The sequence below is a fragment of the Zootoca vivipara genome, chromosome 5 (genome assembly GCF_965207765.1).
Source record: "Zootoca vivipara chromosome 5, rZooViv2.hap1.1, whole genome shotgun sequence".
Classification (NCBI taxonomy): domain Eukaryota; kingdom Metazoa; phylum Chordata; class Lepidosauria; order Squamata; family Lacertidae; genus Zootoca; species Zootoca vivipara.
In genome coordinates, this window is record NC_142588.1 from 94,069,236 (window position 1) to 94,140,137 (window position 70,902).

A 70,902-nucleotide genomic window follows, 5' to 3' on the forward strand; every position below is an offset into this window, starting at 1 on the left:
CTGTCAGGTGGGGTGGGGGGGAAAGCGGACTCTGCTTTCCCCTCACCCCGCCTGACACAGAGCAGATCAGACGGGGCTTCTCTAGATCAGACAACAGGGCAGCAGGGGGAGAGGAACGAAATCGTTCTTCTCCGCCTGCTGCTGAGCCTGCACAGATCCCGGGGTTCGGAGAAGCTCTTGCAGCACTTGTCCGAACCCCGGGATCTGTCCTTGCTGTCGGCGGCAGGGGGAGAGGAAGGAAGGAAGAGAAAGGGCTGCTTTCTCTTCCTTCGTTCCCCCCCCCAACAGAGCCTGCATCTGATGGGGGTTTGGAAGCCCCGTCAAATGCCGGCTCTGTTGGGCGAGGCGGTGGGGGGGAAGAACCTCTGCTTCTCCCCCCCCCACGCCACCTGGCACACACCTCTCTTGGCTCAGGGAAGGCAGGCAGGCAAGAGAGCAAGCCCCTGCCTGCCTTCCGTGAGCCAAGAGAGCAAGTACCGTGCCGCCGCCAGGCCCCCGGAGCCCATAGGAACGCATTAATTGACTTTTAATGCATTCCTATGGGAAATGGTGCCTCGCTAGACGAAATTTTCATAGGACGAATTGAGTCCTGGAACGAATTAATTTCGTCTAGCGAGGCACCACTGTACGTAATCTCCTGTGTGACCGCGGGTCCCTGGGGAACGGTCTGGTCTCGGGTGTGGAATGTCCGAACTGGGCATGGTTCCGTCAGGAGCGGCGTGGTCTCGGGTGGTTTGTTCTCTGTTGGAGGAGTGGTCTCTGGGGCGTGAGGGATTGTGGGAGTATGTTTGTCCGTTGTTAGTTGAATGTCCACTGGGGGCGCAATTTTTTTGACCACAAATCCATGTTTTTACCTGTGTTAGGTGTGTCAGCTGGTCAGTGTAAGTGCATGGTTACCTGCCCTCATGTGACCCTGAGGTTGTGGCCAAATTTCAGGGCGAACGGATAAGTGCTTGTGGGAGAAAAGTGGGGAATAACACACACGCACCTTCACCATTTATATATATATATAGATGAAGAAAGTGTTGAAAAACACATTTGTTAAGAAAGCAGAAGCTTTTTTTACTTGGAATAATTAGAGAGGAACTACTTAAGAAAGATATTACGTTTTTTCTGTATGCCACAACAGCAGCTAGAATAGTATTAGCAAGAAATTGGAAAACTGAAGATTTACCTATGGTGGACAACTGGCAGTTGAAGCTGATAGAATTTATGGAACTGTCCGAGCTGACCGGGAGACTCCGTGACCAGAGGGAAGAGTCGGTGGAAGAAGATTGGAAGAAATTTAAAGTTTATTTAGGAAATAATGGTAAGATTAGCAGTGTTTAATAAAAGATTTGGAAGTATAAAGAGGTTGTAGATGAGGATTAGTTGAGTTATTATTGTATATTAAGACTTAGTTAAGTTATTGTATTAATATTTTTGGGAGAGATAAAAAAAAGGTTTTATTGTACAACGTGAGGGGAAGGGGCTCGATTTTCTGTTGTATATGAATCTGACTTACATTTCTCCCATTGAGGAGTATCAAGCTTTGTTTTCACTGGGGCTGAAAGTTTCTTTCTTTTCTTTTCTTTTTTAATTTGATTCCGTTTACTATACAAAGAGGTTAACGGTTCTCTACAGACAACTCTGGTCTTTTTGCGCTCACCCAATTAAAACGCCGCCAAGAGATCCCGCTGATGGGCTCAGGAATCGAGGCAGGCAGGCAGGCAGGGGGCATGTGACCCAAACCACCTGATCAGGCAAGGAGGAAAGAGTTGTGGGCATTCCGTGGAGCTGGGGGGCAAGGGGGAGCGAGGCAAGGGAAAAGATATCCAACTATGCCAGCTCCCACCCCACCCAATGCCAATCCCCATGCCCCCTCCAAAGGCAGAGCATCAAACCATTGTGCCTGGTCTTTCCCAACTAGATGGCAACCACTTTCAAGGGAAATAAATGGTCAGTTATAAATAGGGCATTTTCAGGGTGGGGTTTTCAGGCTCTACATTCATGCTCCACAGGCTGGAGAGACGAGTTCAAGCAATGGCCCAATAGCAAAGCCTGAGCTAGGTAGGTGGGGGTGGGGGGTTGTTTGGAAGAGGGGTCCTGCGGCTGGGTGCAAACCCAGAGTCCTTTCCTTTTTTAAAATACCTAATTGGAATGAATGTTTAGCTGGCAGGCTAGAGGCCGCAAGGCAAGCGAGGACCATGTCAGGCCGCCCGCCCGCCTGCCAGAGGCGATCCGCTAGGTGGATGAGGCTTCTGGGGTTTTCCGTCCCGCCGGGCCATCCGAGGCCAGAGGTGGATCTGCGTCGGGGTTCTCAGAGCCTTTCGTGCAAATTCAGGCAGGACAAAGGCTGCCCGGTGGACACCTGAGTTATACTTCAGATTCCTTGCTTCCACTTCCTTCTGGGACAACTGTTGGACAGGGTCCCTGAAATTAGGGTTTCAATTCTTGCTGCAGAGCATGAAGCCGATCTGTCCACTGGGGTAGGTCGGGGTGGTGCAGTAGGCGTACTCGGCCACGGGGAACAGCGACTTGCAGAACTGCCGCATCTCCTTTAGGAGGTCCAGGTGCAGCCACTGGCATTCGCCTTGGCAGCAGAGAATGCCGTCTTCCCGCAGAGCTGTCTTCTTTGAAGAGGCTTTCTGCAGGACCCATGGGGTCGGAAGGGTCTGTGATTATCACATCCAAAGCCTTCTGGTTCTGCATCATGAATTCGAAGCCGTCCCCAACATGCAAGGTAAGTTTTGGGCTAGAATATCCCACGGCCATCCCTGGGAGGTACTTCTTAGATGCTTGGATCACATCCTCGTCGATTTCGCACTGTACCATGGACTCCACGGAAGGGTGCTGGACCACTTCCCGCAAGACTCCTCCATTGCTGCCCCCAATGATGAGCACCTTCTGTGGGTTTGGGGGACTGCACAAGGGAAGGTTAGCGATCATTTCCTGGTACAAAAACTCGTCCCTCTCTGGGCACTGGGTGACTCCATCAAGGACCAAGACGTTCCCGTATGTTTTGCTCCTGAAGACCAGGATCTCCTGGAAGGGCGACCGCTGGTGATGCAGGACCTCCTGGACTTGCAGAGAGAGGGCCTGCCCAGCCCAGAGGCTGCACGTCTCGCGGAACCAGCCCTCTTGGATGACGACTGCTGGGGCTGCTGTCTCCTCCTCTGCCTCCCCTCCAGCTGCTGCCCTTCCTCCTCCTCCTCTGCCTCCCAAGCTAAGCTCCATGGCCAGCCAAACTGGGGAAGGTGAAGCGGCTGCCCCTCTGCTCCACTCTGCCTCGCCTCCGCAAGCGCAGGCCACCTCGGGGCTGAAGGTTTCTGAGACAGGGTTTTCTCGTGAGGAGATGAGGAACGGCGAGAACCAACACCAGATATGCAGGATTTCCCTGCTGAGATAGTCTTCAGAAAAGATGATTGAGTTCCTGGCCCTGGAGATTCTGCCCTCAGACCAGATGAGGCGCTAGGGCACAGAAGCATCCGAATCTGATTCGGATTCGCACATCCCCTGTTGGAGCATAAAAAGTGCATTTTTTATTATGTATTCATAATTCTTCTATAAAAAATATAGTCCATACACTATATGTATGGCCGCCTCTCTGGAGCTCGCTCGCTCGCTCAAGGGCTGCTGGCTGTGCGCTCGCCCACCAATTGGACAAAGGGGCGCTTCTCCCGGAAACTGGCCCCTCTCCATGGGTGGAAGGGGAGCTGGCGCCCTGCTCCGGGTGCAAGGAGCGCCAGGCCAGCCGAGCAGAGCTGGTTTGTGCTTGCGACGACGAAGCGCAGCATTGAGGGAAAGGCGCCTGCCTTCTCTCCGCGAAACTCACCGGCAACCCCCCCCCAACCCGTCGCGCATTTACAAGAGCTCAAGCGGCTCCCTCTGAGGATTCCCTTTCCCTTCTGGGCCGGCGGGATACCTGCCTTCCTCGCTCGGCTGCTGCCCCCCCCCCGCCCCATGCTGGGTACGCCCATGAGCAGGAGCGCCTCTTTCCCCGTTTCCGACACTCACAGCAAAATAAAATGCCATTCCAATGGCTGTCTCTTTTCGGTTGCGGCGATGTACATATTTTCCGGCCTCTTTGAATATTCTTTTATAGGTTTTTTTTGAAGATGCCGCCAAAGTCCTGTAACATCAAAATAAGAGACAAAGGATGCACAAGCCTGAAGCTGGCACAACAACAACAACAAACAACAACAACAACAACAACAACATTACTTGCACCCCGCCCACCTGATTGGGTTGCTCCAGTCACTACCCTCTGCTCCTCTCCAATTTCACCCAAGTCGTATCCCAATATCTAGCTCTCCTTCAAGGAAGGGATGCTTGAGAGTGCATGGCTTGTTGTTGTTATTGTTTAGTCGTTTAGTCGTGTCTGACTCTTCGTGACCCCATGGACCAGAGCACGCCAGGCACTCCTGTCTTGCACTGCCTCCAGATGTTTAGAAAGTTGGTGCAAATGTTAATCTGGTTTTAGGTAAAGGTAAAGGGACCCCTGACCATTAGGTCCAGTCGTGACCGACTCTGGGGTTGCGCGCTCATCTCGCATTATTGGCCGAGGGAGCCGGCGTATAGCTTCCAGGTCATGTGGCCAGCATGACAAAGCCGCTTCTGGCAAACCAGAGCAGCACATCGAAACGCCGTTTACCTTCCCGCTGGAGCGGTTCCTATTTATCTACTTGCATTTTGACGTGCTTTCGAACTGCTAGGTTGGCAGGAGCTGGGACCAATCTGGTTTTAGTCTATTGTTATTTTAATTTTTCAAAAGTCTCAAATTATTGTTGTTAGTTTTTCTAATCGATATTTTCTCATCTTTTCTTTTCAGCCGCTTTGAAGTTTGTTTTACTACAAGCAACAGCACATACATTTTCTGAAATGAGTCATAAGTTTATCCCCATTTCCCAGAAAGCAGGCCTGGGGGGGGGGGGCTGCTCTTCTTGCCTCACCTGCCAGTCCTTTTCACCTTCTTACCTTGCAAGAAGACGGATGCCTTCGAAAAAGGTTTCTTTACGTGCCAGCATGTCCCAGCAGCTTTCTAAGTGGAACATTTCTCCGTCTGTGATGCCTCCAAAACGGCCAACCAGATATTTCATGGCCTGCACTGTGGTCCTGAGTCAAGTGAAGAAACCAAGAATATTGTACTATTTATTTTTCCATTTTAAAAATTTGCATACTGCCCTTCACCCGTAGATCTCAGGGCAGTTCACAACATAAAAATACAAGATAAGAAGCACAAAATAAATAAGAAAAACATGAACAAACCAAACCAATAACCCCTCTCCCTCTCACAGACACAGTTGAAAGGGCGTAGGATGTTAATCTGCCAATGGCCTGGTTGAAAAGGAACCTTTTTGCCTGGCATCTAAAGGTATATAATGAAGGCACCAGGCAAGCCTCCCTGGGGAGAGCGTTGCACTAATGGGAGCCACCACAGAAAAGACCCCTTCTTCTTTTGCCACCCTCCAGACTTCTCGTGGAGGAGGCACATGACGAGGGGCCTCTGATGATGATCACAAGGTCTGGGGAGGTTCATCTGGGGAGTTTGAGGTCCTTGACATCTTGCAGTCTTGAGCTGCTTGGCCTGATGGATCCAACCACAACCATCGCCCTCTGCACCCTCCCACATGGTTCCAGCACAAGCTGCAACCTTTCGGCTGTGATGGAGACTTAAGGTTTCCTGAGACGTGAGTCTCACCCCACCAAAATCAGCCCATCCAACATCCTTTCCCATCCTAGTGTCCTTCAGGTGTTTTGGACTACAACTCCCATCTTCAGCCCAGTTGGTGGGAGTTGTGGTCCAAAACGACTGAAGAGTACAGGAGTTGGGGAAGCCTGGGTCTCTTAGCTACCTAACCTTAGCAGAACCTCCATGTCCAAAGGAGGCCTATCTCTTGGGGGGAGGGCTGAGCCATCACGGCTATGGGTCAGGCTGACAAGCGCCCAGAGAGAGAAGGGAGGGCCACCCCGAATGCATTAGTAGGTCCCTTACGCCAGCGGATCGAGGCAGGAAGAGGGGCCTGTGATGGTACTGCTGCTCTTTTCCAGGACAAAGCTGAGGCGGAGGCTGAGTGCCAGCAGGATCCTGGGGAAGTTCTGTTCCAGCAGCCCCGAAGCCTCCGGTAAGGTGAGTATCCGGGACAGAGCGCTGGTAGCCTGGAGGGACAAAGACAGGAGAACGTCATTCAGCAGAGGTCATCGTCAAATCTCCCAACTTTCTATGCAGGAAGCAACATAGAAACTGAATGGTTTCCTACCGCTGTTGGAACTTGCGGATTGGAGCCCTTCCCCAGGATCCTCCTCAGCATAGGTTTAATTAGCTGGCTGCTGGCATACTGGTTGCTGACCAAAGTTCTCCAGACCGCTGTGGCTCTTCTGCAATTTTTAAAAAGAGATTTTTTCTTTCCCCCCTTTTCTTAAAAAAAGTCAGGTCAGCCCCCCCCCCCTTTAAGCTTTATATTGCACATACATACATTAAATTCAGCTCTCCCCATTTCCACCTCACAAAAGCTTTGCACATTGGCAAAGCAATCTCCCCTAATTCCTATATGTTATTTCCCCGTAACACACTCATCTCTTTTTTTTCCCCCATGTTAAAAATAAACTTTATTCAAGAAACTTTTAAAAAGAATTATACACACACCAGGGGATAAACATAAATACACATTTAAGCCACCCAACATAAATTAATCAACATAAATAGACAAACCAAATTGATCAAAACTCGCTGGGCAAATTAAATCTTTCAAACTGTAAATAATATACAATATCAAATTAAACAAACGTAACATAACATAACATAACTCATCCCCAAATCAAATCATAACACATAAACATACGCACATAAAATCAATTCATTTTAAATTAAAATTGGCTTCCAATCGCCAATATATCGTTTCCCTTACTATCATCCCTTAATTTGCTTTGCCTCTTATTAATTCAAATTGATTTATTCCTGCATGTTTTCTCTACTCAAAGCAAATCAATAACTCTGTTTCAATATTTTCTTCCACATATCTCCATTCTGCTTCTGTTCTCTGTTTTGGTATATTCCTCATTGCCGCCGTCATCCTTGCCAAATTCATAAACTCTACTACTTTAATTTGCCACTCTTGGATTGTTGGTATTCCGGTTCCTTTCCATTTTTGAGCTAATACTAATCTCGCTGCATCACAAGCATACAAAAAAATATTAACTCTATCTCTAGGGATATTTTCTGGGATTAAACTTAATAAGACATATTCAGGGGTTTTTTCAAATGTGACTTTTAACATTCTCTTCAATTTCTCATATATATCATTCCAAAATTTATTTATTTCTTTACACTCCCATCAAATGCCACCTGTATACAAGCTTCATCATGTTTTCTTTAATTCCTGAACACGCTGTAAATCTCATTGTTGATCTCCACAATTTATCCCACTGTGTTTTGTAAATTGGTCTTCCTAAATCCTGGGCCCACTTTGTCATTACAGATTTTATCTCTTCATCTTTTAATTCCCACTCTAATAAAAATTTATACATCTTGGATAGCGGTTTAACCATATTATCAATCAGAATTTCTTGTAATTTAGATTTCCCCCCAATAAATCCTATTTCTTTATGGTTTTTTAAAATAAACTTTGTATTTGGAGATAATGTAACCAGCTAGCACAATGATGTTTTGTCTGTTCATATGGTTTTATTACAAATTGATCTCCTTCCTCCTTCACTATCAATTCTTGATAGGTTGGCCATTTTCCACTTTTACCTCGGCCGCTCATCATCGTCATCTCCAATGGCAACGCCCACCAGGGCGTCTTTGTCTCTAATAAATTTTTGTATTCATCCCAGATTTAAAATACCAATTTTTTAAATTATATGATCCGTGAAACTTTTATCATTCCCTCTGCTTTCCTGTAATAAGTATGCGTGCCAGCCTTTGTTATTCCTAAATCCCTCCAATTCCAAGAGCTCTTGATTTTCTAATACCATCCACTCTCTCATCCATCAAAAACAAGCGGAGGCTTAATATAATTTAAGATCAGGGACCCCCCAACCACCTCTCTCCTTAATGTCCGTTAATAATTTTAAGAGGCCCTTACTCATCCCAGTCAGTGGAGCAGTCTAACAGGCTGTCAAGCACTGGGGTCAGCCGCTTCGCCGCGATGTTGGCTACTGCTGTAAGGGCCTCGTCCTTTGTTCGGGCGTCTGGGATGCTCGGGAGATGGTGGTAGATCTCCCTGATGATCATGGGCAGCTGGAAGAAGATAAAAGAAGACCAGGATGAGAAAGTGAGGTGGACCTGAAAGAAAGCGAGGGATTTCGGAGAAATGATATATGATGAGAAAAACAAACAAACAAAACAAAACTGAAGCTTTTGGGGTTATAGGGTCAGAAGTTCCAAAAAAGATGGTGAAGTTATTTGTGTATCCTGTTTCTCCTAAAATAAGACATACCCATAAAATAAGCCATAGCAGGATTTCTAAGCAATTGTGCAATATAAGCCATACTCTGAAAATAAGACATAGTGATAGGCGCAGTTCTGGAGGGCGCCAAGGAAGAGGCTAGGCTGGACATATAATTAAAAAATAAGACATCCCCTGAAAATAAGCCACCGTGTTGTTGTTTTTTGAGGAAAAATAAATATAAGACGGTGTCTTATTTGTGGAGAAACACGGGTATGTGACTACAGCAGCTAGGATTCTCTATGCACAGAAATGGGAAAACGCTCTAAGTCCCCTGACATACGATATCCCAGTGAGGCTGAACTGGCAGCAGCAGGAAGAGATAGCAAACCCTGCGACCGAAGATGAAAGAGAGCCAGGATCAAGCAGGGTTTTCTTTCTTTCTTTACAGCCCATGGAGGGGGAGGGAACACAAAGTAAAGAGACGCAGGAAAGTGAACAGGCAAGTTCACAGACCGTGCAAGGGTTAAGTTCCGAGTCAGGGGAGGGGCAAAGACCTGAGCCCCCTCGTGATTACGTGAACGTAGGTGGAAGGTCGGAAAAGAAGCCGCGAATCAACGATACAGATTGAAATGCCCAGTTGTGTAAATAGCAAGAAATAAAAGCTATAGAACGACATTGCCACTACTGTTTGTGTGTGAAGAGAGCAACTATGAGACCCTGACAGTGGAGGGGGGGAGAGGAAAAATTATTAGGTACTGGAATTTAATGACTACAGTATTCGTTTGTTTGCTTGAAAATGTGTATTTAGATTTTCAATACATGTAGCTTACAAAAGAGAACCACAAAAGAAATAGAAAACAGATCCAAGAGCCGGCTTGACTCATCTCTCCTGTTAACCCTAGGAATAGCAGTGGTCCATTGACCTCAGTGTTGTCTACATTCTGTTTCCTTTGCATTGACATGGACAGGGTGGAAGAATGTACTTAAAATACTGCCATTTTGGAAGCCAAACTGCAGCAGAATGGAAACAGAGGCGCCCGCCACAGTCGTGGAAACCAATGCCTTCTTACTACCCAGAAACAAGCTAATTCTACGTTCAAAGAAAATGTTTCACTGGTAGGAAACCTGCTCTCTGACTCTGTTTTGAGCCTTACCTCTTCCATTTCCATCCCGCATTCCTCAAGGAAGGAACTCAGCAGGACTCCCGCGGCCTGCGAGATGGCTCTGCCTTCTACTGTCAAGTTGTCAATCGCCATCAGCACAACCTCGTTGATCTGGCTGGGCGTGAGGTGCTCCCCAAAGGCCTGGCACAAAGAAGAAAGAAGAGGGAGTTTTCTTCTGCTCCACATCTGGCCACTTTTCAGTAGACCAAGGGCGCCTTCACAAACAAAGTGACCTATCTATCCACTCTGCCTTGCAGAGGGTTGAACTAGATGACCCCCAGGATCCCTTCCAACTCTCCAATTCTGATGGTTCTCTCTCCTCCCCATTTTATCCTCATGAGGTACTTTAGACCGAGAGGCTGTGACGGACCCCGTGAGTTTCCTGGCTGAGTGGGGATTTGAACAGGCTTCCTCAACCTTGGCCCTCCAGATGCTTTTGGCCTACAACTCCCATGATCCCTAGCTAGCAGGACCTGTGGTCAGGGATGGTGGGAATTGTCGTCTCAAAGCATCTGGAGGGCCGAGATGGGGGAAGCCTGCCCTAGGTGGTGTGGGCTGCCTGAGGAGGTTGGTGGGGCAGGGCCCCATTGGCCCGAATGGACAAACCTCTGCTATCTGGGAGCTGGCTGCGGTCTTAGCAAGAAAGAGTACAAAAAACCACACCTACCTTGGCCACTTTGGTGATGTCATTGATGTAAATGGAGGGGCCAGAGATGAAAAAGTCCTCTCTGGCCCACTTCACCACGTGGCCCTTCCTCTGCAGCTCCCTGCTCCGCACTTCCTTTCCTAAGAAGGGTCATACAAAAGAACACAGCATTAGTGCTCCCTGCTCAAAACCTCCCGTTTTCCCATTGGGACCAACAAAAATATTATCAATTTCACCTCAAAAATTATAAATCAGAACTAAAAGGCAACCCAAAGGAGTGGGGTGGTTATGGAGCTCTATGGTTGCAGCATTGGGGGGGGGGGTTCCGTTTAGAAAAACGGTGAGGAAGAGGAGACGCAATGTATGGCAAGGGGGAAGTGGGGAGAGAGAAAGCTTCCTCTCTCTCCCTCCTAACATGAGAACTCCGGGGCCTCCAATGAAACTGAAGTTTCAGGATGGTCCTCCTCCTTGCAGTGCACAGCTAAACTTTGGAACTCCTTGCCACAGGAGCCATTGATGGCCATGGACCAAGATGGCTTTCAAAGAAGATGAGGCAAATTCATGGAAGAGAAGGCTACCCATGGCTATTAGCCATGATGGCTATGCTCTGCCTCCGCAGTCAGAGGCAGCAAAGCACAGGAGAAGAAAGAGCTCTTGAGTTCGAATTCTGATTGCTGGTTTCCCACAGGATGCTGGACTGGGGTGGGCCACTGGTCTGATCCAGAAGGCTTTTCTTATGTTCCTAAGCAGTGAATCCCTCCCCTCAGACTGCCCTCTCATCTCTGGCCAACGGGGTGTTTGCTTTAGGCCAGTGCTGGCACGAATTCTGGCCCTCCTGAACTCCCATCAACCCCAGCGGCAGCCAGCATGGGCAACACTCAGGGATGTTGGGAGTTGGAGCAGCCGCTGTCGGGCTACAGATCTCCCACCCTGTGGCCTATAAGAAACATACCCTTTCCCAGCATCCCACTCACCCATTCTGGATATCAAAATGTAATGGAGGTGGTACAAGGCCTCCGCGGATTGCGGCCCAATGTCCTTCCCGTTGTCTGCCAGGTGCAGGGATAAAAGTGCCACCAGCTGCCCCAGAAGGGGGAAATCCTGGGATATCTAGGAGGTGGAGAGAGAGAGAGAGGTGCACAGTCAGCCCTCGTCCCACACAGCCCAGCAAGAGAAAACCATCTGCCATGCTTTCAGTTGGCAAAGGTGGCAGAGGGGCGCAGAGCAAGAGACCTGTGCTTAGGTGGCCCACCCAAGGGCTTTTTTTCCAGCCAGAACTCACTGGAACTCAGTCCTGGAACCTCTCAGGTAGGCCTTGATGCCATTATAAGAGAATGAGGGAGGTGAGTTCATGGTGATTCCTCGGGTTAAGAACTTTACTTTAGGATGAGAACAGAAATGGCGCAGCGGCAGCAGGAGGCCCCATTAGCTAAAGTGGTAACTCAGGTTAAGAACAGTTGCAGGTTAAGAACGGACCTCCAGAACAAATTAAATTCTTAACCGGAGGTACCACAGTATAGAAATGTAATACATTAAAAATAAATAAATCTGAAATTTCGGCATTAAGCCTTGGTCACTCACATCAAAGTTTAAATGCTCGGAAACATATTTCATGAGAAAGCTGGTGGTCTTCACAGCTCTTTCCCGCTCGTAGATTTTGGGGGAGTCTATCCAGCTATTTGTGTGCTGCGGGAAAGAAATAATAATCATCACATGGACGGACAAGCATTAATCCGGGTTTGCAAATTCACAAAGCTTTAGCTACTGGCTGGATCAATCATGCTGGGACCATAGAGGGGACAAATTGCAAAAAGGGGTTGTTTTGTAAAGGAGAAAGTTTGCTCAATTTGGTCTCCTTTGTTGTTGTTGTTGTTGTTGTTGTTGTTGTTGTTGTTGTTGTTGTTGTTGTTGTTATATACCCCACCTTTTTCCCTGACAGGGACTCAAGGCAGCTTACAAACAAAATAAGAACAACTTGAGATATAGAAAAAATAAGCCATTAAAAGAAACACATTGAACATTAATAGAATTAGAAATTAATTCACTCTTGGCTTGTTTTTGTTTTATTGTGTATTTTGTGTTCTCATTTTGTATTTTCATGTTGTGAACTGCCCTGCGATCTGCCATTTGTGTGTTTGTGTGTGTGATAATTACAATAATGCAACGTCCACCTCAGCCCAGCCGTAGCCATGGAATGCAGGCCGCATCCTTAGCCCAAGCCCAGCCATTCATGCACCAACCTTGGTGTTGCCCACAGGGAATGATGAATGGCAGCTGGTCCTTTGGGGTTTCAGACAGAGAGTCTTTTCCCAGCCCCACCTGGAGATGCTGAGGATTGAACCGGGGACCTTGAGCATCCAAAACAGATGCTCTGCCCCTGAGCCACGGCCTTTCCCCTAATACCATCAGCAGAGGACATACGGTATCTTTGAATGTGTGCCTTGCACAAGCATTCCTAGCAGAACAGAGGCCCAGTTCACCATCAGCATCCACAACCAGTGAGTTGGCCACAGCTGCCCCCCCCATGCAATCATTTCAAGGGGGTCTGTCCTCCTGCTGGGGATCTGCTCTGACATCTTGGGGACTCCCTTACCTCCAATATCTGCTGCAGGGTCTTCAGGGAGGGGGCCTCCGACAGCAAGCTGCTCAGCATGTTTATGCATGCATTGACTGTCTGCTGGTAAAAGTCCTGAAAGGAGAGAAGCAAAAGCCATTAAAAGCTGAAGACCCCCATGGAAATCCCATGTGCTCTGGACTCCAACCACTTCTGACTCTTGGGCCAAGGGCAGCCCATCTGGAGAAGCACACATTCTTCAACTCTCTTTCTTTTCAAAGAAAGAAAAGTCTTTCTGCAGCCCGTAGCCAGAACGAAAAATGAGGGGAAGAGCCACAGGGGTGGCTCTTGTGGTAAGACTTTATTTCTATACCACCTGTCCATTGCCCAGGTGAGGGAACACCTTTTAAATGGCACACAGAATCAAGAGAGTCACAGCAAGCTTCAGCAGATCCAGCTAGGGACCCAGGATATTAGGGCTATTGCAATAGGGCAGCCTTGGCCACCAGCTGCTCAGCCAATTTGTAACAAAGCTTATGCAGGGCTCCAAAGACAGCGCCCAAAGAGTCCTAAACATCCAACGTTCTTTGACATACATCAAGAAAGGTTACAGGTCATGGGATATAAAGATAGAGGACTCCACACTGGGCTCAACTTCCTTGGGGTGTTCCAAACCATTTGGCCCTAACTATCGTACTTCCACCTTCATTTGTAGCTTACACAGCTCAGGCACTTGAACCTGGCAACCCCATATTCCTCCATTCCTATCCCTAGAAGCAGAAAGTTCAGTTACCTGGCTCTGTGTAACGGGCAAAGCGAAGACCTTTTTTATTGTGCTCTGCAGTAGCCTACTCCGCAGGAGCTGGTTGGTGGGTGGTCTCAAGGCACTGAAGAGGAAAGAGAAAGGAGGGGAGAGGAAATGATCAGCACCCAGCAGTCCATCAACCTGGTGAGGAAATATCCACTGTGTCTGGCCAAGGGGTACAATTTCAGGGTATGGCAAGGGAAGTGCCAGGAATAGGTGGGGCAGTGACAAGCTATAGGGAGACTAGAAGTACCTCCCCATACTTACGTCATCTGTGCGACGGTCTCCATCGCCTGGCGGAGGAGGTAAGTTGAAAACGGCACCGCCGGCTCCGCTTTGATAATTTCCTGTGGTGGGGAAGCACACAGCAGCATGTCAGAGACCTGGAGGCTCCATCCCAGCCACCACCACACCAAGACCAAGCCCTGAATTGTGCTCCCTCTCCAGCCCAGCCCACTTGACACCTTCTTTGCAATTGGCAAGTGGGTCCTCCTAGGGCCAGGGGAGAAGAGTGGGCTTCCTGGATCTGGGAATCAGATCCATCTTTCCTCATAAGAACATCAGACCAGCCTTCTGGACCAGGCCAATGGCCCATCTAGTCCAGCATCCTGTTCTCACAGCGGCCAACCAGACGTCTGTGTGAAACCAGGGAGCAGACCATGAGCACAAGAGCCCTCTCCCCGCCTGTGGCTTCCAGCAACTGATATTCAGAAACATTTCATCCTTCCTCTGTGGAGGTAGAACATAGCAATCATGGCTGGTAGCCATCGACAGCCCTCTCCTCCTGGGAGAACCTAGCCTCTTTTACTCAGGCACTGGTGACATCCTGCTGAGGTTGCCACAATGTAGGGCTGCCTTTCAAGAGGGTTTGCAGCAGAACGGGACCACTCAGAGCTAGACCTACACCGCTATTTAAAACACGAGAGAAAGGGGGGTGCTACCCTGCACCCCCTCTCTGCACACATACACACACACACACACACAGTGGAAAACCCCCAGGAGATCCCCCTCTTTTTTTCTTTTTAACTCACTATGATAGAGCTGGTGACCTCTTCCTTGTGGGGGAAGATGTTATATCCCAAATTTAATTCCACAAGTGCCTTGGTGGTTAGAATCACTGCCTTGATGAAGCTCCTTTTCAGAGTCTCGTCCTAAAAGGAGAAGAGATTTTATAAAATTGAGATTGAATCAAAATCACAAGGAAACATAAAGTCACACTGACCCTAACCCTAATTCTAATCCTTACCCTAACACTAACTCAATCCTGAAAATAACCCTAAGCCTAACCCAGAAATGGTCTTGTTAGATCTTAGAATCATAGAGTTGGAAGAGACCACAAGGGCCATCCAGTCCAACCCCCTGCCAAGCAGGAAACACCATCAAAGCATTCTTGACATATGCCTGTCAAGCCTCTGCTTAAAGACCTCCAAAGAAGGAGATTCCACCACACTCCTTGGTAGCAAATTCCACTGCCGAACAGTTCTTACTGTCATGAAGTTCTTCCTAAAGTTTAGGTGGAATCTTCTTTCTTGTACTTTGAATCCATTGCTGCGTGTCCGCTTCTCTGGAGCAGCAGAAAACAATCTTTCTCCCTCCTCTATATGACATCCTTTTATATATTTGAACATGGCTATCATATCACACCCCTTAACCTTCTCTTCTCCAGGCTAAACATACCCAGCTCCCTAAGCCGTTCCTCATAAGGCATCGTTTCCAGGCCTTTGACCATTTTGGTTGCCCTCTTCTGGACACGTTCCAGCTTGTCAGCATCCTTCTTGAACTGTGGTGCCCAGAACTGGACACAGTACTCCAGGTGAGGTCTGACCAGAGCAGAATACAGTGGTACTATTACTTCCCTTGATCTAGATGCTATACTCCTATTGATGCAGCCCAGAATTGCATTGGCTTTTTTAGCTGCTGCATCACACTGCTGACCCATGTCAAGTTTGTGGTCTACCAAGACTCCTAGATCCTTTTCACATTTATTGCTCTCAAGCCAGGTGTCACCCATCCTGTATTTGTGTCTTTCATTTTTTTTGCCCAAGTGTAGTACTTTACATTTCTCCTTGTTAAAATTCATCTTGTTTGCTTTGGCCCAGTTGTCTAATCTGTTCAGGTCATTTTGAAGTGTGATCCTGTCCTCTGGGGTATTAGCCACCCCTCCCAATTTGGTGTCATCTGCAAACTTGCTCAGGATGCCCTCAAGCCCATCATCCAAGTCATTGATAAAGATGTTGAATAAGACTGGGCCCAAGACAGAACCCTGTGGCACCCCACTAGTCACTACTCTCCAGGATGAGGAGGAGCCATTGATGAGCACCCTTTGGGTTCGGTCAGTAAGCCAGTTACAAATCCACTGAATGGTAGCATTGTCTAGCCCTCATTTTACCAGCTTCTTTACAAGAATATCATGGGGCACCTTGTCAAAGGCCTTGCTGAAATCAAGATAGGCTACATCCACAGCGTTCCCTTAATCTACCAGGCTTCTAATTCTGTCAAAAAATGAGATCAGATTAGTCTGACATGACCTATTTTTCAGAAACCCATGCTGACTTTTAGTGATCACAGCGTTCCTTTCTAGGTGCTCACAGACCGTTTGTTTAATGATCTGCTCTAGAATCTTTCCTGGTATTGATGTCAGGCTGACTGGGTGGTAATTGTTTGGGTCCTCTCTTTCCCCCTTTTTAAAAATAGGGACAGCATTTGCCATCCTCCAGTCTGCTGGAACTTCACCTGTTCTCCAGGAATTTTCAAAGATTATTCCCAGTGGTTCTGAAATCCCCTTTGCCAGTTCTTTTAATACTCTTGGATGTAGTTCATCTGGCCCTGGAGACTTGAATACATCTAAACTAGCCAAGGATTCTTGTACTACCTCCTTACTTATTCTGGGCTGTGTTTCCCCTGCTGAATCATCTGCTCCATATTCTTCAGGTTGGGCATTGTTTTCTTTTTAGAGAAGACTGAGGCAAAGAAGGCATTGAGGAGTTCTGCCCTTTCTCTATCCCCTGTTCACATTTCACCATCTTCTCCTCTAAGTGACCCCACTGTTTCCTTGTTCTTCCTTTTGCTATGGACATACCCATAAAAACTCTTTTTGTTGCTTTTAACCTCTCTGGCGAGCCTGAGTTCATTCTGTGCTTTAGCTTTTCTGACTTTGTCTCTACACGTGCTGGCTATATGTTTGAATTCCTCTCTGGAGATTTCCCCCCTTTTCCATTTTTTGTACATATCCCTTATGATATGATATGATATGATCGTGAAGCTGAGGCTCCAATACTTTGGCCACCTCATGAGAAGAGAAGAATCCTTGGAAAAGACCCTGATGTTGGGAAAGATTGAGGGCACTAGGAGAAGGGGACGACAGAGGACAAGATGGTTGGACAGTGTTCTCGAAGCTACGAACATGAGTTTGACCAAACTGCGGGAGGCAGTGCAAGACAGGAGTGCCTGGCGTGCTATGGTCCATGGGGTCACGAAGAGTCTGACACGACTAAACGACTAAACAAATCCCTTATGAATCTTAACTCAGTTAAAAGTTCTTTAGACAGCCACCCTGGCTTCTTTAGGCACCTTCCATGTTTCCGTCTCATTGGTATTGCCTGAAGTTGTGCTTTTAATATCTCCCTTTTAACAAACTCCCAACCATCATGAACTCCCTTCCCTTTTAGTATTTCTGTCCATGGGATCTCACCCAGCGTTTCCCTAAGTTTTCTGAAGTCGGCTTTCTTAAAGTCTAGGATTTGAGTCTTAGTATGCTTGGTTGCTCCTTTCCGCTGAACAATAAACTCCAGAAGAGCATGATCCTGCCACTTCTACCCCACTAACCAGGTCATCACTATTGGTTAGGACCAGATCTAAAATGGCTGATCCTCTCGTTGCTTCTCCCACTTTCTGGACAATGAAATTGTCGGCAAGGCCTGTGAGGAATCTGTTCGACCTTATGCTCTTGGCTGAGTTTGACATCCAACAAATATCAGCATAGTTGAAATCCCCAATTACTACTATCTCACTTCCTTTTGAATGCTTGGCCATTTGTTCCAGGAAGGCATCATCTGTGTCCTCAGTTTAGCTTGGGGATCTATAGAAAACTCCCACAATGTGTATCTGAAGAAGTGTGCATGCACATGAAAGCTCATACCAATAACAAACTTAGTTGGTCTCTAAGGTGCTACTGGAAGGAATTGTTTTATTTTGTTTTGACTACGTCAGACCAATACGGCTACCTACCTGTAACTTCCCACAATGAGATCACTGTTATTTTTCTCTCCCTTAATTTTGACCCAGATACTCTCAACTTGGCTTTGAAGTTTTAAATCCTGGATCTCTTCACAGGTATACACATCCTTGACATATAATGCTACTCCTCCTCCTTTCCTGTTTGGTCTATTTCTCTGAAATAGATTGTATCCCTCTATTTCTACATTCCAATCATGAGACTCATCTCACCAGGTTTCAGTGATGCCTATTATGTCGTATTTAGTTTGATGTACCAAGAGTTCAAGTTCATCTTGTTTATTTCCCATGCTCTGTGCATTAGTATACAGACACTGAAGACCATTGATCATTCCCCCATGTCTCTTATTTAAGGATTTTTTCCTCCCACCACTAGGTCTGTGTGCTGTTTGCTCCATTTGGTCCTTGACAATCCAAGAGGCAGAAGCCCTTCTGCTCCCTCCTCAGTTGCTGCACTCCAAGCACTCCCAGATAATAAACTTCATGTAAAATTGCTGTTTTAGGGGTTGTTTTTAAAAGTCTGAAACAGATTAATCCATTTTGCATTGCTTTCTATGGGTAAGCATGCCTTGGTTTTGGAACGCTTTGGTTTTAGAACGGGCTTCCAAAACGGATTAAGTTTGAGAACCAAGGTACCACTGTAATACCCCATTTGTGGAGTCAGTATACACCGCAGTCTACATCCCTTTGCTGGATGAAGCCAGAGACTCTGCCCTAGGGCACAGTCTGAAGGCATGTGGTGCAAGGACCTTGACGGAGCTCAGGAGGTCTGCTCAGTGCCGGGATGGGGACCACTTGGGAAACAGTGGCACACCTCCTGGAGTCCTTTGACAGGAGAAAGGCAGGGTATACCGTATTTTTCCGTGTATAAGACACCCCCTATTTTTGGGGAGTCCAAATTAAGAAAATGAGGGGAGGATTGCTCAAAGTTGCTGAGCTTTCGGGGGGGATTACCCACAGTTGTTCAATTATTTGGGGGGGTTTCAAAAAATGGCTCACCCGCTGGACTTATGCTGCCGCAAATGTGTCGCAAAACCCACCTATTGTCTGTCCCCTCGCCGGCAGAAACCACCAATCACCTTCCCAATTGCTGCAGCAACAGCCAATCAACCCCGCCCCTTGCTGCAGCCACCAGTAACACGCACAAGAGCCGCTGACAATCTCCGGCTTGCAGCGGCAACCAATCTCACGTTCCCCCTATGCACTATCTGTGTATAAGATGATCCTCATTTTGAAACATCCTTTTTTTAATTCCAAAAACACCTCGTCTTTTACATGGAAAAGTACGGTATAGCCGAGAGAACGAACAACAGGAATCTGTGGGGAAAGGAGAGCCCTACCTTCCTGGTGTTCTGGAATTGGAAGAGGAGCTCCTCCACGATGACCTCGATGAAGCACAGCAGGTCTTCTGGCCGTGCCCCAAGAGCCATCTGGCCATAGCAAAGCATGACGGTGAGACTGCCATTCCTCTCCCCTGTCTTCTGGAAGGAAAGGGAGGCGAAAGTGAGTTTGGAAACCTTCATCGCAATAGGAGGCAAACCACCACTTAGTTGGGACCTCTTAGCAGCTGGGAAAATCTGAGTAGTCAGTAAGTTGCTGTGCATCGGGTTCTTCCTGCCTAAATGTGGAACATGACATTTGACCCTCTTGAATTTCATTTTGTGAGTTTGGGCCCAGTAATCCAATCTGTGAAGGTTATCTTGAATCCCAATTCTGTCTTCTGCAGCACTGGCTACCCTTCCCAGTTTGGTGTCATCTGCAAATTTGTTGAGCACCCCCTCGATTCCTTTGTCCAGGTCATTTGTTAAAAAAAAGTTGGACAACAACGGGCCCAGGACAGAACCCTGTGACACCCCACTGGTCACTTTTCCCCCAGGATGATGAGGAACCATGAAGGAGTTCTCTTTGGGTTCGGTCAGTCAACCAGTGAGAAAGTGCAGGACAGTGTAGTGTAGACTGACCACCAGTGCTCTCTTCCACGGGAGCTGCTTTTTTAAAATTAAAATGAACCAGGTGGATCTGCACCTCTTCTCCATAGGGAGGGTTGGAAAATTTCCTTTGTCATTTCCCAACTCACAGAAAAAATCCAGGGGCAAGACACTCCTGGGTTTCATTTCTCTTGGATGGCAGAGCACAAGAGAGTTCAGGGCTGCATTCCGATGTTTTGGACTCTAGCTCCCATTGGCCTCAGCCAGCATGGCCACTGGTCAGGAGGGATGGGAGCTGCAGTCTGTAGCATCTGGAGGGCACCATTTTGGTCACCTCCCCCGTGATAAACTATGGTTGATTATTGTGTGAATGAGCCTTGGACTCATCGGCTCCTGCTCCCTTCTCCTCTAGCACAGTTGCAAAAAGGAGGCTGGAAGCTTTTTCCTCCATGTTTAACTAACCACAGTTTAGTGATGCCCGGATCAGGACACACTGCGGTTAATCTTAACAAAGGCTAACTGAAACAAGCCAACTTCTAACCATGGATTAGGAAACTGGCTCCTTTGAACAAATCACAGTGAATATTAACCATAGTTTGGGGCGTTTGAAGTAACACTAGATGGAAGTTAACAGAAAATGGAAGGAAAAGGTTCTGATCTCCTTCCAGCTGGCTTGGAGAATTGGAGAGTCAGGGGCACATGACTCCAAGGCCCCCTTAGGTTATGGAACTGTAATAATAATAATAATAATAATAATAATAATAATAATAATAATAATTTATTTACACCCCGCCCATCTGGCTGGGTTTCCCCAGCCACTCTGGACGGCTTCCAATAAAAAGATAAAATAAAATAATCTATTAAACATTAAAAGCCTCCCTAAACAGCGCTGCCTTCAGATGTCCTCTAAAAGTCTGGCAGTTGTTTTTCTCTTTGACATCTGGTGGGAGGCCATTCCACAGGGCGAGCACCACTACCGAGAAGGCCCTCTGCCTGGTTCCCTGCAACTTGGCTTCTCGCAACGAGGGAACCGCCAGAAGGCCCTCGGAGCTGCACCTCAGTGTCCGGGCAGAACGATGTTAGATCTCCACGCAGTTACTATGCCTTTGTAATAATTCACTTAATTATTATATGGAGGTGAACACAGAGAGTGATACTCAACTATGCTTTCCTCCAAGGAGACCTATGGAAATGAATGGGCCTAACTTGGTCATGTTCATTCAATTCAATGGGTCTACTCTAAAGCACACTTGAATGTGGCCAGCAGGCACTCCCAGAAGGCAGAAGAACCCTTACACGAGAGCAACTTGGGCAGCTCCCCTTTTTTTTAAAAAAAAAGCTACTTGCAGCTGAAACCTCTCCCCTCTTTCTTTCTCTCTGCCTCTCCCAACCTGCCGGCTGCCTTCTCTCTTGGGTTTGGCTCCCTCCCCTCTTCCAAACTCTAAGAGGCTCTTCATTCAAAACCACAGAGAACCCCTGCAACTTCCTGACAGCAGAGCACTCTCCCTTGGGAGGTTGTGGATGACCATCTGTCAGGGATGCTTTAGTTGAGATTCCTGCATTGCAGGGGGTTGGACTAGATGACCCTTGGGGGTCATCGTCCCCATTAGCTTCCACTATTGAAGAAATGCCAACCAGCCATCTGACAACCAACCTAAAAACATGAGTCACTCTACTTTTGTATTGCTTGTACTTTTGTGATGACCAATGAAGAAGAAAAAGAAGAGTATGGATTTGATATCCCGCTTTATCACTACCCGAAGGAGTCTCATACCGGCTAACAATCTCCTTTCCCTTCCTCCCCCACAACAAACACTCTGTGAGGTGAGGGGGGCTGAGAGACTTCAGAGAAGTGGGACTAGCCCAAGGTCACTGTTATGTACTGAGCTGAATCCTAGAACAATAGGATCCAGAATGCAGCAGTCTGCTTGGTCCGCAGGAGCCGCCCAATCCAGCTCCAGGTGGAAGTGAATCAGAAACCTGATTGGCCTGCAGGAGCAGCCCTGAAGTAGGCAATCACGCAAGGCCCATTGTGTAAATAATGTATATAGGAGACGTTTTGGTGAAAGAGCCATTCTTCCCTTCTTCTTGCTACTACAAGCCGAATAAAGAGCATGAAATTCACTCTCGACTCCAAGGATATTTCAGTCACCCAGCAGCTGCATGTGGAGCAGCGGGGACCTGAACCCAGTTCACCAGATTACGAGTCCACCGCTCTTGAACACTACACCACACTGGCTGATGAATCCCTTTGACTGACTGACTGACTGACTGAGCAAAGGGATCAAATCAGATCTAGGATCTGGAGCCACAGAGACAGGGCTGCTGGAGCCCGCTTCAGAAGGATGACCAGGTCCGGCTCTAGGTGCAGTCCCGGTGGCCTGCTCGAGACGGCCCTGAGGATGACTGAGACATACCCCCCCAGAGGAAGTTTTCTGGCCTTCCATACTGAGAGGATGAGCAGATCCAATTGCCTTTTGGGAATGGTAAGGATCCCATCCCTTGAAAAAGAGCATATTTTGAAATGGGGCAGGATGAATTCTCTTCCAACGCAGCTCTGTTTTTCTAGATCAGAGGAACCCAGGGTCTGTTTCATATACTTTGGCTATGAAAGATTGGGATGGGTCCTTAGTGGCTATTTACATCCACGCCAATTCAAAACACATGGATGGGGAAGGGGCACCAGGCTGGGGGCGGCTAACCTACACGCTTGCTCTGCTCCTTCCTCACTTGACACCCTTACCTCCGACATCTCAGCCTTGCTTGTGTGCCCGAACTCCCGAACTCCTCTGAAAATTTGCGCAAGATGTCCGTACGCTGCCACGCTAATGGCCTCCGAAATGCCCTAGGTAGAATGATGCACGTCAAACGTCAAAGATGCACAATCTAAAGCAGGGTGCTCCAATTTTTCATAGCAAGTGGGCCGCAAGAGTAGATCAGCACAGAACCTGTGGGCCGCACACTGACTTGTCGTGTGGGAGAGGGGAGCAAGGCCAAAATTTGACACCCACACACCCACCTGACCCACATGCTGCCTTCCCAAAGGTAGGCAGGTGAGGCTCTGGGTTTGGGGAAGGAGGCACGAGGCTCTGGCAGGACCTAGAGCCTTCCCAGCGTCTTCTTCCCAAAGCTGGGAAAGAGCTAACTAGGCTTTGGGAAGGAAGCTGGAGGACTCCAGGACCCTGGCAGGTCACACATGCCTCCTTCCCAAAGCCCAGGGCAAGGCCTACAGGTGTGTATGGGTGCCTCAAAGGTTGCTGAGCGCTGCCCAGAAAGGCATTGAGGGCCACATGTTGGCTGCTCTGAGCTAACCCCAAATTAAACCAATCTGCCCCAGATGTATAGAATGCTGAAAAGCGGTTCCTACTATGTATAAGGGGCTTTGAGGGTGTGACTGGGGGGGGCACGAAAACCTTGGAGGGTGGTGTAGTTGGAGGAACGAAGGTCACGAGCAGAGACAATTCAGGAAAGAAGGACAGAGGGCTGGTGGGGACTGGCTGGCGGAGTAAGAGTGGTGGGCACCTAGAGCCTGGATCGTGGTGGTGGGACACTGGGGAGCAGCCTGGGGGAGGGACGAGCTGGGAGGCGCTTGAAGCAGAAGGTTGGAGCCATCAAGGAGGGTTCTGAGGAAGGAGGCTCTTCCAGGAGAAGGCTGGAGGTCGAGAGTCTCGGTGGGACCCCCCGGACATCCCACACATTCACTCACCTGTCTGTCTGCCTCCTCTTCCAGAGGCAACGTCAGCAGTAACTGCAAGTACTGGCGGACTGTCTCTGTGCTCCTGGAATCCCGCAGTTTGAGTCCATAGTATCGATAGAGGGCATTCTAAGGGTTGGGGAAGGTTTGGGTGAGTCACAGTGAGGAGACCCCACCAATAGAATTTCCATTTTACCTTCTGAAAATGTCAGGCAAGACTAAATAATAATAATAGATTGCAAGTACTAGACAATTGTTTGAATGATTTGTATGCAATTTTACACGTTTACACATAGTTTTCTTACCACGCAAAACTACATTCTATTAATTTAACCACATCTTCTGAATTCCGAGTCATGTTACAACTCTTTAAAGGTAAAGGGACCCCTGACAATTAAGTCCAGTCGCGGACGACTCTGGGCTTGCAGCGCTCATTTGGCTTTAGAGGCCAAGGGAACCAGCGTTTGTCTGCTTTCGCAGACAGTTTTTCCGGGTCATGTGGCCAGCATGACTAAGCCACTTCTGGCCAAACCAGAGCAGCGCACAGAAACACTGTTTACCTTCCCACCAGAGCGGTACTTATTTATCTACTTGCACTGTGTGCTTTCGAACTGCTAGGTTGGCAGGAGCTGGGACAAAACAAAGGGAGCTCACCCCGTCGAGGGGATTCGAACCACCGACCTTCCGACCGGCAATCCCAAGCAGCACAGTGGTTTAACCCACAGCGCCACCCGCACCCCTATTACAACAATTTGTTGTTGTTTAGTTGTTTAGTCGTGTCCGACTCTTTGTGATCCCATGGACCAGAGCACGCCAGGCACTCCTGTCTTCCACTGCCTCCTGCAGTTTGGTCAGACTCATGTTGGGAGCTTCAAGAACAAGAAGGCCGATTGCCGGAGAACTGATGCTTTTGAATTATGGTGCTGGAGGAGACTCTTGAGAGTCCCATGGACTGCAAGAAGATCATAGAATCATAGAATCATAGAGTTGGAAGAGACCACAAGGGCCTTCCAGTCCAACCCCCCTGCCAAGCAGGAAACACCATCAAAGCATTCCTCACAGATGGCTGTCAAGCCTCTGCTTAAAGACCTCCAAAGAAGGAGACTCCACCACACTCCTTGGTAGCAAATTCCACTGCCGAATAGCTCTTACTGTCAGGAAGTTCTTCCTAATGTTTAGGTGGAATCTTCTTTCTTGTAGTTTGAATCCGTTGCTCCGTGTCCGCTTCTCTGGAGCAGCAGAAAACAATCTTTCTCCCTCCTCTATATGACATCCTTTGATATATTTGAACATGGCTATCATATCACCCCTTAACCTTCTCTTCTCCAGGCTAAACATACCCAGCTCCCTAAGCCGTTCCTCATAAGGCATCGTTTCCAGGCCTTTGACCATTTTGGTTGCCCTCTTCTGGACACGTTCCAGCTTGTCAGTATCCTTCTTGAACTGTGGTGCCCAGAACTGGACACAGTACTCCAGGTGAGGTCTGACCAGATCAGAATACAGTGGTACTATTACTTCCCTTGATCTAGATGCTATACTCCTATTGATGCAGCCCAGAATTGCATTGGCTTTTTGAGCTGCTGCATCACACTGCTGACTCATGTCAAGTTTGTGGTCTACCAAGACTCCTAGATCCTTTTCACATGTACTGCTCTCAAGCCAGGTGTCTCCCATCCTGTATTTGTGCCTTTCATTTTTTTTGCCTAAGTGTAGTACTTTACATTTCTCCTTGTTAAAATTCATCTTGTTTGCTTTGGCACAGTTGTCTAATCTGTTAAGGCCATTTTGAGGTGTGATCCTGTCCTCTGGGGTATTAGCCACCCCTCCCAATTTGGTGTCATCTGCAAACTTGCCCTCAAGCCCATCATCCAAGTCATTGATAAAGATGTTGAATAAGACTGGGCCCAAGACAGAACCCTGTGGCACCCCACTAGTCACTACTCTCCAGGATGAGGAGGAGCCATTGATGAGCACCCTTTGGGTTCGGTCAGTAAGCCAGTTACAAATCCACTGAATGGTAGCATTGTCTAGCCTGCATTTTACCAGCTTCTTTACAAGAATAGCATGGGGCACCTTGTCAAAGGCCTTGCTGAAATCAAGATAGGCTACATCCACAGCGTTCCCTTCATCTACCAGGCTTGTAATTCTGTCAAAAAATGAGATCAGATTCGTCTGACATGACTTATTTTTCAGAAACCCATGCTGACTTTTAGTGATCACAGAGTTTCTTTCTAGGTGCTCACAGACTGTTTGCTTAATGATCTGCTCTAGAATTTTTCCTGGTATTGATGTCAGGCTGACTGGGCGGTAATTGTTTGGGTCCTCTCTTTCCCCCTTTTTGAAAATAGGGACAACATTTGCCCTCCTCCAGTCTGCTGGAACTTCACCTGTTCTCCAGGAATTTTCAAAGATTATTCCCAGTGGTTCTGAAATCACCTCTGCCAGTTCTTTTAATACTATTGGATGTAGTTCATCTGGCCCTGGAGACTTGAATACTAAACTAGCCAAGTATTCTTGTACTACCTCCTTACTTATTCTGGGCTGTGTTTCCCCTGCAAACCTATCCAGATCAAAACTATCCAGTCTTAAGGAAATCAGCCCTGAGTGCTCACTGGAAGGACAGATCCTGAAGCTGAAGCTCCAATACTTTGGCCACCTCATGAGAAGAAAAGACTCCCTGGAAAAGACCCTGATGTTGGGAAGGATGGAGGGCACAAGGAGAACGGGAGAACAGAGGACGAGATGGTTGGACAGTGTTCTCGAAGCTACGAACATGAGTGGAGCTTGCTCTGCTTGATATGAGACAAAAATCCAATATCCTTAGAATAAGAGATTTGCCAGAAAAGGAGGGAGAACAGGATTTGACAACGTACGGTACATAGCCAAGACATTGGCAGACTAGATGGGGGAGAGTCAGGAATTTTTGATGGAATCAATAGAGAGTTACAGCATTCGATCTAATAGATCACGAGAAAGAGGTCAGGCTGCAAACTGCTTGGTGGTAACATTTACTTCTAAGAAAATTAAAGATGCTATCCTGCAGAAAAGCTATGAAAGCAGTCTCTCGGATGATGGGTCTCAAGTGACTATGTACAAGGAAACCCCCCAATCGTAAGGCAACAACATCACAGATACCAGTTCATAACAAATGGTCTGAAAAAAGCCAACCTAAGATTCAGATGGGAATTTCCAGAAGGACTTTCCTCTAAATTTAAAGGTAAAAAACATAGGTTGGCAACTGAAGACAAAGCACATGAATACTGTCGCATATACGGCAAAGATTTTGAATTTGATCAGCCATAATAAAGGACAAAAGTGGTAAGGACCTAACAGAAGCAGAAGACATCAAGAAGAGGTGGCAAGAATACACAGAGGAATTATACCAGAAAGATATGGAGGTCTCGTACACCCCAGGTAGTGTGGTTGCTGACCTTGAGCCAGACATCTTGGAGAGTGAAGTCAAATGGGCCTTAGAACGCACTGCTAATAACAAGGCCAGTGGAAGTGAAGATATTCCAGCTGAACTATTTAAAATTTTAAAAGATGATGCTGTTAAGGTGCTACACCCAATATGCCAGCAAGTTTGGAAAACTCAGCAATGGCCAGAAGATTGGAGAAGATCAGTCTACATCCCAATTCCAAAGAAGGGCAGTGCCAAAGAATGCTCCAACTACCGCACAATTGCGCTCATTTCACACGCTAGCAAGGTTAGGCTTAAAATTCTACAAGGCAGGCTTAGGCAGTATGTGGACCGAGAACTCCCAGAAGTGCAAGCTGGATTTCGAAGGGGCAGAGGAACCAGAGACCAAATTGCAAACATGCGCTGGATTATGGAGAAAGCTAGAGAGTTCCAGAAAAACATCTACTTCTGCTTCATTGACTATGCAAAAGCCTTTGGCTGTGTCGACCACAGCAAACTATGGCAAGTTCTTAAAGAAATGGGAGTGCCTGATCACCTCATCTGTCTCCTGAGAAATCTCTATGTGGGACAAGAAGCTACAGTTAGAACTTGATACAAAACAACTGATTGGTTCAAAATTGGGAAAGGAGTACGACAAGGTTGTATATTGTCTCCCTGCTTATTTAACTTATACGCAGAATTCATCATGCGAAAGACTGGACTGGATGAATCCCAAACTGAAATTAAGATTGCCAGAAGAAATATAAACAACCTCAGATATGCAGATGACACAACCTTGATGGCAGAAAGTGAGGAGGAATTAAAGAACCTTTTAATGAGGGTGAAAGAGGAGAGCGCAAAATATGGTCTGAAGCTCAACATCAAAAAAACCAAGATCATGGCCACTGGTCCCATCACCTCCTGGCAAATAGAAGGGGAAGAAATTGAGGCAGTGAGAGATTTTACTTTCTTGGGCTCCTTGATCACTGCAGATGGTGACAGCAGTCACGAAATTAAAAGACGCCTGCTTCTTGGGAGAAAAGCAATGACAAACCTAGACAGCATCTTAAAAAGCAGAGACACCACCTTGCCGACAAAGGTCCTTATTGTTAAAGCTATGGTTTTCCCAGTAGTGATGTATGGAAGTGAGAGCTGGACCATATAGAAGGCTGATCGCCGAAGAATTGATGCTTTTGAATTATGGTGCTGGAGGAGACTCTTGAGAGTCCCATGGACTGCAAGAAGACCAAACCTCTTCATTCTGAAGGAAATCGGCCCTGAGTGCTCACTGGAAGGACGGATCCTGAAGCTGAGACTCCAAGACTTTGGCCACCTCATAAGAAGAGAAGACTACCTGGAAAAGACCCTGATGTTGGGAAAGATGGAGGGCACTAGGAGAAGGGGACGACAGAGGACGAGATGGTTGGACAGTGTTCTCGAAGCTACGAACATGAGTTTGACCAAACTGCGGGAGGCAGTGGAAGACAGGAGTGCCTGGCGTGCTCTGGTCCATGGGGTCATGAAGAGTCGGACACAACTAAACGACTAAACAACAACAACATTCAGGCCCAAATCTCCAAAGGGAGCAGAAGGAGGGGCAGGCGGTGCCATGGGGGGTGGGGACATAGTTAATTCAAATAATCAGGAAAGAGGAGAAGTTAGGCTAAACATCATCATCTACAATACTCAGGACTTACCCTGTTATATCCAGCCTGGGATGTCTTCTGCTGTGCAGGGACAGCAGCTCTGAGGCTGGAGGCAGGTGTAACCTGGGACAAGGCAGAAGAAAATGGTCATGTTTCTTGCCTAGAGAACAGTTGCCATTTATTTGCCACTCATCTTCTCTAAAAAAAACCCCACATGCCTAGAAACAGACTTCTTGCAAAAATCATTTGGAGTAAAATCTATTGCAATCAATTCTTTTTTTTTAAGTAACACTCCTTTTTTAAGTAATAATTTTTATTGATTTTATGCACTAGTAACAAAACAGACAAACAAGCAAACAAACAAACAAAAGAAAAGAAAAAAACAGCAAAAAAATTAACACCTATAATTTTACCATTCCTTACATTCTCCTTTTCAATATATGGGGACTTGCCTCATTCTCCCCCTCTGAGCTACATTGTCCATTTTTTAACATTCAGCAGGTTCCTCTTCTAAAACCATACATTTCAAAAAAGATTTTTTTAATCATATTTTCCTTTTTTTAAAAACAAAACAAAACCCATTTATTAAATTTTCCAATTACAAACCAATTATATCACATCAATTATTTCAGATTATACAATTACATATCAATTAAACCAAATATTATGCCAAATCATAAATTTTTTGACTTCCCATGCTTCAAAGTCTGGGGATTCCTCTAGTTATTACCTCCTCTTTTGTCGCAGCTTTTGAGATAAACATCCTAATTTCTCATTTGTTCCAAATATTTAGGACCGTCCGTCAGGGAAGGTGTTAAGTACATCTTTATGTATAGAAAATAAAAAGTTCTCCTCCCTTTTCGTTCCGTCCAAATAATTCTTTTTTCCTTGGTGTGGTATTCCCTCGATTCTCTTATCACTCAGCAGCTGGAATTCCTGGCAGTATCTTCTCCCCCGTCTTTTGAAGCATGTCCATGAATTTAAATCCAATTATTTCTCTTAAATCATGGAACTTGCGCTCGAACAGGGTAGCCTCCAGGAGTTCCGGCCCCCATGGGTGCTCGGCCCAGCCCCCCCTCATAGAATCATAGAGTTGGAAGAGACCACAAGGGCCATCCAGTCCAACCCCCTGCCAAGCAGGAAACACCATCAAAGCATTCTTCACATATGCCTGTCAAGCCTCAAAGCATTCAAAGCATTATTGACATATGCCTGTCAAAGACCTCCAAAGGAGGAGACTCCACCACACTCCTTGGTAGCAAATTCCACTGCCGAACAGCTCTTACTGTCAGGAAGTTCTTCCTAATGTTTAGGTGGAATCTTTTTTCTTGTAGTTTAAATCCATTGCTCCGTGTCCACTTCTCTGGAGCAACAGAAAACAGTCTTTCTCCCTCCTCTATATGACATCCTCTTATATATTTGAACATGGCTATCATATCACTCCTTAACCTTCTCTTCTCCAGGCTAAACATACCCAGCTCCCTAAGCCGTTCCTCATAAGGCATCGTTTCCAGGCCTTTGACCATTTTGGTTGCCCTCTTCTTGACACGTTCCAGCTTGTCAATATCCTTCTTGAACTGTGGTGCCCAGAACTGGACACAGGACTCCAGGTGAGGTCTGACCAGAGCAGAATACAGTGGTACTATTCCTTCCCTTGATCTAGATGTTATACTCCTATTCAGGGCTGGCTCTACGGCCAGGCTGGGTGGCGCAGGGTGCCACGGCGCCGGCCCGCCAGTGGGGCGCCACGCAGCCGCGCTGCCCATCCGCCGGCCGCTCCGCCGCGCAGCAAGCCCGCCCGCCCGTTGCGCAGCAGTGTCCTTGACGACCGCGCTGCACGCTGAGCCCGCCCGCCCGTCGCGCCAAAGGTGCTTAAGACGGCCCTGCTCCTATTGATGCAGCCCATAATTGCATTGGCTTTTTGAGCTGCTGCATCACACTGCTGACTCATGTCAAGTTTGTGGTCTACCAAGACTCCCAGATCCTTTTCACATGTACTGCTCTCAAGCCAGGTGTCTCCCATCCTGTAAATGTGCCTTTCATTTTTTTTGCCCAAGTGTAGTACTTTACATTTCTCCTTGTTAAAATTCATCTTGTTTGCTTTGGCCCAGTTGTCTAATCTGTTAAGGTCATTTTGAAGTGTGATCCTGTCCTCTGGGGTATTAGCCACCCCTCCCAATTTGGTGTAGTCTGCAAACTTGCTCAGGATGCCCTCAAGCCCATCATCCAAGTCATTGATAAAGATGTTAAATAAGACTGGGCCCAAGACAGAACCCTGTGGCACCCCACTAGTCACTACTCTCCAGGATGAGGAGGAGCCATTGATGAGCACCCTTTGGGTTTGGTCAGTAAGCCAGTTACAAATCCACTGAATGGTAGCATTGTCTAGCCCGCATTTTACCAGCTTCTTTACAAGAATATCATGGGGCACCTTGTCAAAGGCCTTGCTGAAATCAAGATAGGCTACATCCACAGCGTTCCCTTCATCTACCAGGCTTGTAATTCTGTCAAAAAAATGAGATCAGATTCGTCTGACATGACTTATTTTTCAGAAACCCATGCTGACTTTTAGTGATCACAGAGTTTCTTTCTAGGTGCTCACAGACCGTTTGCTTAATGATCTGCTCTAGAATCTTTCCTGGTATTGATGTCAGGCTGACTGGGCGGTAATTGTTTGGGTCCTCTCTTTTCCCCTTTTTGAAAATAGGGACAACATTTGCCCTCCTCCAGTCTGCTGGAACTTCCCCTGTTCTCCAGGAATTTTCAAAGATTATTCCCAGTGGCTCTGAAATCACCTCTGCCAGTTCTTTTAATTCTCTTGGATGTAGTTCATCTGGCCCTGGAGACTTGAATACTAAACTAGCCAAGTATTCTTGTACTACCTCCTTACTTATTCTGGGCTGTGTTTCCCCTGTTGAATCATCTGCTCCATATTCTTCAGGTCGGGCATTGTTTTCTTTTTTGGAGAAGACTGAGGCAAAGAAGGCATTGAGGAGTTCTGCCCTTTCTCTCCAGCACCATATGCCTGTTGTCTATGGTGCTGGAGGAGACTCTTGAGAGTCCCATGGACTGCAAGAAGATCAAACCTATCCATTCTTAAGGAAATCAGCCTTGAGTGATCCCTGGAATCGGACACGACTAAACAACAACAAGCCCTTTCTCTGCCCCCTGTTTGCATTTCACCATCTTCTCCTCTAAGTGACCCCACTGTTTCCTTGTTCTTCCTTTTGCTACGGACATACCCATAAAAGCCCCTTTTGTTGCTTTTAACCTCTCTAGCAAGCCTGAGTTCATTCTGTGCTTTAGCTTTTCTGACATTGTCTCTACATGTGCTTTGTCTCTACATGTGCCCCGAAAGATCGGGGTGGGTTAGGGGGCATCCGCGGGCCAGCAGCCCCTCCCATCAAACCCGGGAGGGTGGGGAGACTGCTTTACTCCCCTAGCAGCCGCCAAATTCCCCATGGAGGTCGGGGATGATGGTACGGGTCAGCCATAACTCCCGACGAGCACGAGCGGAAGTCTTATCTTTCTAACCTAAATACAATTTCTGTTATATTGCCTAAAGCCTATACACTGCTTCCTTAAAGATTAATTAGATCTTGCAATATTTCTTTAAATAGTCTCTAAATTTCTTCCAGTCTTCTTTGACCGTCTCCTCCTTCTGGTCGCGGATCCTTCCGGTCATCTTGGCAAGTTCCATATAGTCCATCATCTTCATCTGCCAGTCATCAATGGTGGGTATTTCTTGAGATTTCCAAGATTTAGCTATTAATAATCTAGCTGCAGTTGTGGCATACAAAAAGAATATACCATCTTTTGGGGGGATCTCATCTCCAACTATTTCAAACAAAAAGGCCTCTGGGTTGTTTTTTTAAAGGTATTCTTGAAAACCTTTTAATTATAGATTAGTAACACTCCAAACAAGATGGAATAAAGCCTCTGGACTGAGAAACACCCCATTCATTTAAAGCACTTTGTTTCCTGCCATGAACCGACAGAACCTAGGCATTGTGGCTATTCCTATTCTTTATTAAATTCCTGTACTGCCCTTCTTCCAAAGATCACAGGACGGTTTACAATATAAAAGCACCAAAATACATACCATAATGACAAACAGAAAAAAGACCACCCCCAGTCTTCTGATTGATTCATTTTTCTGTTGCCTAAAGTATTTGCTTGCGTGCTCTGCCAAATGCACATGCCTCACATGCCTGGCAAAGAAACTGCTCTTGAGAGCCTGAACTGTCGGGCTCCCGACAGTTCAGGCAGAGGCAAACTCGGCCCTCCAGCTGTTTTGGGACTACAATGCCCATCATTCCTGACCACTTGTCCTATTAGCTAGGGATGATGGGACTTGTAGTCCCCAAACAGCTGGAGGGCCGAGTTTGCCTATCCCTGTGATAGTTCATGGCAGTTCCCCTCAACTTGAACCCTTCTACATGCTCTCACCAGCCCCAGCCAGCATATGGTCCAGAACATTTAGAGGGCACCAGGTTGGGGGATCCTGGTTCACGCTGCGTAACATCAGACCAGGGTGAATAAAAATCAATGATTAAAAAATCAGATTTCTTTGATTTAAATGGGATTTTTTTTAAAAAAAAAACAATAAATTGGATTTCTATAATAACATGCTTTTGGAGGAGAAATCTTTCGAAATATAGTTTTCTGTTTAAGTTGCATTATAGTCCAAAGGCTATTCACTGGGAAATAAGGATTTGTTTTAAGTTTTTCATATGTGCTAAAATTCAGTCTCCCCTTCATGGATCAATACCTTGTCGCGGCGAAGGGGCTTGAATAACTCAGAGAAGCTATGAGCTATGCCATGCAGGGCCACCCAAGATGGATAGGTCATATTAGGGAGTTTTGACTAAATGTGATCCACCTGGAGAAGGAACTGGCAAGCCACTCCAGTATCCCTGCCAAGAAAACTCCATGGACAAAGACAACAGGCATATAAAAGTTATGACGCTGGAAGATGAGCCCCTCAGGTCGGAAGGCGTCCAACATGCTACTGAGGAAGAGCGGAGGACAAGTACAAGTAGATTCAGAGCTGATGAAGCGGCTGGGCCATAGCCAAAAGGTCGCTCAGTTGCGGATATGCCTGGAAGCGAAAGGAAAGTCTGATGCTGTAAAGAAAAGTATTGCATAGGAACCTGGAATGTAAGAACCATGGATGGAGGTAAGCTGGGTGTGGTCAAAAATGAGATGGCAAGAATAAATATTGACATCCTGGGCATCAGTGAACTAAAATGGAAGGGAATGGGTGAATTCAGTTCGGGTGACTATCATATCTACTACTGTGGGCAAGAATCCCGTAAAAGAAATGGAGTGGCCCTTATAGTCAACAAAAGAGTGGCAAAAGCTGTAATGGGATGCAATCTCAAAAATGACAGAATGATCTCAATACGAATCCAAGGCAGACCTTTTAACATCACAGTAATCCAAGTTTATGCACCAACTACCGGTGCTGAAGAAAGTGAAATTGACCAATTCTATGAAGACTTACAACACCTTCTAGAAATGACACCAAAGAAGGATGTTCTTCTCATTACAGGGGATTGGAATGCTAAAGTAGGGAATCAAGAGATAAAAGGAACAACTGGCAAGTTTGGCCTTGGAGTTCAAAATGAAGCAGGGCAAAGGCTAATAGAGTTCTGTCAAGAGAACAAGCTGGTCATCACAAACACTCTTTTCCAACAACACAAGAGACGACTCTACACATGGATCTCACCAAATGGGCAGCATTGAAATCAGATTGATTATATTCTCTGCAGCCAAAGATGGAGAAGCTCTATACAGTCAGCAAAAACAAGACCTGGAGCTGACTGTAACTCAGATCATCAGCTTCTTATAGCAAAATTCCAGCTTAAACTGAAGAAAGTAGGAAAAACCACTGGGCCAGTAAGATACAATCTAAATCAAATCCCTTATGAATACACAGTGGAAGCAAGGAACAGGTTTAAGGATTTAGATTTGGTGGACAGAGTGCCGGAAGAACTATGGATGGAGGCTCGTAACATTATACAGGAGGCAGCAACGAAAACCATCCCAAGGAAAAGGAAGTGCAAGAAAGCAAAATGGCTGTCCAACGAGGCCTTACAAATAGCGGAGGAGAGGAGGCAAGCAAAATGCAAGGGAGATAGGGAAAGATACAGGAAACTGAATGCAGATTTCCAAAAAATAGCAAGGAGAGACAAGAGGGTCTTCTTAAATGAGCAATGCAAAGAAATAGAGGAAAACAATAGAATGGGGAAAACCAGAGATCTGTTCAAGAAAATTGGAGATATGAAAGGAACATTTCGTACAAAGATTACCGTAATAAAGGACAAAAGTGGTAAGGACCTAACAGAAGCAGAAGACATCAAGAAGAGGTGGCAAGAATACACAGAGGAATTATACCAGAAAGATATGGAGGTCTCGTACACCCCAGGTAGTGTGGTTGCTGACCTTGAGCCAGACACCTTGGAGAGTGAAGTCAAATGGGCCTTAGAACACACTGCTAATAACAAGGCCAGTGGAAGTGATGATATTCCAGCTGAACTATTTAAAATTTTAAAAGATGATGCTGTTAAGGTGGTACACCCAGTATGCCAGCAAGTTTGGAAAACTCAGCAATGGCCAGAGGATTGGAGAAGATCAGTCTACATCCCAATTCCAAAGAAGGGCAGTGCCAAAGAATGCTCCAACTACCGCACAATTGCGCTCATTTCACACGCTAGCAAGGTTATGCTTAAAATTCTACAAGGCAGGCTTAGGCAGTATGTGGACCGAGAACTCCCAGAAGTGCAAGCTGGATTTCGAAAGGGCAGAGGAACCAGAGACCAAATAGCAAACATGCGCTGGATTATGGAGAAAGCTAGAGAGTTCCAGAAAAACGTCTACTTCTGCTTCATTGACTATGCAAAAGCCTTTGACTGTGTCGACCACAGCAAACTATGGCAAGTTCTTAAAGAAATGGGAGTGCCTGATCACCTCATCTGTCTCCTGAGAAATCTCTATGTGGGACAAGAAGCTACAGTTAGAATTGGATATGGAACAACTGATTGGTTCAAAATTGGGAAAGGAGTACGACAAGGTTGTATATTGTCTCTGTCATGGATATGGCATGGGAGTTATAGTATGAACAATTCTGAATCCTTGGTTAAGAGCAATGGATGCTGGGGGAGACAGCAAGAGGAGGCTGGGCCTTTAACAAAACTTGCCAAGTCCCTCTCTGCTAGCCCCAATTAGCTGCCTGCAAAGGAATGTGGTAATTGCCTTTGGCTGAAGAAGAAACACCGGTGTTCCCTATTTCCTTATGGTACGGATGGGAGGGGGTTTAATCACTCTATCCTGTCCACCTGAGGTCGGTTTGACCCTGATGAGTTGGGAGGGAATGAGAGAACTGTCTTACTATTTGCTAGTGTTAAATCAGAGTGTGAAGTAAGACAGGTGAAGACAAATGGGTTACACCTGCCATCATTGGTAAATTGCTAATTGGAGCCTTATTTCCATTGGTGGGAAAACGGAACCCCACCTGACCCTTTCCCCATAACTTGGGAGTTCTAGCATTAGAACTTCGCATTTTGCCACTTGCAATTTTGCCAGAGCTTCTGCCAGTATGAAGCTGTGAGAAGGGAAGGGGGGCCTGCGGGCTGCGCCTTCTGAAAGCTTTACAACAAGATATATCTGCGTAACCGTATGTATCCTTTAGTTAGAGCAATTTGTATGCTTATGTTTATTATTTGCTATCTCTGTAACCTCACAAGTTGTATGTTTTACACTTTTTAATAAAGCCTTGAAAAGGTATATTTTGGTTTGGACCTTGAGTATTGTTCAGGGTGGGGCAACTAGTCCGGTCCCTTGACCATTTGGTCGCATACTGAGTGTTGGGCTGCACAAGTGAGTGTGCCTGGGTTTGAGTAAAGAAACCAAACCAGTTGAATTTCTGCCAATTCTACTAAGAGTAGTCAGAGGCTTGCAACCTTGTAACAAGGCGGAGAGCTATCCCTTTTAGACTCTCTGGCCAGGTGCAAGTGAGAAAGGGTGGTGGTAGCGAACTACTGGGAAATTGTTTTGACTACGGCTCACAAGAGAAGCGCCGAGTTGTGTGTTTCCCACAAGCTGCTCAAGTCAAGAGATTGGCTGGGACGGGCAAGTGAGAGCCACCGACCATTACAGTCTCCCTGCTTATTTAACTTATATGCAGAATTCATCATGCGAAAGGCTGGACTAGATGAATCCCAAATCGGAATTAAGATTGCCGGAAGAAATATCAACAACCTCAGATATGCAGATGACACAACCTTGATGGCAGAAAGTGAGGAGGAATTAAAGAACCTTTTAATGAGGGTGAAAGAGGAGAGCGCAAAATATGGCCTGAAACTTAACATCAAAAAAACCAAGATCATGGCCACTGGTCCCATCACCTCCTGGCAAATAGAAGGGGAAGAAATGGAGGCAGTGAGAGATTTTACTTTCTTGGGCTCCTTGATCACTGCAGATGGTGACAGCAGTCACGAAATTAAAAGACGCCTGCTTCTTGGGAGAAAAGCAATGACAAACCTAGACAGCATCTTAAAAAGCAGAGACATCACCTTGCCGAAAAAGGTCCGTATAGTTAAAGCTATGGTTTTCCCAGTAGTGATGTATGGAAGTGAGAGCTGGACCATCAAGAAGGCTGATCGCCGAAGAATTGATGCTTTTGAATTATGGTGCTGGAGGAGACTCTTGAGAGTCCCATGGACTGCAAGAAGATCAAACCTATCCATTCTTAAGGAAATCAGCCCTGAGTGCTCACTGGAAGGACAGATCCTGAAGCTGAGGCTCCAATACTTTGGCCACCTCATGAGAAGAGAAGAATCCTTGGAAAAGACCCTGATGTTGGGAAAGATTGAGGGCACTAGGAGAAGGGGACGACAGAGGACGAGATGGTTGGACAGTGTTCTCGAAGCTACGAACATGAGTTTGACCAAACTGCGGGAGGCAGTGCAAAACAGGAGTACCTGGCGTGCTATGGTCCATGGGGTCACGAAGAGTCGGACACGACTAAACGACTAAACAACAACAACAACAACATTCAGTCTAATTTTTTTAAAAAAATGTTTAACCACATCAGTTAACAAACATGAATACATATGCTATAATCTTATTGTTTTAGTTAAATAAATTGTTTAAATTGTTATTGAGGAAATGATTGTTCATCTCCTTCCAATAAAGTATAGCAGAAAAGTTGCCCAAATATACACAGTTAACTTATTAAACCTCACAATAATTTCATGATTATCTGTCTATGCATTTCTAACAGTATAACCAAAGCAGAAATAATAATTTAAATAATAATTTATTATTTATACCCCACCCATCCGGCTGGGCTTCCCCAGGCACTCCGGGCTGCTTCCAACAGAAATATTAAAATACAATAATCTATTAAACATTAAAAGCTTCCCTAAACAGGGCTGCCTTCAGATGTCCTCCAAAAGTCTGGTAGTTGTTTTTCTCTTTGACATCTGGTGGGAGGGCGTTCCACAAGGCGGGTGCCACTACTGAGAAGGCCCTCTGCCGGGTTCCATGTAACTTGGCTTCTCGCAGCGAGGGAACCGCCAAAAGGCCCTCGGTGCTGGACCTCAGTGTCCGGGCAGAACGATGGGGGTGGAGACGCTCCTTCAGGTATACTGGACTGAGGCCGTTTAGGGCTTTAAAGGTCAGCACCAACACTTTGAATTGTGCTCAGAAACGTACTGGGAAATTTTTGGTATAACTGTAAAAACTACTCTGAAAATTTATTATTCCCAAAATGAAACCTTCATCTGGTTGTAAATATTAAGCAAGAATGTAAAATCAAGTCTTACTGACTAGTGATTTGAATCACACACACCTGGGGAGGTTGCCGGAGGTGTTGGAGGATGGTGTCCAAAATTTCCCTCTCACCCATCTCTTCCGGCATCTTCTTCCCCGCCCACAAATACTCGAAGTTTTCATCTGAGAGTTCTTGAGAAAGAGAGAGAGAGAGAGGTGAGTAAATGAAGCGGACGAGAGGGAAAGGTACCATATTTTCCCGTGTATTTGCCCAGAGTTGTTGAGCTTTTTCTGGGGGGGGGGGGTAGCCATTAATCGCTCACCCGCAAACCAATCTCATGCATCAACCAAGTCACCTATCGTCTGCCCCATTGCCACAGCAACAGCCCATCGACAACAGCCAAGAAACAGCAGACAAATCACCGCTGGAAATCTCCTCCTGGCGGTTACAACCAACCGCCGCCCGTCCCCCCTCAGCACTACCCATGTAGAAGAGGAGCCCCCATTTGGGGGATAAAAAACCTCGTCTTCTACACGAAAAAAGAGGGCCAGTTCTTTGTCAGGGGGCTTCTCGACTGTTGCAATGAGTGGGTGCATGCCACATGTGAACAGGGATCATAGAACTGTAGCGCCTGAAGGGACCTGTGGGGTCACCTAGTCCAACCCCCAGCAACGCAGAACAGGGTCAGCCACCCGGAAGTCCCTGCTCCATGTGACACGCCTCTTCCAAAGGAGGGGGGGGGCAAGAGAGTGTTGCAAAGAAGAGGAGGAAGAAGATTGGAATGCTCCACAAGTGTGAGATGTGGGAACAGGATTCAGAAGTGGACCAAGGGCGCCTCGAGGGAGAACCAGAGGATATTGTTGCTCTCCTAGTGAGAGAGGGAGGGCAATGTACACTCTGGGAAAATGGGAAGGGAGGTGGAGGATGTTGGGAAACAGGTGGAAAAGGGAAGAAACAGCAAAGCTGTCTTTAAAAAGTCTGGGGAAAGGGTGGGAGTGGGTTAAAAAATTTAAATGCTTGATGTTAGGACGGATTGATTGGAAAGGTCCGAGACTGGAATGAATTACGGAATTCGCTGAGCCACCTGGGAAATCTAGATCCAGGAGAGGGGGGGGATGAAATTATTTTTAGTTTGTTTAAAGGTATTATGAGAGAAGTGGTAATATTATAAATTGTGAATCATTGTTGGTAAAAAGTATAAGCTAAGGGGAGAAATAATAGCAAGATTAGATATTGGAATTTTTTTAGAGATATGAATTAATTGTTTGGATGTTAATAATATAAATTGGGGGTTTGTAGATTGGTATTGAATTGAAAGGTATAGAGAGAATTGTAATAAGAGGTTTAAAATATTGTGAAAACTGCTGAAAGGTTAATTTTAATAGGGACCCAATGAGGGTCCACAATGCAATGAAAAAGTTAAGAGTAATATTCTTTTCTTCTTCTTTTGTCTTTCTTGCATTTTTGCTGTTGTTGTTTGTTTTTGTGTTTCTTTTTATGTGTTGATGAACTATTTTGTATGGGTGGATTATTAATGTGAATTGACTGTTTTTGTTCTTTTTATAAAATTAATAAATATATTTCCCCCAAAAAAGAGGGGGGGGACCAAGAGAGACCCTGGCCTCGTAGGATGGAGGCATTGCCAAGGGGAACCCAAAAGGGATCTGGTTCTGTCTACTCACCTGGCAATGCTGGCCCAGAGGTCTCGGCTTTCCTACCGGTAGGAGCCTCTGCTGCCGATGTTGAAGGCAATGCCAGTGTGGACGGGCACTGCCCCTCCTGCTGCTGCCGCCGCTGCTGCCCCTCCTGCTGCCGTTGCTGCCCCTCCTGCTGCTGCTGCTGTTGCTGCAGCTGCTGCCCCTCCTGCTGCTGCTGCTGCTGCTCCTGCAGCTGCTGCTGCTCCTCCTGCTGCTGCTGCTGTTGCTGCAGCTGCTGCCCCTCCTGCTGGCATTGCTGCCCCTCCTGCTGCTGTTGCTGCAGCTGCTGCCCCTCCTGCTGCTGCTGCTGCTGCTCCTGCAGCTGCTGCTGCTCCTCCTGCTGCTGCTGCTCTTGCTGCAGCTGCTGCCCCTCCTGCTGGCATTGCTGCCCCTCCTGCTGCTGTTGCTGGCGCTGCTGCCCCTCCTGCTGGTACTGCTGCTGCTGCTGCTGCTGCTGGCGCTGCTGCTGTTGTTGCCGCCGCTGCTGCCCCTCCTGCTTGCGCTGCGGGTGCTGCTGTTGTTGCTGCCGCTGCTGCCCCTCCTGCTGGCGCTGCGGCTGCGGCTGTTGTTGCTGCCGCTGCTGCCCCTCCTGCTGGCGCTGCGGCTGCGGCTGTTGTTGCTGCCGCTGCTGCCCCTCCTGCTGGCGCTGCGGCTGCGGCTGTTGTTGCTGCCGCTGCTGCCCCTCCTGCTGGCGCTGCGGCTGTGGCTGTTGTTGCTGCCGCTGCCGCCCCTCCTGGGCAGGATAGATTTTGTTTCGGTTTTTGAATTTTCTCCAAATAAACGACATCCTGCAAGAAAGAAAGGAAACGGCCCGCATAAGTCAATGGAAAGTGAAAAGGCCTGAAGTTCGACCTTGAAATCCAGGCCATTTCAGGAGGTGTTTGGACCCGGTGTCACCTGTGTCCTTGGACTCCAGGTCTGGGCGGATGGAAGCCAGGGAGGGGCCTGGCAAGAAGGGCAGCTGGAAGGGGCTGATTTGCCCCTTGAAAGCCCTCCAAGGCCTCGGGCCCACGGGGTCGCCTCTCCTGCTGTGCCCCAGAGGATCCAGCTGGCCTTTCCCCCAAGACGGAGCTGCTCCGCCAGGCCGTGGGGCAGGACGCAGGTGGACTTTCTTTCCTCTGCAATTGTTATTATACAGCCTATTAAGTTTGCCTGTTGTTTCAATTGGATCGAATGATCAGCCGTTACAGCAATTTAAACCCACCTGATTCCAACCTATCTATCACACTCTTCCACCAATTGGTGCTCTGTGATCTAGACAAACTTGAAAAGAGCCCCCCACTCTTTGGTGGGTATCTCCATTAGAAGTCATTTCAATTGATATTTATAAAGATAATTATGAACAAAAATCTAGAATGGAATAAAAAGGTACAATCTGGAAATATGGAGTAGCATGAATTTATCATTCTTAGGAAGAATTGTGGCAATCAAGATGAACGCATTGCCAAAAATGTTGTTTGTATTCCAGACAATTCCGCTTTCCAAAATGGCAAAAAGATATTTCAAAATTCATCTGGAAAGGGAAGGACCCAAGGATAAAATATAAAATACAGCCATAAAGACAGAGGAGGATTCTCCCAGATTTTAAACTTTATTATGAAGTGGGCTGGGTTACTTGGTTCCGGGATTGGATCAAATTAGAAAATACAGATTTGTTTTCTTTTGTTTTTCCTTTTTCCTTTTTTATCAAATTTAATACAGATACCAAAAGAAAAATTACAAATAAGTACAAATAAACCTCAGTTGGGTAAAGGTAAAGGGGCCCCTGACCATCAGGTCCAGTCGTGATCGACTCTGGTGTTGCAGCTCTCATCTCGCTCTATAGGCCGAGGAAGCCGGCGTTTGTCCGTAGACAGTATCCGGGTCATGTGGCCAGCATGACAAAGCTGCTTCTGGCGAACCAGAGCAGCGCATGGAAACGCCGTTTACCTTCCCGCCGGAGCGGTCCCTATTTATCTACTTGCACTTTGATGTGCTTTCGAACTGCTAGGTGGGCAGGAGCTGGGACCGAACAACAGGAGCTCACCCTGTGGCAGGGATTCGAACCACCGACCTTCTGATCAGCAAGCCCTAGACACTGTGGTTTAAGCCACAGCACCACCTGGGTCCCTAAACCTCAGTAAAGACATATACAAATATAAAAAATTACATAAAAAGATATTACACCAAACCTTCCCCCTATCCCACCCACCACCTTATCATAAACAAATAATCCAATTTAACATATATTAAACTAAAATGCGACTTGCTTCCATCTATGCTGGACTTTGATTATACATATGTTGTCTTTTTTGTTGTGTTGTTATACTGTACTTTATTTTATAATATATTTTATATTTATTTTGTTTTATTCCCCCCCCCCTTACAAGCTTTACCATACATATACCATTATTTCTGTCTCTGAACAATGTTTCAACTATCCTGATATTTGTTGGATGTCAAACTCAGCCAAGAGCATAAGGTCGAACAGATTCCTCACTGGCCTTGCAGACAATTTCATTGTGGGGTAGAAGTGGCAGGATCATTAGGTGGGAGTGATCATGCTCTTCTGGAGTTTATTATTCAGCGGAAAGGAACAACCAAGCATACTAAGACTCAAATCTAGACTCAAATCTAGACTTTAAGAAAGTCGACTTCAGAAAACTTAGGGAAACGCTGGGTGAGATCCCATGGACAGAAATACTAAAAGGGAAGGGAGTTCATGATGGTTGGGAGTTTGTTAAAAAGGAGATATTAAAAGCACAACTTCAGGCAATACCAATGAGATGGAAACATGGAAGGTACCTAAAGAAGCCAGGGTGGCTATCTAAAGAACTTTTAACTGAGTTAAGATTTAAAAAGGATATGTACAAAAAATGGAAAAGGGGGGAAATCACCAGAGAGGAATTCAAACATATAGCCAGCACATGTAGAGACAAAGTCAGAAAAGCTAAAGCACAGAATGAACTCAGGCTCGCCAGAGAGGTTAAAAGCAACAAAAAGGGCTTTTATGGGTATGTCCATAGCAAAAGGAAGAACAAGGAAACAGTGGGGTCACTCAGAGGAGAAGATGGTGAAATGCAAACAGGGGACAGAGAATGGGCAGAACTCCTCAATGCCTTCAGGGAGACAATATACAGCCTTGTCGTACTCCTTTCCCTATTTTGAACCAATCAGTTGTTTCGTATCAAGTTCTAACTGTAGCTTCTTGTCCCACATAGAGATTTCTCAGGAGACAGATGAGGTGATCAGGCACTCCCAATTCTTTAAGAACTTGGCTTAGTTTGCTGTGGTTGACACAATCAAAGGCTTTTGCATAGTCAATGAAGCAGAAGTAGATGTTTTTCTGGAATTCTCTAGCTTTCTCCATAATCCAGCGCATGTTTGCTATTTGGTCTCTAGTTCCTCTGCCCCTTCGAAATCCAGCTTGCACTTCTGGGAGTTCTCGGTCCACATATTGCCTAAGACTGCCTTGTAGAATTTTAAGCCTAACCTTGCTAGCGTGTGAAATGAGCGCAATTGTGCGGTAGTTGGAGAATTCTTTGGCACTGCCCTTCTTTGGAATTGGGATGTAGACTGATCTTCTCCAATCCTCTGGTCATTGCTGAGTTTTCCAAACTTGCTGGCATATTGGGTGTAGCACCTCAACAGCATCATCTTTTAAAATTTTAAATAGTTCAGCTGGAATACCATCACCTCCACTGGCCTTGTTATTAGCAGTGCTTTCTAAGGCCCATTTGACTTCACTCTCCAGGATGCTTGGCTCAAGGTCAGCAGCAACCACACTACCTGGGGTGTACGAGACCTCCATATCTTTCTGGTATAATTCCTCTGTGTATTCTTGCCACCTCTTCTTGATGTCTTCTGCTTCTGTTAAGTCCTTACCACTTTTGTCCTTTATTATGGTAATCTTTGTACAAAATGTTCCTTTCATATCTCCAATTTTCTTGAACAGATCTCTGGTTTTCCCCATTCTATTTTTTCCCTCTATTTCTTTGCATTGCTCTTTTAAGAAGGCCGTCTTGCGAGGAATTGGAAAGGAAATATAATACCAGCAATAATTGAGTGGCAAAATAAGTTTATTGAATACACAGAAACAGCAAAATTGACAGAACTTATTAGAGGACAATCAAAACAAAGTCTATTAAAGAATTGGGAATGTTTAAAAAAATATACAAAGAATCATAGAATCATAGAGTTGGAAGAGACCACGAGGGCCATCCAGTCCAACCCCCTGCCAAGCAGGAAACACCATCAAAGCATTCTTGACATATGCCTGTCAAGCCTCTGCTTAAAGACCTCCAAAGAAGGAGACTCCACCAGACTCCTTGGCAGCAAATTCCACTGTCGAACAGCTCTTACTGTCAGGAAGTTCTTCCTAATGTTTAGGTGGAATCTTCTTTCTTGTAGTTTGAATCCATTGCTCCGTGTCCGCTTCTCTGGAGCAGCAGAAAACAATCTTTCTCCTGCCTCTATATGACATCCTTTTATATATTTGAACATTGCTATCATATCACCCCTTAACCTTCTCTTCTCCAGGCTAAACATACCCAGCTCCCTAAGCCGTTCCTCATAAGGCTTTGTTTCCAGGCCTTTGACCATTTTGGTTGCCCTCTTCTGGACACGTTCCAGCTTGTCTGTATCCTTCTTGAACTGTGGTGCCCAGAACTGGACACAATACTCCAGGTGAGGTCTGACTAGAGCAGAATACAGTGGTACTATTACTTCCCTTGATCTAGATGCTATACTCCTATTGATGCAGCCCAGAATTGCATTGGCTTTTTTAGCTGCTGCATCACACTGCTGACTCATGTCAAGTTTGTGGTCAACCAAAACTCCTAGATCCTTTTCACATGTACTGCTCTCAAGCCAGGTGTCTCCCATCCTGTATTTGTGCCTTTCATTTTTTTTGCCCAAGTGTAGTACTTTACATTTCTCCTTGTTAAAATTCATCTTGTTTGCTTTGGCCCAGTTGTCTAATCTGTTAAGGTCATTCTGAAGTGTGATCCTGTCCTCTGGGGTGTTAGCCACCCCTCCCAATTTGGTGTCATCTGCAAACTTGCTCAGGATTCCCTCAAGCCCATCATCCAAGTCATTGATAAAGATGTTGAACAAGACTGGGCCCAAGACAGAACCCTGTGGCACCCCACTAGTCACTACTCTCCAGGATGAGGAGCCATTGATGAGCACCCTTTGGGTTCGGTCAGTAAGCCAGCTACAAATCCACTGAATGGTAGCATTGTCTAGCCCACATTTTACCAGCTTCTTTACAAGAATATCATGGGGCACCTTGTCAAAGGCCTTGCTGAAATCAAGATAGGCTACATCCACAGCGTTCCCTTCATCTACCAGGCTTGTAATTCTGTCAAAAAATGAGATCAGATTAGTCTGACATGACTTATTTTTCAGGAACCCATGCTGACTTTTAGTGATCACAGAGTTTCTTTCTAGGTGCTCACAGACTGTTTGCTTAATGATCTGCTCTAGAATCTTTCCTGGTATTGATGTCAGGCTGACTGGGCGGTAATTGTTTGGGTCCTCTCTTTTCCCCTTTTTGAAAATAGGGACAACATTTGCCCTCCTCCAGTCTGCTGGAACTTCCCATGTTCTCCAGGAATTTTCAAAGATTATTGCCAGTGGTTCTGAAATCACCTCTGCCAGTTCTTTTAATACTCTTGGATGTAGTTCATCTGGCCCTGGAGACTTGAATACATCTAAACTAGCCAAGTATTCTTGTACTACCTCCTTACTTATCCTGGGCTGTGTTTCCCCTGCTGAATCATCTGCTCCATATTCTTCAGGTCGGGCGTTTTTTTCTTTCTTGGAGAAGACTGAGGCAAAGAAGGCATTGAGGAGTTCTGCCCTTTCTCTGTCCCCTGTTTGCATTTCACCATCTTCTCCTCTGAGTGACCCCACTGTTTCCTTGTTTTTCCTTTTGCTACGGACATACCCATAAAAGCCCTTTTTGTTGCTTTTAACCTCTCTGGCGAGCCTGAGTTCATTCTGTGCTTTAGCTTTTCTGACTTTGTCTCTACACGTGCTGGCTATATGTTTGAATTCCTCTCTGGAGATTTCCCCCCTTTTCCATTTTTTGTACATATCCCTTTTAAATCTTAACTCAGTCAAAAGTTCTTTAGATAGCCAGCCTGGCTTCTTTAGGCACCTTCCATGTTTCCGTCTCATTGGTATTGCCTGAAGTTGTGCTTTTAATATCTCCCTTTTAACAAACTCCCAACCATCATGAACTCCCTTCCCTTTTAGTATTACTGTCCATGGGATTTCACCCAGCGTTTCCCTAAGTTTTCTGAAGTCGGCTTTCTTAAAGTCTAGAATTTGGATCTTAGTATGCTTGGTTGCTCCTTTCCGCTGGATAATAAACTCCAGAAGAGCATGGTCACTCCCACCTAATGATCCTGCCACTTCTACCCCACTAACCAAGTCATCACTATTGGTTAGGACCAGATCTAAAATGGCTGATCCTCTTGTTGCTTCTCCCACTTTCTGGACAATGAAGTTGCCTGCAAGGCCAGTGAGGAATCTGTTCGACCTTATGCTCTTGGCTGAGTTTGACATCCAACAAATATCAGGATAGTTGAAATCCCCCATTACTACTATCTCACTTCCTTTGGAATGCTTGGCCATCTGTTCCAGGAAGGCATCATCTGTGTCCTCAGTTTGGCTTGGGGATCTATAGTAAACTCCCACAATGAGATCACTGTTGTTTTTCTCTCCCTTAATTTTGACCCAGATACTCTCAATTTGGCTTTGAAGTTTTAAATCCTGGATCTCTTCACAGGTATACATATCCCTAACATATAAAGCTACTCCTCCTCCTTTCCTGTTTGGTCTATTTCTCTTAAATAGATTGTATCCCTCTATTACTACATTCCAGTCATGAGACTCATCCCACCAGGTTTCAGTGATGCCTATTATGTCATATTTAGTTTGCTGTACCAAGAGCTCAAGTTCATCTTGTTTATTTCCCATAAACAAGTGGACCTGACGGGATACCTTCCGAAATCTGACGCCAGTGGACCTGACGGGATACCTTCCGAAATCTTCAAAGTGGGCGGAATTGAACTTACACAACAACTTCACAAGCTCATTGAAAAAATCTGGGAAAGAGAAGAAATCCCAGCAGACTTCAGAGACGCCAAAATTATCAATCTCTTTTAAAAAGGTGACAGAACTGATTGTGGACACTACTGAGGCATCTCTCTATTAGCTGCGGCCGGCAAAATTCTTGCAAGGATCTTAGCAAACCGTCTCGTAACAATATCCGAGGTGACCCTTCCTGAATCCCAAAATGGTTTTCAGTCTTCTAGGGAAACAGTGGACATGATTTTCACTGCTTGACAGCTTCAAGAAAAATGCAGAGAGCAAAACCAACCCTGTATATGGTGTTTATTGACTTGACTAAGGCTTTTGACACTGCAAATCGTAATGCCCTATGGACTGTCCTTCTGAAAATTGGCTGCCCAGATAAATTTGTAAACATCATTCGGCTCCTCCATGATCATATGACAGCAACAATCGCAGATAACAATGGCTCTCAAAGTGAACCATTCACAGTGGGATCAGGTGTTAAACAGGGTTGTGTTATTGCCCCGACTCTATTCATTATTTTCATTGCCATGATCCTACACTTTGTCAATGGGAAACTTCCCACCAGAGTAGAAATCATATATCGAACAGAGATGGAAAGCTCTTCAATCTGAGCAGGCTGAAAGTGAAGAGTAAGGTTACCGTAACTTCCGTCATAGAGCTTCAGTATGCTGATGACAATGTAGTGTGTGCACGCTCAGAGGATGACCACCAAACCATCCTAAATATCTTTGCAGAAGCTTACGAAAAGCTTGGCCTATCACTCAACATCCAAAAAACCAAAGTGCTGCACCAACAAGTACAAAATAACCCCTCTGCAGCGCCACAAATCTAACTCAATGGTGTAACATTGGAAAATGTCAATCACTTCTCCTACCTAGGCAGTTACCTTGCCACAAGGGCCAACATTGATGCCAAAATCCAGCATCGCCTGAGCTCTGCAAGTGCGGCTTTCTCCCGATTGAAGTGCAGAGTGTTTGAGGACCGGGACATTCGCAGGGAAACCAAAATGCTTGTTTACAAAGCTATTGTACTACCAACCTTACTATATGCTTGTGAAACATGGACCACTTATAAACACCATCTCAAACTCCTCAAAAGATTCCATCAATGGTGTCTCTGAAAATTTTTACACATCACTTGGGAAGACAGGCGAACTAATATCAGTGTACTGGAAGAAGCAAAGATCACCAGTGTCGAAGCAATGATTCTTCAACATCAACTTCGTTGGACTGGTCATGTTGTGCGGATGCCTGATGATCGTCTTCCAAAGCAACTACTCTATTCCAAACTTTAAAATGGAAAGTGCAATGCTGGTGGTCAACAAAAGAGGTTCAAAGACTCTTTCAAGGCAAATCTAAAGAAAGGTAGTATAAACACTGACAATTGATAAACACTGGCCTGCGAGCGCTCCAGTTGGAGAACAGCCTTTACCAAAGGTGTCAGCAAATATAGTCCAGCAAATAAAGAGAGAGAAAATAACCCAGGAATGCACTTTAAATAAAAGGACATAATAATAATAACAACAACAACAATAATAATAACATATTTATTATTTACACCCTGCTCATCTGGCTGGGCTTCCCCTGCCACTCTGGGTGGCTTCCAACAAACATTAAAATACATCAAATATCACAGATTAAAAACTTCCCCAAACAGGGCTGCCTTTAGGTATTTTCTAAATGTCAGGTAGTTGTTTATCTCTCTGGCCTCTGATGGGAGGGCGTTCCACAGGGCGGGTAGACACATTCTACTCATGTAGACCAGGCATCCCCAAACTTCGGCCCTCCAGATGTTACGGGACTACAATTCCCATCATCCCCGGCCACTGGTCCTGTTAGCTAGGGATCATGGGAGTTGTAGGCCAAAACATCTGGAGGGCCGCAGTTTGGGGATGCCTGATGTAGACACATTCTACTCATGTCAAAACACCAGGCAGGGCCCACAAACAACCCAGAGATACATTTTAAATAAAAGGACCCATTCTACTCGTGTCAAAACACGCTGCCCAGGTTAACAACCAAAGGAAGCCCATTGGATATTACCTCTCACCACTAACTCCTCGACTCCTCAGAACTCTCACAGAAGAGGGCCCCTCCTCCCCAGCTTTCCTAGGCATGAGGTCACAGCAGCATTGTGACATCATCAGGGGGGAAATTGCAGTAAAAACAGCACAGCACAGGCCATTTCATTAAAAGCACATTTTAAATTTATATTCCATGTACTGTATGCTTTGGTTACCATTGAATTGTAGAGTCAAAAGGGACCCTGAGTGTCATCCAGTCCAACCCCCTGAAATGCAGGAATCTTTTGCGCAACATGGGGCTCAAACCCACGACCCTGACATTACAAGTCTCGTGCTCTATCAACTGAGCTGGAGTCTTGTTCAAAATTTTAGGCCTTTATAGATCCCTGCAGCCTTATAGCAAAGGATCCTCAGATTATTGGAATTCTTTTTTTAAATACAGTTATAAAATATTTTGTACTTCTTTGTTTTTACCACCTGAGGGACTGATTTGTTTCGGGGTGGGGGCTCCAGATCAGCTGGCTTTGCTCTGATCGTTCCTTTTTTAAGCCCCCTGTTTCCTCTCATTCGTTTGAGCAGCTTGCCCTGTTTTGCTGTCTGGAGGCCTAGCACGTGGCGCTGGGGAGTTGATTGTTGCCAGGGTTATGGCTGCCTGGCCGTCTCCATCTTGAGGGTGGCCACATGGTCCGGCAGCGGCAGCCATTTTAAGAGTGGCACGTTTTTAGGTCCCCAGCGCTGTTGGCTTTTGGAGTTCTTGCTAGCGAATTACAATGGTGCGGACGGACTGCCTTTCACAAGCAGGCTCTTTTGAGCTTGCATATTTTATCTCTCTTTCATTTTGCTTCTTTGCCTTATTCTGTGCTTGTTTAATTTGATTTAGGCTTGCTCAATACCAGAGGGCTATAGTACTGGGGGCTGGTTCTTCAATCACAGCGGACACTGCTTCTCTGGTTACAGGTAGGTAGCCGTGTTGGTCTTACGTAGTCGAAACAAAATAAAAAAAATCCTTCCAGCAGCACCTTAAAGACCAACTAAGTTTTTATTTTGGTATGAGCTGTCATGTGCATACACACTTCTTCAGATACACTGAAATAGAAGTCCGCAGACGCTATATGTAGAAAAAGGGTGGGGAGGGGGTATCACTCAGAAGGGTGGTGGAAATGGGTGATTGACTGACTGATAGCTGTTGACGACTAAACGACTGTAAATGGTCTTGCATGAAAAAGCAAGGGGTGAGATGGCTGAAGATCGCTTTATCATGTATAATGAGTTAAGAATCCAACGTCTCTGTTCAAATCAACGTCTCTGACATCAGGAATTACAAGACAGAGAAACCAGTAGGAGAACACTTCAATCTCCCAGGACATTCTATACAAGATCTCAAAGTAGCTGTCAGTCTTACTACAAAAGAATTTCAGAAATAAACTGGAAAGAGAAGTTGCTGAATTGCAACTTATCACCAAGCTTAAAACCATGGAGAGACCTGGTTTGAACAGAGATGTTGGATTCTTATCTTATTATACATGATAAAGCGATCCCCTTGATTTTTCATGCAAGACCATTTGCAGTTGTTTGCAGTCGTCAACAGCTATCAGTCAGTCAATCAATCAATCACCCATTTCCAGAACCCTTCTGGGGACTTCTATTTCAGTGTATCTGAAGAAGTGTGCATGCACACGGAAAGCTCATACCAAAATAAAAACTTAGTTGGTCTTTAAGGTACTGCTTCTCTGGGTCCTAGTGCCCCAACTAGTTTTCAAGGTTCCACTTCTACCATGAGTCCATTGCTGGCAGTGGCTGCTTCTCCCTAGCAAAGAAACTTATATAGTCAATTAAACACTGCTTATATTCCCACTTATTTATTTGATGGTCTCATTTGGTGTTTCCAGCGCCACTTAATCATAGGCAGTTTTACATTTCAGAAAGCATTCACGACACTGCCGGAATTTTGTCTATTTTAATTGTGCGGATTTTAGTTTATATTCTGTTCCATCCCGGCAAATTTAAATTGATTGCTGTTCCAGCAGCCTGAGAATTTAAATGGATTGCTTTCGTTGTTGACCAGTCAGTTACACCTTGCTGCTTATACTTAGGTTCAGGACATTACACGGGTTTAATGCTATTTACAAGGCATTTTATTTAATTCAAATGGTGTGTTAGCTTCCTGCAGTGTTTCTCGATTTATTTAGTCCTCCTCCTTACTCATTGCAGGTTTGATTCCCATGTGGGACAGCTGCTTATTCCTGCATTGCAGGGGGTTGGACTAGATGACCCACAGAGTCCCTTCCAAATCTACAGTTCTATTGAACTCATTTTCCCAGCATACATATACTTTACTGTCTTTTTAATCAAAGCAACCTTGTGGCACCTTTAAAAAATTCAAGGTGTGGTCTCCTTTCTGAAAATTAAGGGGTCCCACCCCCACCTTCAAGGGGAGGAGGGAATGAAATGCTTTTTTAAAGGGACCTACTAAAGCTGGTGGGGTAAAACATGTTCACTTAGAATAGCAGTTCTGCCCTAACTATGTCTACTCAGAAGTGAGCCCCATTGAACTCAATGGGACTTGCTCCCAAGTAAGTGGGGTTTAGGATTGCTGCTTCTCTGTTCAAATGGGAGTTTTCATTGCATCATCATGGGACAACCCCATGCATGTTTACGGAAGTCCTGCTGTGTTGGATGTGAGGCCTGATCTTTTGGGAATACAGTTGAGGATTGCTGAATTTGCAAAATTCCTACTGCCGCTTCCTGGAGAGTAAGGCCCACTGAATTCCACAGGGCCTACTTCTGAGAAGACATGGTTAGGATTGCAGCATTCAAGGTATTTGGTATTTTGATTCAGGGAAAAACAGGTTTGATTGGCAGGGGAGCAATAACACAAAGCTGGTACGTTGCATTTTTTAAGGGTAGTATTTTGTGTTTGTGTGTAACCTCCTCTTTGCCACTTCAGTTGTGGAGAGTGTGAGAGAACCTGACTTGCAATGGGCAAAACTGAAGGTGAGGAGGCCACAGTTTTCCAGGAAGGAGCTTGGCATCCGGTCTGGGGTTCCAGAAACAATTGGCCAGCCTGATTGTGCAAGTCCAAGGAAGAAGAGGCAAGCCTGCTCTTTCCTCCCAGCCCTACTGCCAAGAGAATTGCTACTTCTCTTTTCCTTTCTCTTGTGGGGCTTTGCCTTTCAATAGCTGCCTAGCAGGCAGGAATGCTACGGTTCACCATTCCTTCAAGCAAGGGGACTGACTGCACCTGTTGAGTTTCTGGCTGCAAGAAACTTAACCCGGAAGGTGGCAGCCTGCATTTCTTGAGTGCATTCAAAAGAGAATTCTTTCTTCTCCTTGCATCCCATCCTTCCTGCCAAGGAGCTTCCATGTGTCCCCACCCACATTGAATTCTAACAAAAACATTAATATGAAACAGGTTAGGTTGCACTGTAGTTCAGCTGCAATAATTGAGGGTGGATTTGAACTCTGATCTCCTTGGTCAAAAAGTCTTCTGTGTGCTGCCAACTCCGTTTTATAACCATTCACATTTAAAGTTGTGGATTTCAAGTTTCCAGAACAGCTTCACCCACATTAGCTTGGCAATTTGGGCACCAGCCCTGTAATATTGACCAGTTCCGTATATGCAGAGTGTGATGAGAGCAAGAGCGCCGTAAAAGGCAACATGGGAGGGGCGCTGAAATGTTGCTCTTGGGAGGGGTGAGGCAAGGCGAGGCTCCCTTGGGGAGTGGGGGGGGGGTCACAGAATTTCTTTTGTACCCGGGTACCAGTTTACCTTGCTACGCCCCTGCTCTAAGGTGCTACTGGACTATTTTTTTATATATACTTTTCTATATTTCAATATTTTTCTATATTCTTAAAAAGCAGAGACATCACCTTGCCGACAAAGGTCCGTATAGTTAAAGCTATGGTTTTCCCAGTAGTGATGTATGGAAGTGAGAGCTGGACCATAAAGAAGGCTGATCGCCGAATAATTGATGCTTTTGAATTATGGTGCTGGAGGAGACTCTTGAGAGTCCCATGGACTGCAAGAAGATCAAACCTATCCATTCTTAAGGAAATCAGCCCTGAGTGCTCCCTGGAAGGACAGATCCTGAAGCTGAGGCTCCAATACTTTGGCCACCTCATGAGAAGAGAAGACTCCCTGGAAAAGACCCTGGTGTTGGGAAAGATTGAGGGCACAAGGAGAAGAGAACAACAGAGGACGAGATGGTTGGACAGTGTTCTCGAAGCTACGAACATGAGTTTGACCAAACTGCGGGAGGCAGTGGAAGTCAGGAGTGCCTGGCATGCAATGTCACGACTAAACGACTAAACAACAACTATATTTCAACTGCGTCAGACCAACACGGCTACCTACCTGAATCTAGACAATTCAGGTCTGTGAACCTTTAGAAAAGGCTCTCCTATACTGAGATGCTTAAATGTTTCTTGGGTTGCCCTTCAATCTTCCTGCCCACTTGCCACCTTTTCCTGCCTCTCCAGTGTGTCCTGCCCCACCCTTTCAGAACCCCTGTGCTGTGGGGGGAGGGGGGTCCCCTCCAACTCCACCATTCTACAATCCCAGAGGGACGCTTCCCAGTTAAAAGCTGGGCCCAGAATTGGCTGATGCTCAGTTTTGTGACAGTTTTGGGACCCTTTATCTCACCAGGCAGACCTGCCCAACATCTGCGCAGACGGATCTCCACCTCCCTGGCACTGGATGCCTCCCTCAGATAAGGCAGCAGGCGATTTGCTCGGCAGCCTGTGCACGACTCTCCCGGCTCAGCGAAATGTCCGGCGACCGATCTGGGTAAGTGCTGAAAGGCTCCCTGGGGCTTAGAAGGAGCTTCCTCCCTGCCCTTCTGCTCTGCTCTTGGCTCTCAAAGGTTCAGGGGGACCGGCTGACCCACAAGATTGCCAATGCCAAAGCTCACCTGCTTCCACTCGGCCGCCTCCTTCGGTGGAATCGGCACTATTCCAGGTGCCCCATAATCCCTGTCCGGCATTTGCAAGATCTTGATCTGTTGGTGTGGCAGCACCTGCCCTGTGGAACTCCCTGCCTCTTGAGATCAGGCAGGTGCCTTTGCTGCACTCTTCTGTTGTTTAGTCATTTAGTCGTGTCCGACTCTTCGTGACCCCATGGACCATAGCACGCCAGGCACTACTGTCTTGCAACGCCTCCCGCAGTTTGGTCAAACTCATGTTCGTAGCTTCGAGAACACTGTCCAGCCATCTCGTCCTCTGTCGTCCCCTTCTCCTAGTGCCCTCAATCTTTCCCAATCTTTCTCAATCTTTCCCCTTCATGGATCAATGCCTTGTCGTGGCGAAGGGGCTTGAATAACTCAGAGAAGCTATGAGCTATGCCATGCAGGGCCACCCAAGAGGGACAGGTCATAGTGGAGAGTTTTGACTAAACGTGATCAACCTGGAGAAGGAACTGGCAAGCCACTCCAGTATCCCTGCCAAGAAAACTCCATGGACAAAGACAACAGGCACTCTCCTGAGCACCGGCTAAAAGCATCATTGTTGAGGCAAGCCTGCCTGAATGTTAAGAAATGCTGGTGTGAATGTTAATCCATTTTAACTTCTTGTATGTCTGCCTGATTTTCCTGTTTTATCTTTTTGTAACTGCTTTGAATTTTTTTTAAAAAAAGAAAACAAAAACAGTATAAACCTTGTGAACTAAATAACGGATCTCCATCTGTCAGCTCCCTTGCTGTACATATGTGTGTGTGTGTGTGTGTGTGTGTTTTGTGTGTTTGTGTGAAGCTAGAGCAGCTGCTTTGCATTCAGAATGTGCAAGTTTCAGTCCCCTGGCTGAAATTTGGGAGAGCTGCTGCCAGTCAGTGCAGGAAATATGGAGCTAGATTAGAGGGAAGGCAGCTGGCCGTGCTCTTTGGAGAGGGAAGGACCCAGCTGGAGGGGAAAGGGTGGTCTGGAACATCAGGCTTCTCCTCAGTATTTTAAAATGACAGTTGTTTCTTCCTCTTTGCCAGAAGTCCTGCCTTTTGGGTTGGAAGGCTGGTTGTGGGGGGAATGGAGGCTCAGGGGTCTGGATGGGAGAAGGCTTTGGCCCGAAGGCAGGGGGCCGGGCCTGCTGCTTGTTTGGACTCCCCAAGAAGACCAGCTGCCTCCAGCCTTCTCAGACCCGCCTTCAGCCCGGACGTTCATTGGGGAACCCATTTCTTCATTTGTGGGCTCAAATCCTGCAGGATCCGGCCATCAGTGGCTCCAAACCACAACGACAGCCTTCTGCCTCTCCTGTCAGAGCCTCACAAAGGAGGGAGAAATTCCACTTGCAGGCTTTTTGGCAAACGAGTTGCCATTCTATCCCTCCTTTTTCTGACGGTGTGTGTGTGTGGTGGTGTCCGTCCTACTTGGCCCTCTTCCCTCTCCTCATTTAATCCTCCCATCAACCCTGTGAGGTAGGTTAGGCTGAGAGGCAGTGATTGACCCCCATAGAGGGGTAGGAGAGCTAGGGGGGAATCACATTTGGTAACCAATGTGTCCCTTTGGTTGCAAATAGTACATGGGTAGAGAAGTCTAAAAATCCCGGGATACACCTTTTCACCAATTTGTGAACTATATTGGCCTTCTTTTCATCTCCCCCACCCCACTACCAAGGTCACATCCAGTGAGCTTTATGGCCAGGTGGGGGATTTGAAGCCTGGTCTACTCAGCTCTACCCACTAGACCTTCTCCCTCAGGCCATCTGGTGGCCCCTGTGAGAAGAGTGCTAGAGTCCTGTCTAGTCAAGTTGCATGGGATCAATTTCAATCTGTTATCTCCGAGGATGTGGACAGGCTGCTTGGACGAGTGAAACCAACCACCTGTCTCCTTGATCCTTGCCCATCCTGGCTTATAAAAGCGAGCCGGGAAGGGCTGGGTGATGGGCTTTGTGGGGTGGTGAATGCTTCTCTCCGTGAGGGAGCCTTCCCAGACCCACCAAAAGAGCCGGTTATTAAACCACTTCTTAAAAAACCATGAGGCCATGAGGCCAATATGGCCAACCATGAGGCCAATATGGCCAACTATCGCCCAGTCTCAAATCTTCCATTCTTGGGCAAGCTGATTGAGTGAGTGGTTGCTGAACAACTCCAGGCACGCCTGGAAGAAGCAGACTATTTGGATCCCTTCCAGTCGGGATTCAGGCCTCATCATGGGACTGAAACTGCCTTGGTCGCACTGGTTGATGATCTCCGGCGGGCTAGGGACAAAGGTGAGAGCTGTTTCCTAGTTCTGCTGGATCTCTCAGCGGATTTTGACACCATCAACCATAACATCCCTCTGGACTGTCTAGAGGGGTTGGGAGCTGGGGGCACTGTTATACAGTGGTTCCGCTCCTTCCTCCTGGGCCGTGTTCAGAAAGTGGTGGTGGGGGATGAGTGTTCAGACCCCTGGGCTCTCACTTGTGGGGTGCCTCAGGGTTCCATTCTCTCCCCCATGCTTTTTAATATCTATATGAAGCCGCTGGGAGAGATCATCAGGGGGGTTGGGCTGGGTGTCCATCAGTATGCGGATGATACTCAGCTCTACCTCTCTTTCAAATCAGAACCAGTGAAGGTGGTGAAGGTCCTGTGTGAATCCTTGGAGGTGATTGGAGGATGGATGGCAGCTAACAGATTGAGGTTGAATCCTGATAAGACAGAAGTACTGTTTGTGGGGGACAGGAGGCGGGCAGGTGTGGGGGACTCCCTGGTCCTGAATGGGGTAACTGTGCCCCTGAAGGACCAGGTGCACAGCCTGGGAGTCATTGTGGACTCACAGCTGTCCATGGAGGCGCAGGTCAATTCTGTGTCCCGGGCAGCTGTCTATCAGCTCCATCTGGTACGCAGGCTGAGACCCTACCTGCCCGCGGACTGTCTCGCCAGAGTGCTCTCTACGTGGGGCTACCTCTGAAGGTGACTCGGAAACTACAGCTAATCCAGAATGCAGCAGCTATACTGGTGACTGGGAGCAGCGGCCAGGACCACATAACACCGGTCCTGAAAGACCTACACTGGCTCCCAGTACGTTTCTGAGCACAGTTCAAAGTGTGGGTGCTGACCTTTAAAGCCCTAAATGGCCTTGGTCCAGTATACCTGAAGGAGCGTCTCCACCCCCATCGTTCTGCCCGGACCCTGAGGTCCAGCGCCAAGGGCCTTCTGGCGGTTCCCTCGTTGCGAGAAGCCTTCTCGGTAGTGGCCCCCGCCCTGTGGAACGCCCTCCCGTCAGATGTCAAAGAGAAAAACAACTACCAGACTTTTAGAAGACATCTGAAAGCAGGCCTGTTTAGGGAAGCTTTTATTGTATTTTAATATTCTGTTGGAAGCTGCCCAGAGTGGCTGGGGAAACCCAGCCAGATGGGCGGGTGTCAGAGGTTATTACGGCTACTCCTGAGTAACGACTTTCCACATACTTGTCTTTTAAAAGTCTTTATTGGTGCACATTATTTACAGTGTAGTGAGCTGTCGGTTTCATGTCCTCTCATTCCGTTTCAGACTCCGGCACTGCCCCTTTCCGCGACTTTGACCAACATAGCAGCCTTGGGACAGTGAATCTCCTCCCCTTTCACCTCCCCCTTAATTCCGGTGCCAGGGGAAAGGGTCTACGATCCATTTTTCCCCTGTCCCCCCTTTCCACCTCTCTCTCTTCCCGCCTGTGGAGCAGGGGCTCTCCCATGCTGCCGGAGACCTGGCACTCTCTCTCCGCTTCCTGACTAGCCCCTTCAGACCCCGCACTTTCATGGCTGCTTGGGGACGAACTGCTCCTGATGAGAGGGGGAGGTTCTCTATAATCTCTCCCCCTTACAGCGGGGTATAAATAATAATAATAATAATAATATATTATTATTATTATTATTATTATTAACCTCACCCAGCAGGACTCTTCTTACCTTTCTGATGGCCCTTTTGCCTGGAATGAGCTCTGTGAGGGAAAAGAGCAGATTGGGAAGGAGCTGTGGGTGGGCAGGATGGACCAGACCCCGGGAATCTGGATGCTCCAGCTGCAGAGAGGCTTGCCAGATGTGCGCTCTCTTGGTGAAAAGGCTAATGGACACCTCTTGCTTTCTTCCAGGATGGTGCCCACAGTGGCCTTTGGCCTCCTCCTCTGCCTGGCCTTTGGAATTGGCCAGAGGCCGCCCGCCTGCAAAGGGGACTACGACTGCCCCACAGCCAACCAGGAAGTCTACACCAAAGTAAGGGACGTAACGGAGATCCCAAAGACCGCCAGCGCCATCATCACGGAAATGATCTTTGTGGAAACCAGCCTAACACAGATCAAGGACGGAGCCTTCCGGAACATGCCCGGCCTGCAGAAAGTCCTGTTCATCGGCAACAAGATCAAAACCCTAGAGGTGGGGGCCTTTGATAACTTGGAGAAACTAGATGAGCTGGAAATCACGGGGGCCGAGCTGGACGACCTCCCTGTGGGCATCTTCCGGTCTCTTCCTCGCTTGAAGAAGCTGAATCTGCGGGACTCTCAGATCAAGGGCCTCCAGAAAGGACTCTTTGAGGATCTTGGGGACCTGGAGGAGATCTACCTGCATTTGAACAAGATCCCTTCTCTCCCTGAAGGCGTCTTCGATGGGCTCTCTAACCTGACCTTTTTGCACCTGGCCAAGAACAAGATCGCTGCCATCCCAGAGGACGTCTTCAAGGAACTTTCTCGGCTGAAGGTCCTTCGGCTGTACGAGAATGAGATTGGAGACCTCCCAGAGGGGAGCTTGGACAGCCAGCAGGACCTGACGGAGCTCAACCTCTACAAGAACAAGATCCGCACACTGTCTCCCAGGCTGCTGAGGAATAAGCCCAACCTGGAGAAGCTTTTCCTGGAGCACAACCTCTTGGAGACCCTCCCGGATGAGGCCTTCTTTGGACTGAGGAAGCTGAAGCAGCTGACCCTGGCTTCCAACCGGCTGAAAGGTCTCCCTGGTCGGCTGTTTGGGGAGATGCCTTTGCTCACCCAGCTGGACCTGAGCAAGAACGCTTTGCAGGCTCTTCCAGTGGGGATCTTTGCCAACCTCACGGGGCTCACAAAGCTCACCTTGTCCCAGAACCAGCTGGCAGGCCTCCCTCTCGGTGTTTTAGCAGGCCTCCACAAGCTCTCTGAGCTCAACGTGGAGGCAAACAAGCTCTCGTCTCTGGAGGGTCTCCTGCCACCTTCCCTCCCAGGGCTGAAGACCCTGAGGCTCCGCCAGAACCAGCTGGAGACCCTCCCTCTGGGCCTGTTGGACAGCTTCACAAAGCTCACCTCCGTGTATCTCGGGGAGAATCCGTGGAGGTGCGACTGCCTCCTTCTCTACCTCCACCGATGGATGAGCAGCAATCCCAAAAAAGTGAAGGACGTCGCAAAGGTCACGTGCGGAAGCCCCAAGGATCTGCTGGGCCAAGTGGTCAGCTCCCTGGCAGAAAGTCAGCTGGTTTGCCCAACAACCGTGCCCATTTCAAGCACTGCTCTGCCCACAACCACTTTCCCTCCTCCTGTCACAACAAGGATGAGCACAACACTCCCGCCACCTCCTACCACTGTTGCTGCAAGCACCACCGTTTCTGAGCCTGCCACCTCCACAAATGCAGCCACCACCCTCAGAACCACAGAGGCTCTGACCTCAACTCCCGAAATCACCACCCTTGAGAGTCTCACGGAAACCTCACAGATCATGACCACCAGTGGGGCATCCTCTGAAACCACCAGCACAGGGGCTCCAACTACAACTCCTCACATCTCTGCCATCACCACTCAAAGTCCCACCTCAGCCCAGACAAGCCCTGAAATGGCCACCACCGCTGAGATCTCAAGCACAACCTCTGTGTCCATCACGGCCCTGGCCACAAGCCCCGAGGCAGCCATGACCACCGCTCCCCTGCCACCCACAACTCCTCAGATCACAACGACAACAAAGGTTCAGACCACGGCCCCTGAAATGACCACAGCAGGCTTCACAACTGGGATGTCACACACCAACCCTTCTGGTGCCACCACAACCCCTCAGATCACAATGACAACAAAGGTTCAGCCCCCGGCCCCTGAAATGACCAGTGCCAGGACTGCGGCTGCCACAGCAGGCTTCACAACTGGGATGTCGCACAGCACCCCTTCTGGTGCCACCACAACCGCTCAGATCTCCACACCCATCGCCAGGACAACCACTGCAACTTCTGACGCCTCCACAAGCAGCCCTGGTACATCGGCCACCACACCTGTGCTCCCTGGGACAACCAGCAAGGCAGTCGCCACCACACCTTCACCACTTGAGACCACCCCTACGGAGACATTCTCTTCAGTGGCGGCTTCCACGATGTGCCTTGACAACGCCAATCTTCCAGGTGGATGCAGGTCCGGGTCTTTGTCTCCAGAACCTACAGCCAGGCTGGACCCGACCACACTTCCTGAGATGCCCCCGTCGCCCACCTCTGCTGCGACACAGGCTCACCTGCCCACCACTGCCTGGGGAAGCACCTCTCCAGCTGCTGCCAGCTGCATCTTTTGCTCATCAGCTGTCACGCCAGCCAGGCCTTCCCTTCCTCCGAGCCCAAGGACCAGCCCTCCAGCCAGCCACCCTCAGCCCCCGTCCCAGAAGATCCAGGCCTGGGGCTCTAGGCTGAGTTCCAACTACCGCTACTGCAAGGTGTCTGCGATGATGTATTTGTCCATGCTGTGCCTTGAAATCTGCTGCACCGTTGCCTTGGCCAGGTGTGTGTATGCCCTGCACAGAGCCACGCGCTCCGTGGACTCGCCAACTGTGCCGGTCAAGCTGGTGAAGGTGAAGCCCAGAAGGGTGAAGCTTTGATGGTGTTTGGCCACAGGAGAGACCTTCATAGGATGCTAGAATCGCAGGGCTGTAAGGGAGTGCAATGCAGGAATCGCAGCTAAAGAATCCCTGACAGGTGGTCGTCCAAGCTCTGTTTAGAAACCTCCAATGAATCCTAGAATGGTGGAGTTGGAAGGGATCCCGGCGGTCATCTAGACCAACCCCCTGCAATGCAGGAATCGTGGCAAATTAAATGAGGGAGGTGAATAGGGTTGCCAGACTCAATAGAGGACAGGACTTCTGTGCCTTTAATTGCCCTGCTCTCTTTTGAGTCTGGAAACCTTAAAGAGAAATCAGCAGACCCTTTTTTAATTTCCAAGCAAAGGGTCTGCTGGTTTCTCTTTAAGGTTTCCAGACTCAAAAGAGAGCAGGGCAATTAAAGGCACAGAAGTCCTGTCCTCTCCTGAGTCTGGCAACCCTAGAGGCATAGCTGCCAAGTTTTCCCTTTTCTTGCGAGGAAGCCTATTCAGCATAAGGGAAAATCCCTTTTAAAAAGGGATAACTTGGCAGCTATGCCTAGAGGTGAAGCAGCAGGGGGTGAGCAGAGACTTTGGGTTGGGGGGGCTGACATTGCTTAAGGGGTGGATTTACACACAGGGGGGGGGGGAATGCCATAAGTAAGTCAGAAATTAAATTCTTTATTATAGCAAAAGAAAAAAATACTATGTAAATATCACATAGAAATGTTTTGCTCTCCGGCGCCATCTGGTGTTACATGTTTATAACGCATTCAAAATGTTGTTTCCCCCCCCCCTACCTAGCTGAGTCCTCGGTGTCTCCCTCCCTCACCAGTGTAACAATATGCTCAAATCGTAGGCTTATCTTAGGGACGACCATCTATTAAAGTCTGGCCACAGCTGTTTAGGGGTGAGGGCAATTAAGCAGCCCAATGGGAAGGGTGTCAGACGGGACCTGGGAGACCAGGGTTCGAATCCCCACTCAGCCATGAAGCTCACTAGGTGACCTTGGGTGCCAGGCCCTGCCTTTTCTCAGCCCAACCTGCCTCACAGGGTTGTTTTGAGGGTGACCGGGGGGGGGAGGAGAACCATGTGCCCCCCCTGAACCCCTTGGAGGCAAAGGTGTGATATAAATGGAGTAATAATAATAATAATTTATTATTTGTACCCAGCCCATCTGGCTGGGTTTCCCCTGCCACTCTGGGTGGCTTCCAACCAAGATCAAAAATGCATTAAAATGTCACACATTAAAAACTTCCCTAAACAGGGCTGCCTTCAGGTGTCAATAAGTGAATTAATTGCTGAAATAAAGAAAAGCACAGGCACATTGGGTGAATGCATCACCCGGATCAAGACCCAGCCTTTGCCTGAGCTGGGCAGGGGCAAGACCTTTGCTTTGCTAGCTGACGTTTCAGCTGAGCTTGTCCTGGGATGCAGGTCCTGCTGAGTGGGACCCCAAGGGACTCTCTCCCAGGCGCATTTGCACCCAGAGTCAGGCTCCGCTGACAGCCTTTGCCAGGAGATTATTCCTGGCCAGGTGCCTGGGCTCTTGCTGAAACCCCCCTCCCCGCCCCCCCCCCACTTCCACGGAATAGCTCAGGCTCCCTAGGGGAGGGGAGAAATTTGTAGTTAGGATCCTAGAACGGTGGAGTTGGAAGGGACCCCCAAGGGTCATCTAGTCCTGCTTCCTGCAATGCAGGAATCACAGCTGGGGCAGTCATTTAATGCAAGGCTGGCAAAGCATGGGGAGCAAGGAGGCAATCCCAGCATTATTATTATTATTATTATTATTATTATTATTATTATTATTATTATTTATTACCGGGTATCATCATCCCCGGGCATCTGGAAGATTCTCGCCTTGCTTTTTTATCGCAAGACACAAATCTGTTTGTAACTCTACAAATGGCAAAAAATTTAACTTCTGTTTTGACATATAAGAGACGGAATGGATTGTTATATACAACTTGAAATTCTTTTATTATATCCTTATCTAATTCTGTATATCCTTTTAGTTATTTTACCTTTTAATTGTAAATCAAATCTTGCGCATTTCTGTTTTTGTTTTGTTATGTCTATCAGCTTAAAGCTGAAATAAAGTGATTTGGATTTGGTTATTATTATTATTATTATTATTATTATTATTATTATTATTATTATTATTACATTCAAGATTAAACTGAGAAAAAGTCATGCACTTTAAAAGCATTTAAATCCCGTCTCTTTCTGTGGTCTTGGTGGTGTTCCCTTGCAATAACCAGAAATGCCAGGGGCTCGTGAGGAAGGGTCACAGCAACTGCAGAAAGAGGTGGGTTATCTCCAGGCTGCCCTGCCTTAAGGGGCACCCCTGAGAATAAGCAAAGGGCGCCTCAATAGTTCTCTCTCAATGACTCCTGCCTGGAGGCTTTAGCTGTGCGGCAGCGCCTCCTAGTGGACAGAGGGCGAATTCCGTAGAGGGAAGGATTACTCTTGTTTCCAGCAAAAATCCTGGAGTTAGAAAGTCATGGAATTGTAGAGCTGGAAGGGGACCCTCAGGGTCATCTAGTCTAACCCCCTGCAAGGCAGGAATCTGTGTTAGTAGTTGTTAAGACAATTCCCGCCCCTGGATAAATATATTGTTGAAGGACAAGTCCCCCCTGCCCCCCCACCTTTTTAAATAATAGTACAATATCCCTCTCCTGCCCACCTAGCAGTTCGAAAGCACGTCAAAGGGCAAGTAGATAAATAGGTACCGCTCCGGCGGGAAGGTAATCGGCGTTTCCATGCCCTGCTCTGGTTAGCCAGAAGCTGGCCGCATGACCCAGAAAAACTGTCTGTGGACAAAACAGCGGCACCCTCAGCCAGTAAAGCGAGATGAGCGCCGCAACCCCAGAGTCGTCCGCGGCTGGACCTAACGGTCAGGGTCCCTTTACCTTTACCTTTACAATATCCCTAAGCCAAGCCCCTTTCTTAGAATTCTTATGGGCCTCTTAACAAGATAATGACCCTTTTGCTCCGCATTGCAAGCTAAGCAACAAACGCTGTAATCGGATTTGAATTAACTGAGCAGAAGGTGGGAAGAGACTCCAATTTAGGAACATAAGAGCCTGATCAGGGATCAGGCCAATGGCCCTTCTAGTGCAGCATCCTGTTCTCTCAGTGGCCAACCAGAGGCCTCAATGGGAAGCAGGTAAGGAGGATCCAGGTGCAAGAGGGGCTCTCCCCTCCTGCTGTTTCCAGCAATTGGCATTCAGAAGCATCGCTGCTTCCAACTGCGGAAGCAGAGCAGAGCCATCCTGGCTGGGGGCCCTCTCCTCCTCCATGAATTTGCCCAATGAAAGCCATCTAGGTTGGTGGCCAGTCCTGTCTCCTGCAGGAGGGAGTTCCACAGTTTAACTACGACTCCCAGCTATTCTGTGGCCTCAAAATACACCAACAGGAAACGCCTTGAGGTCCAGCTGCACGATCAGTCGCTGCTGGAGGAGCACAATTGCAAGAACAGGCTGGGCAATGATAGGACCCTGTTATGAGAATTATAAGGTCTAAGATATAAAATAAATGTACCAGGCAAACACATAAAAAAATAAAATAAAATAAAATAAATAAATACCGCATGTCTGAAACAGTACAGGAAAAAAGTCCTGAAACCATTTTGTCTCTCCCAAATGGACCTCAAATGTTTCTCTGCAAGGACAAAGGAAATGGGAAAACCTCCCCATTGTCTCTTTGCTCACAAATCCTGTCATGAGGGCCTATCTGTGTGAGCCTGTGACCTGGACTCAGGAATTAAGTATTGATCATCACAAAAGTCCCATGGACTGCAAGAAGATCAAACCGATCCATTCTGAAGGAAATCAGCCCTGAGTGCTCACTGGAAGGACAGATCCTGAAGCTGAGGCTCCAAGATTTTGGCCACCTCATGAGAAGAGAAGACTCCTTGGAAAAGACCCTGATGTTGGGAAAGATGGAGGGCACAAGGAGAAGGAGACGACAGAGGACGAGATGGTTGGACAGTGTTCTTGAAGCAACGAACATGAGTTTGACCAAACTGCGGGAGGCAGTGCAAGACAGGAGTGCCTGGCGTGCTATGGTCCATGGGGTCACGAAGAGCCGGACACGACTAAACGACTAAACAACAACAACATCACAAAAGAATGGCCAGGCTCTACAGGTAAACCCATCAACAGGTTTCCTGCCAGACAGAATTTGTGTAGACTGCCCCTTCAGTGATGTATGTAAGAAGTGGTTTTTTTGGGGGGGGGGGTCTTGAGCTACAGAGGTTGGCAATTTCAAAAGTCTATATAAGTCTATAAGGGCTTGCACACCATTGTTCTGGGTTCCTCCTCCCTCTGTGTGTGGTGAGTGAGCACCCTGTTGCAACAGTTGAATAAAGATCAGGCTTACTAGCTGCTTTGCTTCTCAATATTCTCTGGTTGTTGTTGTGTTGTTTAGTCATTTACTTGTGTCCGACTCTTTGTGACCCCATGGACCAGAGCACGCCAGGCACTCCTGTCTTCCACTGCCTCCCGCAGTTTGGTCAAACTCATGTTTGTAGCTTCAAGAACACTGTCCAACCACCTCGTCCTCTGTCGTCCCCTTCTCCTTGTGCCCTCAATCTTTCCCAACATCAGAGTCTTTTCCATGGAGTCTTCTCTTCTCACGGGGTGGCCAAACTTGTATTCTCTGGTTGGCCTCTGTTATTTTCTCCTACCGATAGAGAACCTACAAAGGGCTCTATATGGGCTCTTGGGAACTCCATAAGGGAAAAGGAGCAGGTTTTTCTTATAACAGACCCCAATACCAGCTACTCAGGGTTGCAATACCACTGACACCCTAAGTTTGCTGATTTCCTGACACTTATCCACTGGCTGATTGCAAACAAACAAAGAGACGAACAGAAACTTCAAAGCAGTATACAAAAAAAAAGGGGGGGAAGCACCAGGAAAATTTACAATACTTTAAAACATATGGAAATGTACAATACTAAATAAATTAAAATTCACATCCACTTTCCAAGCATCTCGGTAGCCTTGTTTAAACATGAATATTTTTAGCAAGGAGCCAGCAGAGGGCGCCATCTAGCCATGTATGCTGGCTGCCCCGCTCCGCAGGGGTGAATGTTGCAAGCGTTAGCATGCTTGGGAGCCCAGTGCTCTCCCTGCAAATCCTTTCCTCCTGTAGGTAGTTTCAAGCAGAGTCGTACTCGAATCTGGCCTGTTGGTTTCCATATGCCTCCTCTACTCAGGGCTGCAAGTGCACAACATGTCCAGGGGTCCTCTCTTAGATGCTCACCCTGGGATTCAATTTGTGAAGCAGCCCTCACAGGCCAAGGGACTCCATCAGACGAGGCTCAGGACTGCATTGCCGAACCCTCAACTCCGACAACATCTGGAAAAAGCAGAAGCCAAGCCGGGGGGGGGGGGGGGGTAGAAGATGCAAGAGGTCGAGCAGGTAACCAGAGCCAGGTGGGCTGATGTCTGGCAGCTCATTCATCTGCAGCTCCAGCTCTTGGGGGTGGCTGGGTTGCTCACTTCAAGGGGCTACTGGCAAGCGGAGCTGAACCCAGGTGAGAGGGGCTGCAAGGCCACCTGGACTTTGAGGCGGAGGCAGGGGGGAGCATCAGCACAACATCATCACATCCGTGGTGGGTGGGGTGCTCAGGAGACAGGTAAAGGTAAAGAGACCCCTGACCATTAGGTCCAGTCGTGACCGACTCTGGGGTTGCGCGCTCATCTCGCATTATTGGCCGAGGGAGCCGGCGTATAGCTTCCAGGTCATGTGGCCAGCATGACAAAGCCACTTCTGGCAAACCAGAGCAGCGCACGGAAACGCCGTTTACCTTCCCGCTGTAGCGGTTCCTATTTATCTACTTGCATTTTGACGTGCTTTCGAACTGCTAGGTTGGCAGGAGCTGGGACCAAGCAACGGGAGCTCACCCCGTCACAGGGATTCGAATCGCCGACCTTCTGATCAGCAAGCCCTAGGCTCTGTGGTTTAACCACAGTGCCATCTGGGTCCCTCAGGAGACAGGTAAGGACCTGTAAAGGCTACAGGTGGGTGGAGAAGCATATTTTCCGGAGGTCTGCAGGTAGAATGACACCCCCCCGCCCCGCGTGAGGAAAGGGGGGTGGGATTTTTTTTAGAGAAAAGGTGAGTAAGGACTCCTCAATTCTGTTTGCCCTGCTGCTTTCCTCCTGTGGTTTAGCTCTGAATCGGAACAACGGCCAACTGGGCTTCTTCTCGCAGACTGCCGTTTGTTCCAATTTAACGCTAAAGAGCAGGTTTTCCAGAGGCAGAGACAAACAGAAAATGGCCCTCTGCTTCCTGCGCACGGGACAAGGGGAAGCGTAGACGATCCCAGAGAGAAGTGACATGATAGGAGTTTATAAAATTATGCACGGAATGGAGAGGAAAGTTTTCCTCCCTCTCTCCTGGTGGGCATATGAGGAATGAATTGGTGGGCATATGAGGAATGTTGGAAAATTCAGGATGAATACCTGGAAAGACTTCTTCACGCAGCCCAAACTGCGGAACTTGCTTCTGCAGGAGGCAGTGATGGCAACCAACTTGGACGCCTCTGAAAGAGGCTTGCCCTTTGCCCCAAGCAACCAACTAGTTATGATAACTAGTGGGAAATGTGGCTCAGGCATCCCTGATGATTCTGTAATGAAGCCGAGCAAAATGTCCTGCCTTTGTCCCCCCAGGAACCATGAAAGTCCCTTCCCTTGTTTCAAGGCAGCTCTGAAAGGGCACAATGGCAAAGAGGCCTAACGCTGGGGCGGGTGGAACGCCCCCCTCCCCGCCCCCTGGAGGCGGAGGCCATGGCGGGGAAGAGATCCTCAGGTCAGAAAGCAAAAGAGCCCCAGGATGCCCCGCCAGGGACATACCGGTAGCTCTGCAGCTGCGTGAAATCACTCCCCAAACCAGCCGTGCAGAGGAAACAGGAACATCTACACAGCATAAGCTGATTTTTTAGAAATGATTTTGGCAAAATGCACCCATAATTTCTTTTAAAAAGAGAGGACTACATCTCCTCCCACGGCAACAACACGGCCATGTTCCAATAGCGATCTTTCTAAATGTAAAGAATGATACAGTTGGGATTGCTGTTGGGCAAGGTATCAGAATAAAATGATGCTGTGCTTGCACTGGACGGTTAAGATAACCAAATATCTAATGTCACTTGTGGGAGTTTATTGGTTTGCTCATGCTTGTTCGTATAAGAAGCAAAGGACTACCATAATTGAAAAAGAAAAAGAAAGGGAAAGGGAAAGGGAAAAAAAGAGTTTGGTTTTTCTTTTCCATTGGAAACTTTGGTTTTATGGGCAGTGTTTTCTGCAGTTGCTGTTATCCTTGCATTCTAATACCAGAGTTCCAATGAAAGGCCTTGCAGGTCTCTTCAGGCTTGGGCAATTGAGAATCTCACAGCGGTTGAAGAAAACTGTTTTCAAAGGCCTGGAAACGATGCCTTATGAGGAACGGCTTAGGGAGCTGGGTATGTTTAGCCTGGAGAAGAGAAGGTTAAGGGGTGATATGATAGCCATGTTCAAATATGTGAAAGGATGTCATATGGAGGAGGGAGAAAGGTCGTTTTCTGCTGCTCCAGAGAAGCAGACATGGAGCAATGGATTCAAGCTACAAGAAAGAAGATTCCACCTAAACATTAGGAAGAACTTCCTGACAGTAAGAGCTGTTTGGCAGTGGAATTTGCTGCCAAGGAGTGTGGTGGAGTCTCCTTCTTTGGAGGTCTTTAAGCAGAGGCTTGACAGCCATCTGTCAGGAATGCTTTGATGGTGTTTCCTGCTTGGCAAGGAGTTGGACTGGATGGCACTTGTGGTCTCTTCCAACTCTATGATTCTATGATTCTATGAAAATCTATTAATCCTTTATTCCTAAATTGCTTGTTGGCATCCTCAAAAGCAGGCATCAGCAAACTCGGCCCTACAGCTGTTTTGCGACTGCAGTTCCCATCATCCCTGACCACTGGTCCTGTTAGCTAGGGATGATGGGTGTTGAAGTCCCAAAACAGCTGGAGGGCTGAGTTTGGGGATGCCTGCACAAAAGTGTTAAGGAGAGTCTGCTGTGGCGAGCATCAGTTGATTTTAGCTGTAATGGTGCGTTATTTTTAAAAGCATGCTATTGACCTGTTACCGCACTGACTGGCAGCAGCTCCCCGGGGTTTCAGAGAAGAGCATTCCCAGTCCTGCCTGCAGATGCTGCTTGAACCTGGGACTTTCTGCATGCAGGGCAGGGGCTCTCCCACTGAATGATGACAGCTTTTTACCCATTTTATTGATGCTTTTGAATTATGGTGCTGGAGGAGACTCCTGAGAGTCCCATGGACTGCAAGAAGATCAAACCTATCCATTCTGAAGGAAATCAGCCCTGAGTGCTCACTGGAAGGACAGATCCTGAAGCTGAGGCTCCAATACTTTGGCCACCTCATGAGAAGAGAAGACTCCCTGGAAAAGACCTTGATGTTGGGAAAGATGGAGGGCACAAGGAGAAGGGGACGACAGAGGATGAGATGGTTGGACAGTGTTCTCGAAGCTACGAACATGAGTTTGCCCAAACTGCGGGAGGCAGTGCAAGACAGGAGTGCCTGGTGTGCTCTGGTCCATGGGGTCACGAAGAGTCGGACACGACTAAATGGCTAAACAACAACAACAATACAATTTCTAGATTCCTAAAGGAGGTTATAGAAGAAGACATGAAGCTATTGAAGAAAGCATATAGTATTCTGCTAAAATGGGAAACGAAAGATGAGGAGGTTAAATCGGCCATGATTAAATGGGACACAATATACAATTTGAGGATTGGGAAAAACTGTGGAAAGTAGATTTGAAATTTACAGATTGTTCCCTTTTGAAGGAAAATTATATGAAAATGATGTACAGGTGATACGTCACTCCAGTAAAAGTGGAAAAAATGTACAAAACTGGGTCAAACATATGATGGAAATGCAAGGAAAAAGAAGGTACTTTGTATCATATGTGGTGGGAATGTAGAGAAGTCAAAAAGTTTTGGGAAATGATTTACAATGAATTGGAAAAAATGTTTAAAATTACATTTGTAAAAAATCTAGAAGCATTTTTGTTAGGGATTTTAGGAAAAGACCTGCCAGGGAAAACAAAGAACTTATTTATGTATGCTACAACAGCGGCAAGAGTCTTGTTAGCACAAAGATGGGAAGACGGAGAAAATCCCAACAAAAGAACAATGGCAAGAAAGACTGATGAGTTATGCGGAACTGGCAAAGTTAACATACAAACTACGGGAGAAGGACAAGCGTGACTTTAAGGGAAAATGGGAACTTTTGACAAATGATTCAAAAAGACAACAGAAATATTTGGATTCCTTGGCAGGTTTTGAATAAACACCCCCAACGTTATTAGCAAAATAGATGATAGAAATGTATGTACAAATATGTACAAATCTACAACATGCAGAGAACAATATGTATAAACAAACCAGAGAGGGGAGCTGAGGAAAGTCCATGGAGGGTGGGAGGGAATAAAGGGGGGGCATGAGATTGGGTATATAGATTGTTAAATTGTTTTGGCAAATTTGCTTTAATTATATATATATATATATATATATATATATATATATATATATATAGGTGTGTGTGTGTTGTGACGCCACTTGGATTCTCTAGAAAAACCGACAGACCGATGCCATTCCAGCGAAAATGCCAAGTTCAGCCTTTTCCAGCTTGGAAAGGTGTCTTGTCCCAGCTGTGCTGGCAGAGGCTGATGGGAGCTGTAGGCCAAACATCTGGAGGACGCCAGGTTGGGGAAGGCTGGGCTGACAGGGTAAGGCAGCCACTCCCCATCTCTCCTGGAGCCCCGAAGGAGAAAAATCGGGAAGGGTCCAGGAATGCAACAGAACGGTGGCAACTTTTTTTTATTCCTTTGTTGCTAACTCCTAACCTCAGCTTTAATTCCTAACCGATCGCAGGTGTCTTTTGGTTAATGACTTGCTTTAATGTTGCCTGCTTTAAAACCATCATTTGGACATTGAAAACCATCATTCGAACATTGCAAATGCATTTCTGTGGGTCAGAGGGCAGAGTTGACTCTGCAAATCAGCAATAAATAGGGACTCAGAAGAAGCAAACCTCTCCAGGACAATAATTCCGAGTGCTTTTCTTACAGGACTGAGGAGAGCA

The 70,902-nt window shown here is 47.0% G+C and overlaps 2 protein-coding genes and 1 pseudogene across 3 annotated transcripts; 1 reads left to right on the forward strand and 2 right to left on the reverse strand.

Annotated features, from left to right (window-relative positions):
• Positions 1-1,354: 1,354 nt before the first annotated feature.
• LOC148685813 (spermidine synthase pseudogene) lies at positions 1,355-3,427 on the reverse strand (annotated as a pseudogene).
• A 2,543-nt stretch (positions 3,428-5,970) lies between these two features.
• LOC148685814 (maestro heat-like repeat family member 5) lies at positions 5,971-42,298 on the reverse strand. The gene is made up of 18 exons (XM_088669910.1): positions 42,283-42,298; positions 40,814-40,861; positions 39,902-39,952; positions 38,298-38,410; positions 23,408-23,524; positions 22,445-22,546; positions 19,114-19,254; positions 14,572-14,691; positions 13,808-13,887; positions 13,469-13,622; positions 12,775-12,870; positions 11,763-11,867; positions 11,156-11,291; positions 10,203-10,321; positions 9,527-9,676; positions 8,067-8,221; positions 6,240-6,357; positions 5,971-6,138 (listed from the first exon to the last, which is right to left on the reverse strand). Exons 1-18 carry the CDS (start codon positions 42,296-42,298, stop codon positions 5,971-5,973), a joined length of 1,989 nt encoding a protein of 662 aa, XP_088526036.1.
• Positions 42,299-53,703: 11,405 nt separating this feature from the next.
• LOC118077831 (uncharacterized) lies at positions 53,704-61,110 on the forward strand. 2 transcript variants are annotated; one of them, XM_060274267.2, is made up of 2 exons: positions 53,704-53,811; positions 58,059-61,110. In XM_060274267.2, exons 1-2 carry the CDS (start codon positions 53,792-53,794, stop codon positions 60,772-60,774), a joined length of 2,736 nt encoding a protein of 911 aa, XP_060130250.2. In that variant the 5' UTR covers positions 53,704-53,791; the 3' UTR covers positions 60,775-61,110. The 2 variants fall into 2 exon arrangements, with proteins under 2 accessions (XP_060130250.2, XP_060130251.2); XM_060274268.2 differs by lacking the exon at positions 53,704-53,811 and adding an exon at positions 56,873-57,797.
• The last annotated feature ends 9,792 nt before the right edge of the window (positions 61,111-70,902 follow it).

Excerpts from the sequence above, each read along its gene's own strand:
- LOC148685814 (XM_088669910.1), bottom strand. Across the intron at positions 13,888-14,571 it reads AGGTCACCAGCTCTATCATA|GAAATTATCAAAGCGGAGCC; the intron begins GTGAGTTAAAAA and ends TCCCCACCACAG. Across the intron at positions 11,868-12,774 it reads CCCTGCAGCAGATATTGGAG|CACACAAATAGCTGGATAGA; the intron begins GTAAGGGAGTCC and ends TCTTTCCCGCAG.
- LOC118077831 (XM_060274267.2), top strand. The coding sequence starts at position 53,792 with ATGTCCGGCGACCGATCTGG. Across the intron at positions 53,812-58,058 it reads ATGTCCGGCGACCGATCTGG|GATGGTGCCCACAGTGGCCT; the intron begins GTAAGTGCTGAA and ends GCTTTCTTCCAG.